Source organism: Leptinotarsa decemlineata, unplaced genomic scaffold, assembly GCF_025532065.1.
Source record: "Leptinotarsa decemlineata unplaced genomic scaffold, Ldec_3_MD MMD2_tig00000133_RagTag_RagTag, whole genome shotgun sequence".
Lineage (NCBI taxonomy): Eukaryota > Metazoa > Arthropoda > Insecta > Coleoptera > Chrysomelidae > Leptinotarsa > Leptinotarsa decemlineata.
In genome coordinates, this window is record NW_027412542.1 from 883,359 (window position 1) to 944,306 (window position 60,948).

General features: G+C 34.6%; 4 protein-coding genes across 16 annotated transcripts in view; 3 read left to right on the top strand and 1 right to left on the bottom strand.

Annotated features, from left to right (window-relative positions):
• The window catches only part of LOC111517665 (uncharacterized), a 24,593-nt gene extending 15,405 nt beyond the window's left edge, over positions 1-9,188 (top strand). For 8 of the 9 annotated variants that reach the window (XM_074172469.1, XM_074172470.1, XM_074172467.1 and 5 more), the window contains exons 4-7: positions 993-1,260; positions 2,152-2,381; positions 5,040-5,240; positions 8,425-9,188. In XM_074172469.1, coding sequence (XP_074028570.1) covers positions 993-1,260; positions 2,152-2,381; positions 5,040-5,240; positions 8,425-8,634 — 909 coding nt within the window. In that variant the 3' untranslated portion in view covers positions 8,635-9,188. The remainder of the gene's footprint in view (positions 1-992; positions 1,261-2,151; positions 2,382-5,039; positions 5,241-8,424) is intronic. The other variant, XM_074172475.1, reaches the window with a different exon arrangement.
• A 5,154-nt stretch (positions 9,189-14,342) lies between these two features.
• Rpn6 (Regulatory particle non-ATPase 6) lies at positions 14,343-16,591 on the bottom strand. Its single transcript, XM_023173887.2, has 3 exons — positions 15,718-16,591; positions 15,159-15,472; positions 14,343-14,822 (listed from the first exon to the last, which is right to left on the bottom strand). Exons 1-3 carry the CDS (start codon positions 16,521-16,523, stop codon positions 14,701-14,703), a joined length of 1,242 nt encoding a protein of 413 aa, XP_023029655.1. The 5' UTR covers positions 16,524-16,591; the 3' UTR covers positions 14,343-14,700.
• A 3,438-nt stretch (positions 16,592-20,029) lies between these two features.
• LOC111517677 (uncharacterized) lies at positions 20,030-25,775 on the top strand. Of its 2 annotated transcripts, XM_074172477.1 has the most exons (5): positions 20,030-20,149; positions 20,207-20,451; positions 20,536-20,650; positions 21,682-21,950; positions 24,663-25,775. In XM_074172477.1, the coding sequence occupies exons 2-5, from the start codon at positions 20,235-20,237 to the stop codon at positions 25,475-25,477; spliced, it is 1,416 nt and encodes a 471-aa protein (XP_074028578.1). In that variant the 5' UTR covers positions 20,030-20,149; positions 20,207-20,234; the 3' UTR covers positions 25,478-25,775. The 2 variants fall into 2 exon arrangements, with proteins under 2 accessions (XP_074028578.1, XP_074028577.1); XM_074172476.1 differs by having other exon boundaries at positions 20,049-20,451.
• Positions 25,776-30,358: 4,583 nt separating this feature from the next.
• Positions 30,359-60,594, top strand: Nmdar1 (glutamate ionotropic receptor NMDA type subunit 1). 4 transcript variants are annotated; one of them, XR_012464822.1, is made up of 16 exons: positions 30,532-30,830; positions 35,535-35,657; positions 35,719-35,847; positions 44,675-44,869; positions 45,182-45,282; positions 45,352-45,525; positions 45,677-45,938; positions 47,483-47,699; positions 49,869-50,161; positions 53,059-53,293; positions 54,682-54,830; positions 55,480-55,637; positions 56,177-56,349; positions 58,086-58,339; positions 58,455-59,843; positions 59,957-60,594. XR_012464822.1 is itself a non-coding variant. In XM_074172478.1 (15 exons), the coding sequence occupies exons 2-15, from the start codon at positions 35,598-35,600 to the stop codon at positions 58,704-58,706; spliced, it is 2,652 nt and encodes an 883-aa protein (XP_074028579.1). In that variant the 5' UTR covers positions 30,359-30,508; positions 35,535-35,597; the 3' UTR covers positions 58,707-60,594. The 4 variants fall into 4 exon arrangements, 3 of the variants coding, with proteins under 3 accessions (XP_074028579.1, XP_023029657.2, XP_074028580.1); XM_074172478.1 differs by lacking the exon at positions 30,532-30,830 and adding an exon at positions 30,359-30,508 and having other exon boundaries at positions 58,455-60,594; XM_023173889.2 differs by having other exon boundaries at positions 58,455-60,594.
• The last annotated feature ends 354 nt before the right edge of the window (positions 60,595-60,948 follow it).

Here is a 60,948-nt window from a genome sequence, read left to right on the forward strand (position 1 = left end):
GTAAGTTGTTTCAGTTCTTTTTTTTTATTCACAGAACATACTGTACACCTTCTAATGGGAGGTCTTGCAGTAGGTTTGGATTTCGGTATCTTTTTTATGAAGTGTCTTGCCGTTAGTCGTAAAGGGTTAGTATAGAACAGAATTTGTTTCATTTTCATCAGAGTCAATGTTATCTGGCGGTTTATCGTGTTCTGGCTCATCATCCTTTTCCCGCTCATCATCGTATCCCTCTTCATCTTTACTTTCACCACTACTGAAGATACAGTCGTTATCATCCACGTCGGATAAATTGTCGGCCAACTCTTTTTGGGTTAAATACCAGCGAGACATGTTTACAATGTTTACCCTATGACAAAATGATACTAACACGTTAAAAGGTAAGACCTCGTTAATCCTTAGCTCTCACTGAGGGTTGTCATTCGTAGGAGTGCGACAGCTGGTTGATGGAAAAACAGATTTTCAAACAGAAATACGTGCCTACAAACAATAATATTTTGCCTATCAAATGCGCAGCTGCTGAGATTGCAAATACAGAGTTCTATTACACATGTCCAGCTCGCCGTATTCTTAAGACACTCGTGAAGCTGTCCATTATCATATAAACTTGTACGACACTCGTACTCACATAGACATACGTATACATATGGCACTCATATAGAAAGGGTTAATATGGATTTTCATCAATTATCGGCCAGTTCTATTCTATTATTTTCTCTGTAGGAAACAGTGATGACATCTCCTCTTACAAAGACGCCATGTATGGAATCATCAGTTGAGTCCAATAATGCATTTGTGGTTTTCAGCCTGTCACCACTGCTGAGACCTATTGTGGGTCGAAACAGCGTTATCTGGTGGGTGGTCGTTCGTAGGGGTGGGACAGCTGGTTAACGGAAAAACAGATTTCAAACAGATTTTTTAAGCAGATTGGCTTCTCTTTGATTTTCAGAGTACAAAACAAATAAGAATATTCATGAAAAATATTTAATTTTCAGATTACACCCGAAACAAATGTACAGCGACAGCCTTTTTTTAATAAAGAAATCACTTCGAACGGTAGTGGTCTTCATAAAAATAAGTCATCTCCGAATACAAATTCAAATCTGACGGCCAACCCAAGTACGTTACATCGTAAAGCGAAAAGTAATGTGAACCTGAGTACGTTAGAAGTGAGCGATGATAAGAAAAATGGATTTCAACCCTTTAAGCCTGTGATCAATCATGGAAAGCCAAACTTGGCTCCAAAACCACCTGTGTTAAGTAGTGAGTGAATGATATTTTTTTCGATTAACAATTGTTACTTTTTTGATAATTTAAAGAAGAGAAATAGTGTATTCTACATCTATAAATCTAGAAGCTTAGATATTTCATTTGACACACTCCGTTAAAAGTAAAAATATTTTTGGTGAGGAGATGTAGAATTCTGTATATACATCTTTTTTTTGGATTGCTATTCACACTATATGAGTTACAGAGGCTGAGAAAGAGAGATATAGTATAATATTTGTTCATTGTCTAAAATTATCATTGTAGGTTATATGTTGTGGCTATTTTATGAATAACAGCAACTTTTTGTGTATGATACTTCCTATTTTCAGAATAAATAACGAAGGTAATGTAATGAAACATAGATTAAGTCCACTACTAAAGTTGCCAGGAGGTATCTAGACATATACACATATAGAAAAAACAACAAATCTAATAAGAATTAGTAATAGTAAAGAAAATAACTTTTGTTTGATTTCTACAGTTTTTTATTTGTCACGACTGGTTTCTCTTTGTTAAACCATTCTGAAGTAAACTTGAGAAGTAGATTTATTAAAAAAAAATATCCAAAAACTACTTGACAACAAAAAATGTAGATTAGAAATAATTTTCGAACAAATCACCATTTTTGTTTGAAACATACCAACACTCAAGCAACAATAGATATGCATGTTTCTTTGTCTCTCTCTCTGCTTGGTATTCCCTTAGAACGTGCTTCTTTACTAACAAAATCTGTGGAAATGTGTGTTATATGATTCATACAGATAATCAATCTATCATCTTCATTTCAAATGGATTGCATTTTCAATGAGAGTGAAGTTGAGCACTCTTTACATTTGAAAAATTATTTCCTAAAAGGTATTATCACCGGATTATTGTTTTTTCCAGTTAAACCTACCGGCCTTCAAATCAAACATAACAAACCTATCAGCAGAACCCACAGTTTGAAAAGTCCACGAACGCCACCTCCCCAAAGTCCTGATGATAATCCAATGAATAAATTTGGCACGGTACGTCATATGTCTTCCATCATTGGTCAATCGTTAGCAAATTCTGCAGGACACAATTCGAGGTCTAGGCCTGCTCTGAATGGTAGACCACCTGCACCTCCACCATCGGTAAGTTTTATTCTTATACCTTTTTCTTCATTTTAATATTAGTACTGGTAAAGCCTGCAATTTTTCAGTTGTGAAAACAACTATTGTGTAGTCTTCAAACTACAGAAACCTCACAATTAAAACATTGAAATGATAAGCAATTGTAATATGCTATCAATTGGTCTCAAAAAATGAGAAATTATCGACAACTCTCTTCGATGTACTGAGTGCAACCTGTTATCCAAATAAGAGACAAAAGAGAAATTGAAAACAAATCACTGAGTACGCCACTCCAAATACTATTGTTTATTTTATTTGTTTCATGAAGTAATCTCATCCCTTGTTTACTATTTTATTGATATGTTCACCTTTTAATTTTCTTTTCCATGCTGATCATTGCATTTATTATCTTTTTTTTGTCTTTTAGTATTGAACCTTCCAGTTTTTTTTTATAGAACCATAGAAAGAAGTGGTAGGCGTTTCAAATTCAGGGTCTATCGGTTCCATTCTTTTATTTTTTTGCTATAATTTTTGAAATTAATTGTTCATTAATTCAATTGTTACTTGCTATAAAGTACAGATTCGTATGTTCGTGCAGTGAGAATGAGTATCGCACTAGAAGAAGTAAAAATCCTCTCATTTTTGCAACTGGCTTTTGTTGACAGTGTTTTTTTTCATCTGGAAAATTGTTTCTTCATACTCATCACATGCTATTTTCAAGTTATCTCAGCAAAGCTTTTCAACAAGCAATTAGTCTGTTAGACCTTGTTCCTTATCAGTAACTTTTTATTCTTTTAATCAATTTAAATTATCATCTATGTTTCACTTCTGTTGGACAAAAGTAGCACTATCGAACAAAATTACAGTCATAATTGATATAAAGAAAATTATTTTTAATGGCCTGACAAAATGATTATTCTAAATGTGCATTTATCAGAATTAGAGATAATAAATTAACCACAATCATCTCAGTTATGATTAATTAATTGCAGAAAAGGTCAATTGCACTTTTCCCCTTGAATATTTAAAACCAAAAATAACTTTGAGTTTCTATTCCACAAGGAAGAAAGTATTTGTGAAAATTATGGGATCACTGCATCATATGGCAATGTCGGTAATGGGCAGTTCATGAACTAATTCATTAAATTTACATGTAGGTATTAAATTCATACAGGGTGATAAAGATTGCCAAACACAGTTTCGAACTCTGGTTCACCCTATCATCAAATTGTAGTGGCTTGTTAGAATATCAATATGGAACCTATGTTATGATAAAAAACATGCTTAAGCACATACTAACCCCTTGGCTTAATTCAAAATTGTAAATGTATTTGCATTTATTAATGACGAATATTCAGGTCGTTTTTTTAGTTGATCCCATTATTGCTATCTCGGAAAAAGTAAGACCTACATGGTCGGTTTAATTGGACAAAAGTTTACTATTTTGGGAAATTGGAATTATCTCTTTTCGGATTCTGGAATATCAGTGGTTGTTTTTGAAATATTCGCCAAAAACTAGAATCGTCTAATTTCGTTTTTTGGCTCTACCGCCTTCATTTGGTTTTTTGGCTGTACCACTTTCAGTTCAAATGATATACAAAAAGGTAGAGAAACATTCAATACTGTTTTATATTGGTTATAATCTGATATAAACCAATTTGCAATGCGATGTTTCGTTCATTAGATACACAATAGTTATAGCTATACAATAGCTTCCTAGCGCAGGAATGATTTTTATAATACAATAAACTGTATTGTTATTTCTTGAGTCTAAAGTGTTGTAACTGGAGCCTATCAAATTTGTAACATCAGCATAATTAATGATTTGACAAAAATAAATGTCCTATTATTATAAATTTATGTTCGCTGTAGTCTTTGAACAAAAAAAAATGTTTCTCCCTATTTCAATCTATTTTAATGTAATTGGCAAACTACTATTTCATTTTAGTCCCTTTTAAAATAGAGTATCGGAAGGAAGTAATATGAAAAGTCACTATCAACCCCATTATAGGTATTGAGTTAATGGATATTCATATAGTCTGACTTGTTTAAGGGGGGCCACTATTAGGATCTCGAGAAACCTCAAAGTTAAAATGTCGGTAAAAAAAATTGCATATTTCGTAGGTCAGTCAAACGTGCTTTTGAATTTTTTATACTTTATGTTCTTCGGCGAAAGACAAAAACTATGATTATTCAATAAATGTGGCTGCTCATCGTTTCGAGGTTCAACTCACTACACCTCGAACTTCACTGTTCAAGATCTCTTTCATTTGGAGCACTGCGTTTATGTGAAATGAACTTCCTGAGAACGTTTTTCTAAATGGATATAATCTCCGCTCTTAGAGCGCCTTAAGGATTTTCCTGTAGTGCTTACGTTTTGTCCTTAAAAAAATGTTATGTGTAATAAACAAAATGAAAGGTCAGTTTTCACAATCCCAAGAAGTATCCACAATCACATTCTCAGGCAGATCGTTCCAGTAGATGAAAACACAATTGCGCAGAAAGAATTGACGACTCAGTTTTAGGAATCTTCATCGGACTATTTCAAATGGCTGTCGTCTCAGTTTTTTAGATGCTTGAAGAAATTTTCCCTCATTAAGGGAGGCATTGATTAATTGTGCCATTTGAACGAAATGAAATGTTTGTTAATTATAAAACTAATCTCTTTCGTTTTTGTAGGTACCAACACAACATACACCAAATCATATATCATCTCCTAGTCAACCGCCGCCACCGCCACCTCCAAAAGTGAACACGGTGAAACATCCAAACCAGGCACCCCCTCCACCACCTCCTATATCTACAATACCGCAGGCGCCTAGTCATGCCCCGCCGCCACCCCCGCCTCATAAAACGCAACAGTCCAGGCCACCCCTTTCTGTAAGTACTTACTATTTATTTTTTTCTCTTTTTTATATACTGAACTAGATGCAAACGTTTGCTATGCTAGGTAATGTTTATAGTGTCACCTTTATTTACTTATATCTAATACTGAAAACATGTGTGTTGGAAGTCTTTGTTATATTTTTCAATTAATTTTTTGTTTTCTATTGTCTTGAAAATTTTCAGAACCTTCTCGAAGTTTATAGAATGCTTTAGATCATTTTAGAACCACTAACATAATTTTTAAGCCATTCATGACATCAGAATAAATATTAGAATTTTTCAGAACGTTCTTGATATTTCCCGAACATACATGAAATTTCTGGAACGATCCAGAATACTCCAGAGTGACAACGGTCACATTTTTTAATCGGCCATTTTTAGCATATCTTCAACACCCTAATAACTATTGACTCGCATCCACCATAACAACAACGCTATTTCTGTGTGATGTATAATTTTGGTTGCAGAGTGAAATATAGGCACCCACTACATTTTTAGGTAAATGGCGTCACTTAGTTATTTCTGGGGTGAGAAATTCAAAATGAGGGTGTAGATCATTGGAGCCGATATTTCTAATGAAAAAGTAATTAAAAACCTATCTCTGTTTTACCCAGAAATGAACCTAATAGGGGAGCCCACGATGCAAAATGGGGATTTACTCGAGCGTCATTGAGACATATTAGGTTGCAAAGCTTAGATGATAAGAAGAAAAAAATTTTATATAATATATACCTTTTCATCGGTGCGGGAAGCGGCTATATATTTTTAAATATGTAGAAAAATACTCTTGCATGGACATACTCGAGCGCGTCAGATATTGATAGCATCAATGTCCTACGTATTTTTATTAATGTTGGTATGTTAATCTGATCGTTTGCATGATGTGGGTGGTTGTACGTAAGGGTTAAAAGTGAAAAAAAAAATTTAATCGAGCGCGTCAGATTTCCTAAGGGGGTGTTAAGTGCAACAAAAAAGCTCTCATTCAATAATTTGACGATTTCGATCTGACGCAAACTCGCGGCCGTTATTATAATGTGCAAAAAACATTCGCCATTTTGGAATACTCAAGCTCGTCAGATTGAGATATATATGGTCCACCTTTATGCTTTAGACTTGCTGTCTCATAATCTAACGATTATCTAAAGGGATTCGCTTAATCTGACAAAAACAATATTTTTAAATTTTTTTTTTAATTCATTGAACTTAATTATTTGAAAAGCTCAGGAAATAGCATGCAAATAAATAAGTGTATGTTTTTTAAGTAGAAAAGTATTTTAAAATTTAATTTTTTATTATCAATTGATTAATTAATGAAGAAAAGAGAAATGAAACTTTCTATGTTTTTTACCACTTTTATTTGTAACTAACGTTACAATATATAAGGACATTTTCAAACTTATACAATATATAAGTTTGAAAATGTCCTTATAGGACGAAACTGCAGTAACTGCAACTAACATTACAATATATAAGGACATTTTCAAACTTATACAATATATAAGTTTGAAAATATCCTTATAGGACGAAACTGCAGTAACGTTAGTTATAAATAAAAGTGGTTAAAAACATAGAAACTGCAGTTTCGTCCTTATACAATATATAAGTTTGAAAATGTCCTTATATATTGTAACGTTAGTTACAAATGAAAGTGGTAAAAAACAGAAAGTTTCATTTCTCTTTTCTTCATTATGATTTTCTACCACGAAGTAACGGCTACATCCATCAATTAATTTATTAATAATTCATCATCTTCATCACGAACGAGTCTCTGTGATCAGCTGTGATGGCGTCATGGCAACAGAATTCAGAGTGGGGACGGAGTGAGAGAGTAATAGGTAGAGAAAAAGTGAATAGAGAATAGAGGAATAGAAACTCGGGAGGAAAAAAATAGGTATCACACAGCTGCACGCATTAAACTTTATCGACGAATTTTTTTATTTCGGCTTGCGGAAATCGTCAGATTATATATATTTCGTTATTGAATCATTTCCTTCAAAATAAAAAAAATAGCTACGCTCGAAAATGTCGAAATGACGTTATTTTTTTACAACTTTGCTGCCCTCCCCTTTCTTTACGTCACTCTAAAATTGTCAGATTACTGGAATATACACTTTTTAGCAGGTAATTAACTCACCATACCTTAATCTGACGCGCTCGAGAATTTCTGATGATCAAATTTTTTTTTACTAATTTGATCCTTTATCCCTCACAGGCGGCCTTATATATGGGGCTCATATTTGGTGGAGGTACTTAACCGGGTACAAGGTATCCCCCTGTATATTATTCTGCCGTGCTTCAGTAAATCCCGAAATCCCTGCTTTGGCTCCCCTATTATAAGTCAAGAACTTTAAATAGGACTCTATATGTTTTCAGACCATTTGATAGAATTCTCTTTTCAACGATTTAACACAAGTGATCATTTCTTTTCAAAATAGCGACGTTGAAGCCATATATTGTCAAACTTGTAGTGAAAAATAAAAGATTAACAATAATAATATCATTTGCCAATTTCGGTTTTTATTTTTTCTGACTATTTGAAAAATATGACAAAATTATTTCAGATTTACATTGATACTTTTCCTCCTCTACAAGACAAATTCGAGAGATTTTCATTGCAACATTTTGTGCACTTTTTTTGTATATTTTTTATTTTCTCCGTCTAGTTGTACGTATAAGATCTAAAATACTAAAATTAATAATAAATGAATAGAATGTAAACTTTCACGGTCAGATATAACTGTGTGAAAGCTATTTTCCTGGTTTTTTGATCATGCCTGACGTTTCGTTTACTACTATAAAATCATTATCAAAGGCAATGTGGTAACGGTCACACTATCCGAGTTGCTGTTCGAGTTGTTCCGAACGTATCAGCTACGATGCTTGTATTTGTACCGCAGTAGTAGACGAAACGTCAGGCAAAAACCCTGCAGACCACGGCCAAAAAACCCGGAAAATAGCTTTCAGACAATCAATAAATAAATAATAAATAGATAAATAAAATTATGATATATGTATTTTAGAACGGCTTGTAAATGTTAAGCCCCTTATTGCTTTTCAATGGTGTTAACTCAGAAAAATTATTGTGAAACATACTATGATTGACTTCATTGCTGTATTAAATTATTTGACTGAAAAACACATTTTTGATAAAAGAAAATAATTCTATTTTTGTTCTCAGGTCCCCCAGGAAAACAACAATATCAACCCGCCCCCACCTCCGCCAAGGCATTCGTCAATGAGAGAAGCTTCCATGAATGTGAGAGTCAATTTAGAGGAAAAATTCAAAACAATGTTTAAACCTCCAAATACTTTCCCACAACCACCCCCATTCAAGAACGTTATCAAGTTATACAACTATAAACCAGGCTTAAAATCTGGTTTTAACTGACCATACATTAGGTACTATGACTTGTTTAAATATTTGTTACATTTACTAATTGATTAATAGAGTTTTCCAAAAGGCAGTTGAGGTTTTTTAGTCCTCAAAAATGTTCAATCGCGAAGAGACTGAACTGAAGCAAATAAACTCTGTTTTTGCTGAGAAGAATATTGTGTTTGGCAGTTTATGAATTTATGAAGGGCTGTTTTTGGAAGTATGATATCCGATTTTAGATACAATCTTATATGAAATACACAAGCAAGAAGCTATTTTGAAGAAATTTAAATCTATTGATTAGGTGAATAACCAATTGAATATATTAAAATGTTTCATAAAATAAATATGGCCTGGTGATAAAATACCCAACTTGAAATTTTATGTTAACATTGTAGTCAAAGGGTCAGAGCTGTTTATTATTTATTTACTGAAGCTTTAATTTTTGGTAATTAGCTAACTCCATTGCATATTTTTTAGTCAAAACTGTGAATTTTTCAGTTATTTCTTGTAAATAGTTTCATTTTTTCTCAATATTATTTATATTGAAATTATATTTCATTGACTTTTACCATGTTTTATTTCCATTCCAACTTTCAGTACTTTTTTTATTTCTAAGTTTCACCACGTTTCATTTAATTTGAGAATTGCATTCCTCTTTAATATTATGAACAGGTGCTTCATCCTGCTGAAACTGAGGCAATTGCCTTGAGCGCAACAATCCAGGGGCACAAAATCAGTGAAAATAACCCAATTGAAGGCACAGGAGATTAAATTCAATTATAGAAGGAAGTTAACAGGTTGAGCGCCCACGATTCCAATCGGAGTATATGGGCATCAATCAGCGATACCACCCACTCCTATTGAAGTGTTGTGAATCCCTAACTTGTGAAAATCAGTATTCGTTCGGCGTTGGCTAGAGGAAGTTTTAGCTCCACTGATGTCCTTCTAAAAACATTTGTTGAGCACGTGTTAGGTTAGGTCCAAAGTGAGTGGGTCTATTTGACCCTCCACCGCAACCCGCAAGGGTTTATTGTGGCTCTCACACCTATTCTCACACGGCCAAACAAACCCAGCTTCTTAACGAAGCCAATTAGTTTGTATGGTGAGTGGTCTTTCAGGTCAGATGGTAAGAGTCCGGCTCTGCCAAACTCTAAAGACCTGATTCGGTCCCCAGCGGGGCAGGCACAAAGTATATGCTCTGTTAATGAGGTAGTCGGATAGTCAAGTTGCAACCTTCCCATATGAGGGAAGCTACACCTGACGATGCCTTAGATTCAGCCCTGCAGGGCTTTTTCGCCTTTGGTTTTGGTGAAACCTCACTTGAGTGCAAACGTTTACTAAACCTGCTCATGGGGGGTTAGTTCCCCCACCTGAGACAGATTCTGCGTACGCCGTAGCTCTCGCTCCTAAACTAAATTTACAGGGAGGTCAGTTTGAGTCGTAAACTCGACATCCATCTCCTCTGTAGACTCTCTCCTGAACTAAATTTACAGTGAGGTCCGTTGGGGTCGTAAACTCGACACCCATCTCCTCTGTAGACTCGCTCCTGAACTAAGTTTACAGGGAGGTCAGTTTGAGCATGTGTTATATATAGTTGATTTTTTGTGTTGTTACACATGGACGCCAAACCTGGACTCTTCTGGATTGCAGAAAAAAGAACGTAATTTTCATGTGTACAGTAGGAAAGCACTCACAGATGAAGAATTATTGCAGTGTTTACAAGATAGTATGGTGACGAATATCCCTCCGAATCAGAAAGTGCACATGGTAATGACCAGTCGTTAGAAAACATTCCAGTTTCGATTGTAAATACCAATTCAGCTTCGACTAATGCGTGAAGGAAATTCAAGTGGACAAAAACAGATATATTGAAACAGTTTACATTCAAAAAAAATCAAGAGCTATTCCGGGAAGAGGCAGACCTATAGATTAGACATATACTGTGTCCGTAAAGTATGGAACCAATTCATTTTTAGCTAAACAGGTCATTTTAAGAAATAATCCTGAAACACGTCGACTTTTGATGTTAATTTACCGTATTTTAAAATAATAATCTAATATACAGGGTGAATTACGTTCGAGTAATGACGTCACCGTCATTTTTTTTAAATGGAACACCCCATTTTGTCTCAATTTTCGGATTACTCTAGCTGAGCTGATTCCAATTGGTACAGGGTGGACAAAAATACAGTAGTTGTGTGTGTGCTAATAAAGTAACGCGTAACATTCTTTATTAGGTAAATTAACAATATTATCAAAAATACTTATTGTCTAGCGGCAATTGGTTTAAATGTAAAGTTAGTCGCGAAATCGGTGTTGGCAAAACAACGGGACACAAACTATTGAAGCTTGAAAAATGGCATCCTTATAAAATCAAACTTGTGCAAGAATTAAACGAAGATGATCCCGATAGACGACTCTAATTTTGCGAAGAAATGATGGATAAATGTCACCGAGACCCTCTCTTGATACAAAACATTATTTTTTCTGATGAGTCCACTTTCACGTTAAATGGTGAGGTTAACCGTCAGAATTGTAGATACTGGGCAAAAGAAAACCCCCACTGGATGCGTACCCTCAAAAGGTAAATGTATGGGCTGGAATTGTACGAAATCGAATCATTGGACCCTACTTTATCGAAGGTAATTTAAACGGGGCAAAGTACCTTGAGTTTTTAAGGGGGTATCTCGTACCTACTTTACGTAATTTATTTCCCAGCAGACGTAATCCTGGAGGTTTTGATGAAAGTTTATGGTTTCAACAGGATGGTGCACCTCCACATTATGCTGTAGATGTTAGAAGGTACGTAGATGAAATTTTTCCGAACAGATGGATTGGTAGACGTGGACCCACTGAATGGCCAGCGAGGTCACCAGATTTAAATCCTATGGATTATTTTCTGTGGGGCCATCTGAAGAATGTTATTCATAAAACGAAACCAGCAAATATTGAAGATGTACAAGTGAAAATTTGAACAGAAATAAACAATATTACGCAAGAAACCATACACAAGGTTCAATAAGAATTTGTACAACGTTTGGGTTACTGTCAAATACAGCAAGGGCTGCAGTTCGAACATTTAATATAAAGTCATGTATTCCAGCATATTCTGTCTGCTAGACAATAAGTATTTTTGATAATAATATTGTTAATTTACCTAATAAAGAATGTTACGCGTTACTTTATTAGCACACACAAAACTACTGTATTTTTGTCCACCGTGTACCGATTGGAATCAACATGTGATACATTTTTGGAATCAGCTCAGCTAGAGTAATCCGAAAATTGAGACAAAAGGGGGTGTTCCATTTAAAAAAAATGACGGTGACGTCATTACTCGAACGTAATTCACCCTGTATATTAGATTATTATTTTAAAATACGGTAAATTAATATCAAAAATTGACGTGTTTCAGGATTATTTCTTAAAATGACCTGTTTAGCTAAAAATGAATTTGTTCCATACTTTACGGACAGTGTATAATTGACGACATGAATTGCAAAAAAACAAAACATAACGGCAGTCTAGAGTACCTCAAAAATATGGTCGACAGTCAACCTGTTAATATTTTTTCACTTATTAAAAAAAAAAGTGATATTTATCATAACTCTTCAAATGCTCCCTTACATAAATTTACAAGTTTTCTGCAGTAGGTAAGAGCACTAATTTCTGTTGAACTGCCACCAACTCTAGAACAGGGAAAAAAATGATAGGATTTTTTTTCTGAAATATATTTGTAAGGAAGTTTGTTATTTCAAAAATGGCAAAGGTCTGACAATAGATAAAACCACTAGTACTACACTCTTGTTACTCTCAAGATATTGCTAAATAATGAAGTTTTCTTTAAAAAAAGGAAATATATCAATATAATTTATGGGTCTTGTAATATTACTTTCGATGAATAATGCTTTTTTTCTAATGTTTCTATTGGTGGAGCTAAATTGGTTGAAGGTATGCAAATTCGTAAGATTAGCTACTCAGGAATGTTATAGTCATAATACTCATTATGTTTCGAATTGGTGTCTTGTAATGAGGGCAATCACGAAAATCTCTTGCCACGAAAGAGCGTGAGATCAGTTCTCGTGGTTCGTTCGTTATTGACAAGGAAGAGGAAGATCAAACTGTAGTAGTTTGATCTTCCTCTTGAAGATGATCACTTGGTGATCGAAACACGTGTCGAGGTGTTAAAATAACGGTTTGGTGTTGGGGAAAAAACTCCAGTAATATTTCTCAACTTCTCTAATAGTGATTCAATGATTCTCCATAACAATTTTTTTCATTTTCATCGGTTGTTGGTGCGTTGGGTCGTCCTAGGAGAGCGTCGTCACTCACATATTCTCGACCTCCTGAGAAAAGTTTGTACTACTTGTAAACATTTTTCTGACCATGGTATAGCAACCTTCATACAAGTGTTTCTGAGCACTTAATTTCATTTTTTTACTCAAAATTTGATGCCAATCATTGGATTCATTTCTTTTGACAACAAAAAATCCAACTTTTATGCCTCTCAATGAAGCATGCTAAACAGATGAAACTGATATATGTTCGAGACGATTGTACCAAAATAAAAAATCGCTAATCGAATGTACGTATTCCAAAAAATTTGAACATTCATTTTATTTTTTGAACAGACCTCAAATGTATGTATAAATATGTATGAGGGGCACCGCACTGACAATTCAAATATTTGTTGGACTGTTTTCAAAAAAAGTGTTTGTCTTTTGTGAAGGTAAGATTATCCATTTTCTTTCATTTTATAAGGTTGACTGAACTTAAAATCACATCAATTTTCATGTATTTTTGATATGGCAATCACAAATAAAGGCTAATTTTCCTTACTCACAGGATTGCCAGATGTTCTACCCTAATTCGGTGAATTTTCTGCTTTTCCACTTGATTTTTATGATAAATATTCAAAACTATCATGTCCAGTGTAATTTTTGGTCTTTTTTTAATTTAAAAGAAAACTGACACACTTCAGCATCTATTACTTTCAATTTTCACAATATTTTTCCAAAAAAGTTACGATCTTTTTTCAAACATTTTACACTCTCGTGTTGATATTTGTTCCAACAAATTTCAAACCCTGTTTACTATGAGTACTATATTTGCGTCTGAATCCAAACTTGGTTCTGTAAAAAGGCAAGTTGAGCTTAAAGGATAGCAGAGAAACTAGAAACAGATGACCATGTGGAGTATACTCTAGTGATGGACTGCCAGTAGCAAAATGAGAGATTTATGGGAAAAAACTGTCTGATTCAGTTTTTTTGCTACTCTTTTTTCAACGTTAAAAACTGCGAGTTTCCAATAAAATTGTTCTTTTTCCATTATTTTGTATTTCTGACATAAGGTATAAGACCCTATTATAGTTCAGAATAGTTCCGAGGACAGTTGCGTGCCTCAACTGATTCTTAAAGTTTGACCTACGTAAGACATGACATGAATCGTATAGTACCTTATAATCATCCGATGACAAAGTCGATTTAACTCCCAACTAAAATAAATTATTCATTCAGCAGCATGTCTACTTAAGGCATCTGGTGACCCTGACTAAATTTCACCAAATTTAATAAGAGATAAGTGAAATACTTATACTTTTGTGTCAGGGACTAAAACACCATATGTGTATTTTATGATAATGTCCCGTTTTTTGTACGACCATTTCAATACGTTGCGTCCTAGTGAGAAAAGAAAATATTGTGTAATAAGGTAACATAAACTTATTATAAATTCGTTTAATGTCAAGCATTATGCATAAATTACAGCTTCAGAAAATGTAACTCTCAGTACATTCAACTGTCTGCACTTTTTGATATTTACAGTGAAGTTAAAAACTCAGATGGAAAGCAGAACAAACTGAATTCATCATCTCCCAACCCACAATAAAAATTGAGAAATGCTAAAATCTAAACATTGTTACAATTCAGAACACAATCCATTTAAAAACTGAGAATTTAGTTAGTTTATATTCCAAAAAAACATTATAATTATATTAAACTGTAATATTACCAAACAGAGAAAATTTATGAAAGATCAAAATACAGTAATTTTAATAGTTTTATATTAGTTGTGTCAAACCTATGACAGCTTTTTAGCTTTTTGATATAGGGTATCTACTACTTTACTCATGCTTTGTATTGTTTCTAGGGCCATTTCATATGTTTTGTCTACTGGAGTTGCTTCAAAAACTATTAGAACACCTGAAACACAAACAAAAAAGTAAATAAAATGATTTTGTCTTATACATTTTTAGTTTGCCAATATATGTGCATGATATGTATTGATGCTTCTAAGGCAAATGCAGATATAATTGGAATCAGAATATGCTTCACTGTCATGAGAACTATTTCTTGTCTACAAAAAAATTAAATATAATGCAGAATAAATGAATTTTTGACTGCGTACACGGGTGCTGAGTTTAGAATTCAAATTCATAATCTTCAGTTCAAAATATGCCTTATTGAAAATTTTGCAAAAATTAGCGCAAGCCATTGAAACAAATATTTAGCAACAATAACAACTATCAGTATTTTTACCTTCTCCTTGATCCAATATCCCATGAAATTTAGCATCAAGAATCATCTGCGAGAGCTTCTTTTCCACTTGTAACATTGGAAGTTTGATTGTTTTTGCAACATAGTCCACCTGTACTCTGGAATATGGTTCTATAATCCTGCACAGATTTTGTTCCAACATATTATCATACAAAGTTCCTAAATGGGCTCTGACGATAACATCATCCTCTAGTTCATGTTTGAACTGCTTCACCGCTAACTGAAAATCTGCCAAGGATCTCTTATGAGAAGCTCGTGCAACAGCTTTCATTGCTTCTATGTCTTGACCAGCATATCTATAATAATAAAAACATATATGCTTTATTACCACAAACCATTTTTATCGACAAAGCTATGAAGAATGACAGTATCACACATTAAGAAAAAACAAAAAATCTGGTACATAGTACATATCAAAGTATAAAAAAAATGTTAAAAGGGTGAGTTATATATAAAATAATAATATATACAGTCCTTCCATCCTAATTAATATAAAAAGTGTCATATTTTCTAAAAATTCGTTTGATTATTGAGAACTCACCTGATGGCTAATTTCCCGCTTACAATTTGTTGTACATCTTCCGGACTGTTGATCATAATTTTTGAAAGAAGCATATATTTCAAAGCTGTCAACGCTTTTGGTGATTCTACGCTGTCAAACCCTTCAAATGCCTCATAAAAGTATGAATAGGCAGTTTTGAAGTCTTTTTCATCAGCTGCATGCAGAACTCCAGACTGAAGGTCAAGCGCAGCTTGCATCTTAGGAGGGCAATAGATGGAATTGGCTGTTGTACGAGCTGAAGTTAATGCGGCACGAGCCTTGGGCAGGTTACTCAAGGCGTGATATGTCTTACTTTCAAGCAACTGTACTTCTACCAGTAAATTTTTGTCATCCAACTTTTTCAATTCTTTCAACAAGGTGGATTCCAGAATCAGAGCCTCGGCATACATACCAGTATCGAAATACAAGGCTATCAATCGCGCTTCCAAAGACTGACGAAGAAAGGTCCTTTTCTCTTCTTTTGCCCACTCTATACATTCTTTACACAGTTGGACTTCTATTCCGATACCTGCTTCCAAATCTAGGAAATAATCGACCAGAGACCTGACCAGTTTCGCAGCTTTCGCCTTGCTTATAATGCTGAGAAACGGACGAGTAGCCTTTATCAATTCAGCCAGTTCTTTAGCCTTACCCTCTTTCTTGTACTTTTCGCCGAGGTTGAGGATGTCCTGTTCTTTATTAACGATGTTCTGATCATCGTCATCTTCATTTCTTTTTAAATTTAACAGTTTATCATGTTGAGAAGGTACGGACTGAGCTCTTTCAAACAACATTGCGCCAGCCATATTTTCACTAAAACACTTTATTATTCTCAAAGAGCATTGTCATCGTGAGAATTTCAATGACATTGACAAGTGATGGCAAAATGACAGAAGGCAACATTAACATTTGTGAAAAGCGGTCTTCAGCAAAGAGTACACCAACTACCTGTATTCTTTGGTCTTCAGTGTTTGTATTGCAAGGATGTGTAGAAAAACCACCATACTACACATTTCTTTTGTGACTTCTAACTCGGAATTATATTTTTCCAATATTTTTTAACTCGGAAGTTCCGATATAGAACAGAAATTCTAACTACTTTTCAGAATTTTATAATTCTTATTTTTAACACGAAAAATTTTGGTTTAGGCTTAGGTATATAGAATTCAGACGGTAAGTTATCTAAACTAATCTAAGTGCGTTCATTCATGAAACTAGGCAATATTAGTTTCAAGTCGGAAATTCCGAGTTGGATCTCGAAAAAATATTATTCTCAATTAATAGTCAGAAACATTAAAAATAAATAATGATGAATGCTCAATGCGACAGCTGTTTGCGATTCGCATAAAAAATTCGAATATTCGGATAAGCATAAACGAGCACAGACCACAGAACAAATGCCATGTTGGTAAGCGTAGCAGATTTCAATCAGCAACAAAAATTATTGATTTTTTCTTGTAAAAAAATCTGCATTATTTAGTTTACTACAAACTACAAAAAATCGGAAATTCCGAGTTGGATCTCGAAAAAATATTATTCTCAATTAATAGTCAGAAACATTAAAAATAAATAATGATGAATGATCAATGCGACATTCGAATATTCGGATATAAGCATAAACGAGACCAAAAACAGACCACAGAACAAATGCCATGTTAGTAAGCGTAGCAGACTTCAATCAACAACAAAAGTTATTCATTTTTTCATTAAAAAATGCTGCACTATTTAGTTTACTACAAACACTACAGATGTGCATTCTTTACGAAAGCCTCACATCAATGGTGTGCTATTCTGAATATCATTCTACTCATTTCTATTGATGATAATGCTAAGTTTATACGAAGAATGTTTCGAAAATTCATTTTCATTTATTTTCTTATACGTATGTATCTTTATTTGATACAGTCTTCAGACATGTTTGATCTCTGTTAGAGTATTGGTACATTGGATGTTTCTTTCCCCCTTGTGGCTTTGTTCACGAAATAGAGCTGTTACTTAGTCAACAATCTTTCTCTAGACAAAAGTTTCATGTATGCAGCCGAGCCCACGTTGAAATTAATCGAGTCCCAGGCACTCTGCTGTCTAGGTCGGATCTTTCCTGCACTGATGGAGCGTGGTATTGGCCGGGGAAGTAGTTGTTAACCGGCATGCATTCACCAGAACCTACTGGGTATGTAGTTGGGAGAGATGAATGTTTTGAAATATTCATTTTCTTGAAATGTTTCAAGACTTTTGGATTCCATCAAGTGAGTGCTATGAAGCATATATTGAGATTGAAAAGAACATTTTTCATTTGGTCATCATTTGTGCAGTTGTTTATTATTTCAATTCTAGCCATAATTTGAGTCTTTATTATAATTTGTCTTTGAATGGTTCTGATTGATTCATATTCAATAATGCCTTGGTGAACATAGTTTCGATACGGTAGTTGTAGGATGACGATTCAACTCCATTTCATCGACATAACCTGAACCTTAAGGTTATGGGTATGTCGATATTTAACTCACTAATCGTATATGCCTCTTTAAGAAACAGTATAACTTTGATCAACGAAGACTTCCTTTTGTTAAGGTGACGTCGTAGTATTTTTCCCAGTTTTTTCTACTGCTGAAAGGCGGATGCGCCATCTGAATTACTTACGTTGCTTTTTTAATTTTTTCATGTTGCTTATTATTGTAATTTTTTAATAATCACCCCTATAAATTTGAGGTTGATAGTTTCGACATTTAATGTTTATGAGGGGATTTTGAGATTTATACCAGAATAAGTGAAAATTTTAGATTTTCTTCGCTGCCTGTAACAAAGATAGGGTCAATAAAAACTTTTTTTTTCGAGGTCATAGCAAAGTCAAATGTTCATATATCACTAATGCTAATATACCTACATACCTAAGGTGCTTTTTTTAACTCTTCCATAGAGAGTGGAATCGAATATATTTCTCTGTTATGGATATGAAACTGAGAGACATCCGATTAATCTTTCGATATGATAGTTTGAAAGGCCTCAAAGGGAGAAAAAAGACGATTTTTTGAATAGTGAACTATTAGAAATATAATAGGAAGTTAAAAAAAAGAAAATCTGAAATTTTCAACTTGAAACTTCAACGATACAAAGCGTTACATAATCTGAAAATGTATTTGAAAAAAAAGGTTGTGATAAGTTGATGGTGTTCTTATGATGCACTGTTTGGAACCTTTGGTGTAGTAATGAATATTACTGGAGTTTATTCCAACACCAAATCGTTATTTTTAACATCTCGACACGTGTTTCGATCACCAAGTGATCATCTTCAATGAGGAATCTTTCTCTTTGAAGATGATCACTTGGTGATCGAAACACGACGTGTCGAGGTGTTAAAAATTACGATTTGGTGTTGGGAAAAAACTCCAGTAATATTGATGGTGTTCTGTCAATATAAATTCCTGTAATGTAATATGCTCATGTTAAGCAGGGTAAGTATGTATCAAATATTATTATTTCTATAAAATTTACAATAATTGTTAACATGATCTGAACCGAGTTCACAGTGACTTACCAACAAGGAGCTAGTTATGATTCACAAATGTAAATGCGAATAGACGATATCGGATAAGGATTTCATATGCACATGTATTTTTTCTGTATTGGCTATTCTGTTTATGTGACATTAGTGTCAGCTGTCATGGTAATCGATCACAGTATTTCCAGTATTACCTCAACTAAATATTTAGAATACTAAACGGAAAATGAATACAACGAAAACAGCAAATGAAACTCAAAAATGAACAATACGAGCATCAACTATATATGGTACTGATACTAATGACAAATGAACAGAATAACGAACTTACAAAAATATATGTGGTGCAAACAATAAATGTTGTGGAAACGACTTTAGAAAACTCAGAAATGGACATTCACATATGACAGTTGACACTAACGAAAAATACGCAGATTAGCCATTATATAAAAACACGTGTTCCGAATAAAATCCTAACCGATATCATTTTTTAATCATTTCACAAATGTTACTATGATATAGTACTCATAACTGTGAATTTACTGTTTGTAAAAAAGTAATTTTATTGATTTTTGAGCTTTTTTTTTTGTTTTCATACATACAACATTTTTAGACAAATTTTATTGGAACCTTGTGGGGTGGAAGTCATATTGATTTTATTCAGGTTGGAGCCTGGCTCCCTTTACCCTTTGAACTGATATAACCTTGTGGGATTTACAACTGTTGCTTTTATAGGTTAGTAACACCAAAGGGGTAATTACCAGTGACGTAATAATACGTCTATGAGATTTACTTAGTTTTTGGTAACACTGATTTACAATGACTGCGACAGCGACACTGCGACATCAATATTTGTCTGTATGAAACACTTTAATAGTGAACAATAAAGTTTGAAAACCTAGGAGCAATAAGCGAATATAGCACAGACCAATGGTCTGTGGAATACAGTGATTTGTTGAGTGATTAAGTTTTGTTGAAATTTCATTATATATTTATTGGAGCAATTAAAAAGTTGAATATGCCGAAAATTGGGAAGGATTGTTTAATAAAATCCAGGAGAATGTGTTCTGTTCCCCTGTGTAGGTCATATTGCAGTGGGCATATTTCACTACACAGATTTCCGTTGGAAGAAAAAAAAGCCAAAAAATGGAAAAATATTTTGAAAATAAGAAAGCCAGTATCAAAATACATGCAGGTTTGCAGCAAACACTTCAAAAAAGACGACTTTTTCTTGGGTAGGATACCTATTTGTTTTCCTAATTCATTTGACGTCTCAAATTCACATATTTACTGTTTTTTCAAATTGTGATTTGCTTCAGTGGATGCAGCAACTCGAAAAAAACGTTTAAAAAAGGGAGCTGTTCCCAGTCTGAATCTCCCAGTCCTCTCTCGTCAGAGAATCAAAGAGAAAAAAGATAGAATTAAGGTTAAATGGTAAGAAAAATAATATATTTAAATATAAGTATTCACTAATGAAATTCAGGTTGGTTTATCAAATGCCATCTCACAATAGGAAACTTCTACTTTTGTCAATTTTTTTATTTTCATTTCATAAATATAAGAATTCATAAAATGAGAGTAGCATTTTTCAATTGAAGAATATAATTTCCACTTGAGCTTTTTATTATTATTATTGATACACATTCGAAATGGCATAAACACATAAATTTTATATGTAATGAGTTTACGAATGATTCTCTTCAAATTTGGATATATAAAGAATACCTTGAAAATCAATAAATGGGAAAATTTCACCAAAAGCCACATATAGTGAGTTGAGGAGAAGCATTAAAAACCCACATTTGTCAGCTCTTTAAGGAACCAAGATATGCATATAAGAGTTCATATTTTAGATATCCATCAATTGTTTTACTTCTACATGAATAAAAAATATTGATGAAAAAAACATTATATTCCTCTCATATATCATGAATACCTAATTTGACAAAATATCACTTCATCTCACACTTATTGAAAAGTATGTTGGAAGATGTTCATTTCTCTTATTTCCCCCAAAGCTGTATAAATATAATTTCCAAGAATATGCAAGGACTCAATAATTTGTTACTATTGGAAAGGGAATTGAAACTTCATTTTTAGCCATTCGTAATAAAAAGTTGCGGATGTGGTAACTTTTAAATTTTTTGCATTGTTACAAACTCTAAATATATCGAGATCATTTCACATATCCATCTATGCTAATCAACTTATTTAATAAGTTGGACTTGTTCGGCTGTATTTGAATAGGTATGAGCCCCAATGAACCATCGTGATTTGAACAGTCCCATTCACTTTGGACCTACCTACCTACTTCTTTTGAATAAATTCTATTATTATTATTAAAAAAAAGTTATGCTTGTTCATTGAGTTCCAGCTTTTATCACCGATTCATGTTTTTACTGGATTCATAATCAGTTTGATGAACTAAACTGTTCGTCTTTTTATAATATTAAAAAATATTTCAGGGGTCATCTGAAATCTGTAGATAACATGAATGTGGAGAAGACTGATCAAATTACCGAACCTCTACCAAGGAATGTTAAAGCCACTACTAAGTTTTCTCTGAGTAATGATTGTGATAATTCTTCAAGAATTGAAATATCATATGCACCTATTCATCATGGTCTATTGATCAACTTGTTATGTGAAGATAAATCTACACAGACAGACTTCGGTGATATTTTTGAAGTCCCTCAGATGTTCAGATCTGACGAGAACCTGAGCCATTTCACAGGTAATTTCTCAAAATCTCTTTTATTAAGGCCCATTTGTATGTTACTCAATACAACAAAAAAAAATAAATGAGATCATTTATATACCATAGATATAGAAAAAAAAGAATAATGAAAAGTAAAAAAACACGACAAACTTGATTGATGTAGCCGTTACTATGTGGTAGGAGATCATGAAAAATGAGAAATTGAAAAATTATTTAAACCTTTATGGTCTCTACTGAAATTCCATTCAAGTCAATGCATTTATCATATCGCTTGCAAACATTTTTTATTATGTTTCGAAATTATTGCAAAGTAAGTGCAGTACAAACTTCCTGAATATTTGTGCACAGTTCCACTCGATTCCGTGATGGAAATTTTGTAGAGTGGAGTTAGGTCAGGCGATCTAGGTAGCCATCCAATTACCCATCTTATTAATTGATTAAAGTAATTTTGATTCAACCAGCTCATATCATCATTTATAGAAAAATCATCTTAACTGCAAATATGAATATCTTTTTTCTGCAAGAGGAAGTTTATCAGAAAATTTATTCATTAAATATTGTATGAAATTTTCGAAATTGATGTTGCCATCAAGAAAGGACCCATTACACAACACAACAAAAAAATATTTTTTGAATGTTTCCTACACTAAATTAGTCAATTTCTACTAATTTTGGGGTGATAAAAACGAAAATAACAATGAAAAATTTTTATTAGCTCTGGTTTTTGAGATACACAGTACTTAATCTTAAAGAGTAGTTATACTATACGTGAAAAGTGAAAGTACATAAAACAATATTGTTATGTTTCTTTTAGAATATTTTAAGTACAAAATTAATAAAAAAAACATTATTCTTAGTGTTTTGACAAATAAAAGAAGTTTGTACCACCAAATTTCAATTAAGTCCATCCGATTCATTGTAAGATCGCTGTCGTTTAGCTTGTCTTTTATAAAACACTTCTGGAGCATCCCTACACACAGACCAGCAGTAGTCTGCAAGCATTGCTTCATTCCAACGGCCCTGATATCTCTGTTCCATTAAGGCAATGTCTTGATGGAATCTTTCTCCATGTTCGTCACTCACAGCTCCACAGTTTTGTGGGAAGAAATTAAGATGAGAGTGAAGAAAATGAATTTTTAAGGACATGTTGCATCCAAGTTGGTGGTAAGCTTGAAGAAGCTCTTTAACCAATGCTGTGAAGTTATCATCTCTTTTGTTACCTAAAAACCCATGTACAACCCCCTTAAAGGCTTCCCAGGCTCTTTTTTCATTTCCTGTTAAAATCATGTCAAAAGCAGGATCATTTACGATTTCACGGATTTGAGGCCCAATAAAGATGCCTTCCTTGACTTTAGCATCACTCAACCTGGGAAACTTTGCTCTCAAGTACTTAAAAGCTTGTTCTTCCTGGTCCATGGCCTTCACAAAGTTTTTCATTAGTCCCAACTCAATATGTAATGGGGGAAGGAGAACATCCTTAGGATCTACAAGAGGTTTTCTTTTTTCTCAAAAAAAGGAAGCAAATCTTTTTGACGCTGTCTGTACTGAGATATTTTCACATCATGTTTTAGAAGATTCCACTGTTGTAGTCTTGATCCTAACAGCTCAGCCTTTTCTTAGACAAGCGAAGATCTCTTATAAGGTCACTCAACTCTGCTTGACTAATTCTGTGCGGATCACTAGACCTATCGCTTACCTCAAAATCAGGGTCATAGGATGTAGAAGGATGGGTTGCTCCTTCTAAACAGTCTTCATCACCTTCCTCTAAAATTTCATAGTTTTGGGGTGGAGAAGGGACTGGCAAATTGTCTGAGTGTGGTACAGGCCGAAGAGCAGATGGGAGATTAGGGTATTTAACCGTTCCTCTTTTCTTCATAGATAAACCTTGCTTAATGGGAGGAGTTAAGCAGAAATAACAGTCGTCTGTATGATTGGTAGGCTCACGCCAAACCATAGGTACTGCAAAAGCCATTGCCCGGTTTTTATTTTTCAGCCACTCTCGCAATATGACGGAACAAGAATTACAACATATATGAGGAGCCCATGATTTATCTTGGTCCCCAGCTTTCACACCAAAATAATGTTCATAGGCTGTCTTAACGATAGGTGTCATTTTACGTTTCTGAGCCTTAAATGTTATTTCACCACATATATAGCAAAAGCTATCGACAGAATTCACACACTTTCGAGGCATTTCAGATCAGCACTTAAATTAATTTAAAAATCAACTTCACACGATAATTTCAATAGCAACCACGTGCGTACAATTGACAAACTCACATAGGTTATGTTTACTACTTAAGAACAGCTGATGAGAGGGGTGTTATGTAAACAAACATGTGTACCAACTGTTGGTGATGAAATATTTCATTTGTTGAAAACTCAATATACATATATATAATATAATGATACTATATCTTGAAAACAAGAGCTAATATATAATTTTTATGGTCACTTTCGGTTTTAACACGTGGAAATAAAAACTTTGTTGTGTTGTGTATCATTTGACTCTGACGAAATCTTCATCATCAGTAATATCTACTATATTTTTCTTCAGATCAAAGGAATAGTTGAAAAAATTCAATGTACAATTTGGGGAATATTGCATTCCTATCAATTTGTGCATGATTGAAACTTCATAAATCGATTGATTATTAAAACTTGACTTGAGTGAAAATGTAAAACTTTTAGTTTTATCTGAACATTTATTTGTGATTTCTTTTATAGGTATAAACCACCAGCAGTTGAAAGTATTGGCTGTCCTTTCAAAAAAATTGGCAGTGGAAAAGGGCATTTTGGAGAAAAATATCAAATTGTGGTTAATTCTTGTATTATGCAAATTAAAGACAAATTTAACGTTTGATTGCTTGGGAATACTATTGGGAACAGGTACTTCTTTATGCTCGAAAATGTTCTATTCCATGATAAGTATTCTGGCCAGAAGTGTTAAACCAGGAATTCATTGGCCAACGAGAGAATATGTATTGAAAAATACGCCCAAGTGTTTTAATATGTTTCCTAATACCAGAGTGGTCTTGGATAGCATTGAAGTTGCAGTTCTTAGGTTGAAATGTTTAAACTGTAGGGATGTAACTGATTCGCACTACAAGAGTAAGCACACAATGAAGTTTTTGATAGGCATTACCCCTTCTGGAGTAATAACGTTCGTTAGTAGTGCTTATAGAGGACATATCTCTGAAAAGGATATTTTTCACAATGAGGAGCTTATAAAAAAACTAGAAGCATATGATGCGATTATGGTAGGTGAGGACTTATTAATTGAAAAAGAATGCGAGCAACATTTTGTGGAAGTGTTTCAACCTCCGATCCTTCGAAATAGAAACCAATTATCTAAAGATGAAGAGGAACTCGCTGCTCGAATAGCGAAAGCCAGAGTGTATGTTGACATGGCAGTTGAAGGAATTAAAAATTTTGCAATTCTAAATGAACAGATTGACTGCTACACAGTACCGTACATTGACGACATTATGACTGTGGTTGCTGTACTTGTAAACTTGACCCTTCCCATAATTGCGAGTTGAAGATTCTAACCACATAAAATCCCACAAACCCACAAAGATCAGTGGTTCTCTTTCAGATACTCTTGCCATCAAGTGGATACTTAATATATACGGATATATTTTTTCCAACTGATGTTGGAAAATCAGTGTGGACACTTCAAAGAGAATATTGAGAAAAAGGGCAGGTAGATATTATTGAAAAGTGCCTTAATATTAAATATGTATATACTTTCCGAAACCGCAATCAATATTTAATTGAGTTTGTGTTGCAAAAAATGTGATGAGTATGAATAAATTATTTTATGTTATTTTTTAGCAATGAGTATTTCATTATAGTCAATATATTTTCCTTCAATCCCAAGTAATGTTTTTATAAGCAGAGCTTCTTGACAGAAATGCGAATCACAGTCTTATTCGAAACCAAAACATGTAAATATGTAAATTCAGACATGCACGTATTTAAATTTTCAAAAATGTATATATTCAAATACGATGCAACTTTTATCGTTTACAAGATTCAAGAGACCCATGAAGGGACACCGAGAGAGCTCAAGGTCGTACAAAAAAAGTGCATATCACAACTGCTTCGATGATTGTTTATTATATCTGAGGGATGCTACTTTGAAGGGGACATAATAGAAATTGATGAATTAATAAGCATTTTTTGAGAAAAATTAAAATTCACCTTATTTTTTGAACAGATCTCGTGTATCTCCTAAAGGGGAAGTAACTTCACAAGAAGCAATTGATGCAATATGCTTGATTGAAATAGTGAGAAAGCAAACAAAATGAAAATGAGGAAGTGCAGAGTCAACAGAATATTGCAGAAATAAATCTCTAGCGATGATACAGGCAGAAGGAGCTAGGAATGCTAGGATATCTCACTGAAGAGGTGTAACAGATTGGAAGAAAAAAAAAAGATGAGCAAGGCAATTTTCATATGAAAAAATGTAGCAAACTTCGATCGTCTCACAAATTCAGGAAATGTCTAGCTTTTGGACTGTGATGAGAACTGTTATCGATTTGTTAATAGAAGATTTTGGTAATCAGTTGTAAAATAAAATAATATTATATGGCTTAGTTTATGTAGAAACCTACTGTTGATATCGAAAATGGCTTCAAACTTCAGCATCCCATCACTTCTCAATTATACGGTGACGTGAATGCGAATTGGACGACTTCAAACAAGCATCTCAGATGTATCCTAATGACTCCATCATGTTTCATATTACTTCACTTTAATAACTTATTACTGACAACTTGATGGTTCTCTTCGACAACATTCAGTCATTAAGTTATTGTATTCTAATTCCGATTTAACATGTTGATGCATATTTGTTATCATTCCTAACAGTTACATGGTTTCTACGTATAATTGGCCGCGGTGGTAGTGCGCCCGACTCACGATCAGAAGATCGTGGGTTCGATTCCTGCCTCGACCAGATATTTTTCTCGAGATAATTTATCTGGTTGAAGCTGGGATGATTCTGCAACCGTGTAAGGAATCACATGTTGAAAGGTAATACCTCGTTAGTCCTTAGCTCGCACAAGTTTCTCAACTTCTGAGAGTTGTCGTTCGTATGGGGGCGACAGCTGATTAACGGAAAAACAGATTTTAAACAGAATTGTTATGTAAGACAGTGGACAACAGGCTTTTTGGAATGGGATTTTTGTTGCTGTTCTTAGATGTTATTCCAAGTTTTTTTAATACCAAGGTGTCTTAAATTTTGTCATTTCTCAAACATTTCTTACTTATTCTATAGTCGTTCTCTGAGGCATTTAGGCCAGTCACGTTCCCCGAAGCAAAGAAAGACATTACCGGTACATTACGTTAGGGTATTAGACATTTGAAAGTCTAAAAATTGAAAAGTGCATAGCGTCAAAAGTCCAAACAGCCTATTGTTTTACTCTCTCACTTAATATTTAAAGGTAGAAAACATGTCAATATTGGGTATCACAACAAGGTAGTCATCAAGCATAATATAAATTAGGAATAGAACACAATAAACCAACACTAATAAAAACTACGAATTAATCGAATGGCACTCATTTAATGGCCATCATTATGTTCATCTGGATGAATATGAAAGCTCTAAAATAAGTGCAAAATATTTAGTTAGTCACATCCTTATGATGCTCACTCTATTAGCTTGTCGACAGTCAGCATTTTTTCATGTGTTTCCAATATATTCATTTAACGCCAAAATTTCCAATTATACCTAGCACATATCTGGAATTTGATTTTACGTGGTGAAAGATTTCTATTACTTTCGTTTTCAACGACCAGCCATGAAAGACAGTTAGGGCTGTAGTACTTCTACAAAGAATATGTTGACTTCCTCTCTAGTGTCAAATCCCATAGCATTAACTCTCGCTCTAGCAATGAAAGTAAGTGACATTCATTTTTGAATAAGAATTTTTTTTTAATACTAGAATATATGATACAATATACCTACATTAAAGAATCGTTCGAGGTTTTCGGATTTATTACCCGCAGTCTGCAGATTTTTATACATGACGTTTCGTCTGCTACTGCGGCAGACGTCAAAGGTGATACGGTAACGTCGAAGTGATCCATGTTACTACCATTTCGGGAGACATTGGCAGAATCTTTATGTTATGAAGCCGGTATCCATGATTTCTTGATGTTTAAACAAGCCGTGGATACTGACCAATCCACCGGATCAATCAGGTACAAGAGCAGTCGGTTGGTAGTGTCATTATGAGTACAAACACACCAGGACCTTTATCAGTTTGCGCATCATAGCAAGGTAGATCACTTCGACCGACGCCGCATCGCCTCAGTAGTAGACGAAAAGTAAGGTATAAAAATCTGAAGATCACGGCTAATAAACCCGGAATCATCGGACAATTTGTTAGACACCCGCCGTGACGGCCTACAGACCATGATCAATATACATTTATACTTTTATAAACTAAAATTGTGTTCCATTTTCGCTAGAAACATTTAAAGTTTTTCAGATGTGTACCTACATATCCAATATGTCGTACAAAAAGACCAAATAAGTTCATTTTCAAATAATGTGCTAATGGCATATTTTGGACAGATGTCGAAATGATTCAAATCGACAACATTATTAGTCGACGTTTTCAATGGGCTCATTCAGGCTAATTTAGTTTTTTTATTGAAAATTATATATTATAAAAGTAAATCATCTCCCAAGTATCCCACAAAATTTTCCGGTTTATATGTCAATTAACAACTGAGCAAGAGCAATTGAAAATGTGAGATCGCCCGTGGTACATATTGACGTCACACCAGGCAAACGAGCGGTGGCAACCGGGCATGTAGTTGGAGATTATGAATCGCTGCCATCGTCGGATTTTGTTTCATTTGCTGACTGGTTTGAAAACACCACGTGTTACATATTCACGCAGTTGATACCCTGCAGTAAACAACACACAACTTGCTCTCTACGGCTTCAGTACACGTATGTAGGTATTTCGCTTATCCGCCAGCACTCCCTTGTCGCCGAATCGGCTGATGTGACAAGTTTGACCACGCCCCGTTTCGGTGAACGCCACATTCAACTATTAATTTGAAGGGGAAGATAAAGAGTGAAAATTCAGATTTTTTGCAGATGTTCTATTTGAAACATAAACTTTCAAATAATGAAATAAAAAAAATTTGGTAAATGAGCCCATTCTAAAACCTACCTACAGTATCAATGTAACATTACTTTATAAAAAAAATTTCAGATGTCATATGCGATAGTGTACATGATGACAACTGAATGTTTTTTGATGATTCAGTTAAGGTTTATATTTCCGTTTTTAAATTTGCGTTTCGCTCCATTAATTTAAGAATATTGTTACGTTTTTCCCCGTGGGTTTACCAATAATTGACTACACTGAACAATAATCAAATTTAACTTCATTTCACTGGTATATCAACAAAACACTAACTAAAACTTCAACTATTATTCAAATGGATATCGCCTTATTAGATCGCTCTGCACCTCACTGTCCGCGTAACTTGACTGTACCGACAGGCGAGTGGATCGCGTTTATATTTGGCAATCGAACCCGTAGAAAATTCATCGGAATTCTATGAAAGCCGGTGGCATTATTCTCGCCACATCTAGATTAGCAGCGAACATTTAACATTTGCGAAACGTCGGTCAGACTGGGCGCGCTCTTAGCCACGTCAATTAGTTTATGGCTATCAGTGGCGACCGGCGTTATTTTCTTCAGGGCATGATTCACAACAATGTGCTCCGTTATCACCGATCCTGCCATCTATCTTTTCCTTAGATATTCAAGATGTTTATTTTTTCTCGCATCTAGGGGTCTTGAGGTTCCACCTATGTAAATTTTTCCACACCAACAAGTTATGTTGTAAATATAATCTTTCAACCGTATTTTCGGGATTACTTTGTGTCAGAAGAGATCTCAATGTGTTGGTAGTTCTAAAAGTTGTACTTACATTATATCTATAACCGAAACGTCTCATTTTCTCAGACAAACCGGAAACATATCTAAGGTATGATGTTAGTTGAAAGGTATGTGTATTGTTGTTGGGTTTGTGTGGTGATTGTGGGATCTGTATATGTTGTGGATTGCTTTTACCAACTTCATTGAGAGCTCCTCCCACAAACTGCTCCAGATATACGTTTTAGTCCAAAACCGTTTCAGTGATAGTTATTTCCTCTTTCATATCATGAACTGAATTGCAAAAACTGTCTTTGCCCTATCATACAAACATTTAACAATACATTTTTGACACTATCGTGTCGGGGATAGCGGAGCATACTCTAAAATCAAATGGTGATAACGCTATAGAATGAAGTAAAACAAAAATCATCACCAAAGAAACTCATGAAAAAATTAGAAAACTCAAAGAATCCGCACATATTATTTCAGCAGGTAACAAGTTTATTTCAAATAACTATGTAGAAATGGATTGCCATTAATAAGAAGAGAGGTTCAAAAAGGAAATATGAACCTTAACTGAATTCTCAAAAAACATCCGGTGTATATATATTCATGTAGACTATTGCATATGACATCTGGACATTTCATTCTTTTAACGTAAGTATGCTAAATATAAATATCTTAAGGATACGTTATATGGAACAACCCTGTAAATTCAGGTCAGTTCACAGCATCCCTCTAAAATCAATATCATCTGATAAGAGACTGAGAAAAGAGGCGCGGTGCAGTCAGCCTCAGTTTTAATCAGATCGCGAAGATGTGGAAGTTATTAATTTATTTTTGTGTTTATTTTGGCTTCAACATGGTTTTGTTGTTGGCGAACCAAAGAGATTGGAATTCGCCAAACCCGACCGAGTTCAACATCGGTGGGGTGCTTAGTAGTAACGAAAGTGAAAGATATTTCAAAGAAACCATTGACGTAAGTATTATATTGAGCTTATTTTTAATACATATAAATATATCGTATCAGGTTGAGTAGGTATATGTAGGTACTACATAAAGTTTTTTTTTTAACTTTATGTAGCGTATCTTCCAGTCGAAGTCCTATGAAGGATTTTAAATTTTGTGGAATTTCAAAAAACCATATTTGGTTGAAAAATTCTGCTGTTTTCGAACCATCCACATTTCATTAGTTTTTTGGGAGCTGTCTACTTTCCTCTTTCCGAAAAAAAAGTAATTGATATATAGATAGATAGATATATTTATTTGATCATGTTATGTATAAAATACATTTATGACAAGTCTATAAAATAAAATAAACAGTAAAATTTTTTAACAAGTTTATAGGGTATAGTAACATATTCAAATCAAGTGTAGAGGTTCGGCGAGCATCTCTCATGCGTCAAAAGTGTGTTTACACACATGTTCTAAATATTCTGAAGTGGAAAAAAAACAGTTTTTTTAAAATATTTTTTTATAACTTTCTTAAAACAAAACATATTCCTATTTTTAATATTGGCAGGAAGTGTATTATACAATTTAAAATCATAGGAGTTTTTTTGTGATTTCATCAGCCTGAAAGGTTGAGGTCTAATGAAATTGCTGTTACGTGTATCATGATCGTGTAAACTGGATTGCTTGGGAAACAAGGAGAATCTTTTGTGAATATCTAATAGGCTTGAGTAAACATACAAAGAAGGCACCGACATAATTTCATGAGTGATGAATGATTCACGGCAAGAATCCCTTAAACCGATTCCAGCAAGAATTCTCAGAGTTTTTTTCTGTAATATAAAAATGCATTGGGCATCACTAGAATTTCCCCAAGGTAGAATCCCGTAAGAAATGTGAGACTGTATGAGCGAGGAAAATACTATTTTCAGCGTAGTGAAATTTGTTATTGGTTTCAGCTGTTTAAGTAAAAAAAGGCACTCGATAGCTTACTTTTCAAGCTTGAAATGTGGCTTGACCAATTTAGCCTATTGTCCAGAGTAAAACCCAATAATTTGACACACTGGAATTCAGGTAATGGCAGAGCCATAGAGGCAATCATGTTTTGTGATTTTTCCTTATTCATCATGAGTTTGTTGACACTGAACCAGTGCTCCGCTTTTTCTTGTATTTCTATAGACTTATCAACAAGAGCTGAATAATTCATAGAAAAGTATATCAAGGATGTATCGTCAGCAAATAGTACACTGTGACATGGCTTCATATAGTTGTAAAAATCATTGATGTAAATAACGAACAAAAGCGGGCCCAAAAAGGATCCCTGCGGTACACCTAGGTCAATCGGCCTCAGCTCAGAAAATGTATTGTTATAAAAAACTCTTATTCAGGTAAGTTTCAATCAAACCCAAAGGAGTGCCTCTTACATCATAACATGACAGTTTTTCGAATAAAATGCTGTGGGAAAAACAGTCAAAGGCCTTTGACAGGTCCAATAGTGTGACACCCATAACCTTCCCGGTCTCAAGTCCCTCAAATATGCCTCTGACAACACTCATAGTAGCATCGGTGGTAGAGCAGTTTTCGCGAAAACCAAATTGATAACTGCAAAAAAAAATTGTTGATTTCGAAATATTTGGTGAGTCTTTCCTCAATTAATTTTTCAATGATTTTTGAAAAGATACTTATAATAGAAATAGGTCTTGTCATCTTTCTTGTGGAGAGGTATCACTTTTGAATATTTAAAGGTGTTGGGAAAATTATCTGATTTAAACATTAGATTTATTAAATTGGTAAATGGGACAAGAATAATATCCTGAGTTTCCATAATAATTCGACTATTTATTCCATTGATATCCGGACAAGCTGAAATAATAGATGTGTTTTTACGTGTAAAAAAGGCAAACTTTTTATTAGGATGTATTGAAAAATTGTTATCACACTATAAAAGCAAACAAAATATTTGTTTACATAATCTTCTCTCAGTTAAACAAGGTCGGTTCGAAAAAAATAGGGCGATTTTTAATTTTTATCAAAAAAAAAATATATATTTATTCAACAATTTCAATTTGAATCCCTTCAAAGTAGTCCCCTTCAGTTAGAATACACTTGTGCTATCGTTTTTCCAATCCTCGAAGAAGTTTTGATATGCAGTTTTTGGTACGTCCTCGAGCTTTCTCAGCGATTCGGTTTTCACCTCCTTAATCGTCGCAAAACGCCGTCTTTTATTAGATCTTTGTTGGGAACTGGAAAAAGTCGTAGGGGATCAAAACAGGTGAATACGGTGTCTGAGGCATGATTTCGGTATTGTTTTTGACCAAAAAATATGGAATAAACAATTAGGAGTGAGCCGGTGCATTATTGTGACGCAAAAGCTGGCGCCGAAGAAATCTCTGTCGATGACCAGGAAAACCTACGCTTAACAGTAGGATTTCTGACTGGCCACTGTCAACTAAGGAAACATTTCCATAATATGGAGCTAGTCGACACACCTCTATATTCAGGATGTGTGAACAGGAAGATGCAACTGACAGGCATGTCCAATGCGAGTGTCCGGAGTTATCGTCAATAAGAGAGTGTGTGTTCGATATAAAGGAGATGTCTCCTAATAGTGACCTGTCCACCTTCCTGGAAAGGACAGGATGGACGATGACCTAGGAAGACAACTCCTTGGAAGGATGTACAATGGGTCACATGTGGCCTAAGTGCTCTGGGCCTACACTCACCCTCCCTACTTTACAGATACAGATGCCATGAATTGTTTTTCCACAATACCATAGGTTTTCTTCGTATTGCTTCTCGCAAGCGGCGTTTAACTGCAAGATAATACTCCTTATTGGCCGTACAACCATGTGGCAAGAACTCCCGATGCACTACGCCACGGTAATCGAAGAAAAAAATGGGCATCCCTTGATATCTGATCGAACTTGGCGTGCTTTTTATGTCTTGGCTCTCCTGTTGGGACGATTAGACTTTGGTTTCAATGTTATAACCTTATACCCATGATTCTGATTCTGAGCGATGCTAATGCAACAGTTTTTTGGATGGAAATTCAGTAATTTTGGAACCAATGACTTTGCTGCCGCACTCTTCATGCCCGAAATTTCGGAAAAAATTGTATGGGAGGAGCCATTCGATAAGCCGACATCCTCAACAGCAACAACTCTAACAGTGATTCGATGGTTCTCCATAACAATTTTCTTCACTTTCTCATCATTTTCATCGGTTGTTGATATGCTGGGGTATTCAGGGCGAGCGTCGTCATTCACATCTTGTCGACCTCCTGTGAAAAGCTTGTACCTAACGCTAGTTGCACACACACCGATTTTGGACGGCCAGTATAAAATCGGCCGATATTTTATTGGTAGCGGCTGCTTGCACACTCACTGGATTTTTATCGGTCAAACAATCAGTTGCTTTGTTGTCGTAATTAGCACGCACTACCAAAACGAAGTTAATGCATAGTAACTACAATTTCACCGAGCATTCAAGACGGGAATGGTCGGTAAAAAACCGGTGAGTATGCAAGAGTGTATTTAGTCATGTAGGCCACTACTTCCCGGTACTGCCGGCGATACAGTGGCAGTGGACGGCTGCTCACCGTTATTTTACCGGCGACGATCACCGGTCGGCGTGTGTGCCAGGTCCCATTCCCACATGTGGTTCACTATTGGAATTTGGACGGCCGACTTTGTACCGGTCGTCAGTCATCCTGATTTCAAATAGGTTGGAGCCTGGTTCCCTTACCCTTTCAACTGGCGTTTGTTAGAAGGACAAATGGGTCGTTAGTAATACCACTCTTCATGGTGTACGTTGTACACCATGTTGCTGTTGGTCTCCTTTGCCAGTGGCGTACGTAACGACCAGAGCGTTATAATAGGGCGTGACAATAGTATGCAATAACTTTTTTCCAAAAAGAATTCTATGAAACATGTTTATATTGGAAGGATATCTATGTTAAAATTATTAGACTTGGCTACCTGGCTGGGGTGAGATGGATGAAAAAAAATTGTTCATCTGTTAACGGGGGACATAAGGGCCTCATTCGACAGAGTGTCGGGGCCTTCTATATCGGGAAGAGTCGTCTACAGCATAGTCTATAGCTTCCCTAACTAACCTTTTTGACGTAAAATTTCACACTGAATTTTATACTATAAGTTATTTTTTGTTGCTATGGTGACGCAATGCTTTATTAATCCAAGGAACCGCTTCAGGCTCACTAAATATACATCCTCCTAAGCTGTTGGTCTCCTTTGCCAGTGGCGTACGTAACGGCCAGGACGTTATAATAGAGCGTGACAATAGTATGTAATAACTTTTTTCCAAAAATAATTCTATGAAACATGTTTATATTGGAAGGATATCTATGTTAAAATTATTAGACTTGACTTTTTATTGTTACTATAACAAGTTCATGTTTTAAGTAGTTTTCGTATTTTATTATGATTATCAGATTATCGTCTTACAATTATGTAAGACCAGCTGTCGCCCTCGAACTAACGTGAACCCTGAGAAGTCGAAAGTTATGCGAGCTAAGGATTAACGAGGTCTTTCCATTCAACGTACAATTCTAGTCATAGTAAAATATATTCATGTACTTAAGTGTTTTTGTTTAAACGAAACATTTGAAAATCGTACCTAAGTACTACAGAGTTGTTTTAAATATATATCACAGCGAATTTTCATTCTCTATGATCTCTTAAAACCAATATTTATCATATTTTGAATCTTTCAGCATTTGAATTTCGATTCGCAATATGTTCCAAAGGGTGTGACATATTACCACACCGCCATATTGATGGATCCGAACCCAATTCGAACCGCACTCAATGTTTGTAAGCACTTGATTTCGAGTAAGGTGGGTCTAAATCATGATGTGTTTGTGTTGAGTATTATTTTGATTACTAAACTGTCTTCAGGTCTACGCGGTTGTTGTTTCACATCCTTTAATAGGCGATTTGTCGCCGGCAGCAGTTTCATATACGAGTGGTTTCTATCATATTCCCGTTATTGGGATATCATCCAGGGATTCTGCATTCTCCGATAAGGTAAGTTGATATAAGCGCTGCCTATATTATTTTATACTTTTTCACAGTGATTCTTGGAAACAATGTTGAATTGAAAGGGATATATTTTTAGAAGAGATTAATTTAAGTCCGGCCGTACACGGACCACATATTTGCAGTTGAGACAACCACAACATTGGCCAAGTTGACCGCACTTCGCGGTTGACCCAACCACATTTTTGTGGTCGACTTGCGGTCATATAAACCGCACTCGCAGTTGAGGCAACTGACATCTATATTTTGTGGTTTCAGAGTTTAGTGCCAGTTTCAATATGGATTTCGAAGAAGAAGCACTACTACTTCTTATTTTGAGGAGAAGGAGAAGACGAAGGAATTTACGATCGTTTTGGGTACATCCACTTTTGGTTGCGCGACAACAGGAAGGAAATTTTTTCGTTTGAAGGTGGTTGACAATGTTTCTTGGTGCATTTTATCAGTTCGGATTTCCATTGTCTAATATGATATAAATTGATTTGAAATCCCTGAAAGAATCAAAATGAAATAATAAATAAAATGTTTATTGATCCCTTAAGCTAGTATATAAACAAGATGGGACATTTGAAAATGAATGAGAGTGATGTAAAAGTACCAACCCAATTAAAATACATTGAGTATATAAAATAGGCATACAATATCAATTACAATTACATCGTCACCTAACTTACAGTCGATTAAATACGTCTCGAATTCATCGAGTGAATAAAAAGCTAAAGAGCTAAAGAACTAAGAGTTCTTTCAGGTGAGATTTAAAAAGTGTTGGGGAACTCGCTTTTTTTATATTGTCTGGTAGGCCATTGAAGAAACGGCAGCCAGCATTATTCGGTGACTTTTTATAAAACGAATGTTTGTGTTTGGTTAATTTACATCTAGTATTATGGGAGTGAGAGTCACTGTTTAGAGGATACAGATGCTTATTCTTGAATATGTAACACAGAATTTTTAATAGGTAAATAGATACGACAGTTAGGATTTGGTATTTTTTGAAAATATCCCTACAAGAGTTGCGACTTTTTATGCCAAATATTATTCTGAGTAAACGCTTTTGAGCAGCAAACACTCTAGTGATCTCAGATGCCTGTTCCCACGCTATAATATTATAAGATATAGCTGAATATACCAATGCGTAGTATATTTTAAGAAGTGAGTCAATGTTTAGCATATTCTTTAGATTAACAAGTATATAAAACCTTTTATTCAATTTCTTACAAACGAAATTTATTTGTTCTTCCCCTGAGAGGTTGCAGTCAATGTATATGCTTAGGAGTTGTGACGATATAGAGGTTTTCAAAGCAATATCTTTAAATTCATATACGTAGTTTATTGGAGGTCTATTCTTTGTATGATATTCTATTACTACAGTTTTGCTGTGATTAATGATCAACATATTTTTCATGCAGTAATTTGAGAAATTATTCAGATCTGCTTCTGATTTCATTTTATGTGCGTCAACTCCGGAGACCACAATGGTGGTGTCGACCGCATACATAAATGTGCTCAGGATGGTCATTCACATATGTTAAAAAAATTAAGGGACCTAGAACACTTCCTTGGGGAGTTCCAAGTTCAGGGGAATATTCGTCTGATTTTATGTTATCAATTTTGACGATAATTTTTCTATTCTCCAGGTAGGACGTTATCCAGCTATTTATTGGACCACGTAATCCAAGTTTATCGATTTTTTCTGATACGAATCTTCGATCCACTGTATCAAACGCGATACAGTGGATCGCGTGGAACGCGAATCTGTAAAGAAATCAAAAAGATTAGCTGAAAAAACAATTTAATTAAGCAAAAAACAAAAATTATAATGAAATAACACAAGCAACAACCGGTAAACTCCGGCAAGACGAAAAATTTTTTCTAATTAGAATGTCCATTAGTTCTTTTGTAAATTATTTAGAATTTTGAAATCAAAAATTGAACGCTGTGAGACCAATGTGAGAAAAAGTAAACGACGGTGTACGCGGTTGGGTACGACTGCAAGTGTGTGGTTAGTGCACGGCGGATGCCGCGATGACATCTCGGCGGAGATCAGCAGCAAGTTGACTGCAGACGCCCGTTTTGACTTTTGTGAACGCCCGTGTACGTGTAGTACATTATTTCTTATGGGCGGCTTGAGTTCGCTGGAAGGCGACTGCAATTGTGTGGTCGATCCGACCGCAATATGTGGCTCGTGTACGGGCTCTCTCTAAGGAAAAGAAATATTTTTGGCTTTCTATCTTCTCCAAATTTATGTAAAAAATGGAGGAAAACTTCCGAAGGAAGGAAGAAAGCAATTAGGTTCAAAATAAAGTCAAAGATGTATAGATCAAAGATGTGTAGATTTTACTCTTCCGTGACATAAAGCCGTAATGTCATAAATGAATTGTGTGCTTCATCTTGTAATGTTACCCAGAACGGTGCTGATGAGGTAATAAAACAAGTGTCCTTTTCCGAAACTTCGAAGTCCGTCATTGAGGATGATAGTGTGCCATGTGAGTAAAATTTTACATCGCAACTCTTTCTTATAATGTATTATATGTCATGGAATCGGCCGATGAAAATCCACAATGTATTCAAGAAACACTTTACTGTGAAACTTTCACTAAAAAATAAGCTATTGTATAGCGAGTGCCCGGAGTTATGGTCAATAAGAGAGTGTGTGTTCGGCGAGTCTTGGCCTACACCTGCCGATATAAAGGAGATGTCTCCCAGCGACCTGTCCACCTTCCTGGAAAGGACAGGATGGACGATGACCTAGGAGGACAACTCCTCGGGAGGATGTACAATGGGTCACATGTGGCCTAAGTGTGTGGGCTTACACTCACCCTCCCTACTCTACAGATACAGATACAGAAGCTATTGTATAGTGAAACACGTGTGTTGCATTTTTGTAAAACTGTTTAGTGAAAATCTCACAATAAACAAATAAATTAAGTGTTTAGCGTTGCTGTGAATAATATCTGATTCACTAAATGGAAAAAAGGTTTTTTTCCTATAATTATGTTCAATTCAAAGTGGTTATTTTGAAAGTATCTACTCTTTCTTTCGTGGTGTAATTTAATGTTCATGTTGAAGTAGTTGTTTCGGTAGATCTTTTTCTTCCAATTTGTATCTGAATGTAGCTTCTATGTATAATCTACACATTTTTGTGAAGAGTTTATTTTGAACTTAGTTCCCTTCTTCCTCCCTTCGGAAATTTCCCACGTTTTTACATGAAGATGGAGAAAAAGAAAGCCAAAAACCTTTCTTTACCAGCATATAGTGGTTCAATGAAAATATAATTCTAAGAATCCGTTTCCTGATTTATTTGAAATATTAGTTAAAAGAAATTACTTGTACAAATCTGTACACCGTTGAACGGTGCCGTTGACGACGTGGCGTCCTTGGACAAGTACTAATAGTAATAACGAGTGTGATGCATTTGAATATTGAAACACAGAGAGTATGTTTCAATGTATATAAGAATCTACATTTCGAGGGATACAAACGATTACAAGCAACATCAGATTTGACCGAAATTCCTTTCTCAACTGTACGTAAAATAATCAAAAACAAACCTTATGAACGCAAGACGCGATGTGATACAGGATTACCAAAACCTTTAGATGTTCATCTAATAAAATCATTGAAAAAAACAATATACGACTGTTACAAAATCAATAAGATTCCTACAACTGAAATCATAAAGAAGAAATTGAATACTTCTGGCTATAACGTGAGCTGCTGTGACAAAACTCTTCAGAATTGGTTAAGGAAACTAGGATTTAGATTCACAATAGTAAACAAACGTCAAGCAGTTATGGAAAGCAGAAGAATAGTGGAATTGCGTAACAAATACTCGGAATAAATAACTAAATATAGACAAGAAAAACGTCAAATTTTCTATTTGGACGAAACTTAGTATGGCACTCACGACACAGTTACGAAATGATGGTTCATCAGTTACACTAATGATTCGAGAATGTGTACGTCTAACATGCCTGCAAACAAAGGATCGCGACTAATCATTGCGGAGGGAGTAAAGGATGGGTTCCAAATTCTTTGAAATTATGTTGAAAAAAACTTGAGGACTGCAATGTTGACTATCATAAGAACATGGAACCCATTGATCCCAAATTTGGATGCGAATACTGTAATAGTTCTTGACAACGCTTCCTATCATTCGCGACAACTCATCAAAGTACCGAATCAAAATTCGAGGAAAGACGAAATACAAAGTTTTTTAATGGAAAACAATTTGTATTTTGAACATTACTATACCAAAAACCAACTACTTGAAGTTTTACAGACAAAAACATTTGAAAAAGTGTATGCCCTTGAGAGTATTGCTGAAAAGTATGGACACACCATACTGAGACTTCCCCCTTATTTTTGTGTTTTCAATCCCATCGAGTTGATTTGGGAAAAATTGAAACAAAGCATCAGGCGTAAAAATAATTTTCCAAAATTTGATAAGAAGGTAATAGAGCTAATGAAAGAAATAGTATATAATATTATCGAAGAAGACTGGCAGAAAATAATTAAAAAAGTAGGTTTATTTGAAATAGAGTATATGAAGATTGGACACTTCCATATTAATGGTGGAAATAAATTCATTATTGATTTAAACGACGACAGTGATAGTGAAACAGAGAATTGCATTTTTTTCGAATCAAATGATAGTGCAAAGTCGACTCTAGCTTTTGGGATCTAGGAGATATACGGGAAAACCCGAAAATTTCTGAATTCTATATTTTGCTGTACCTATTTCCTTCATCTGCAGAGATCTTGGAAATATAATTGAACTCAATCAATAGTAAAGTTCCTGATAATCCTTCCGTAATTTGATGACCATTGAATACATATTTATTATTGCGGCACTGATTATCGTACGGTGTTCAATCGGAAGTTAATCAGTAATAAGGAAATCGAGTTGAGTGAGAAAAATAAGCTGGTATTAACCTCAAACTAAAAAAACACCATCACCCATAATTCAAAGTAGTGTTGGAAGTAGTGCCATTTTCCAAAAACCAATTGTACATTTTTTAATTTTGAAGATAATGGAATCTTTTATTTTGGTGAAGATTCCGAAAACTATTCAAAATCAGAAAAATCAGAAAATATGAATCTATTTGCTAGATAAAATCAGCACCTGCTGATTTTTTCAACACATTCAAAAAAAACGTTGTGAGATTTTCACTGAATAGTTTTACAAAAACTACACGTGTTTCGCTATACAATAACTTCTTCAGACGTATACAGTGTCACCGATAAAGTCCGCATCAAATGGGAAACTTTTTTATTTATCGTTTTATGTGAAATTTGATATTGACAGTTGATTTTGCTTAAGAAATGATGTCAAATGGCATCTACAAAATAGGTCACGTGATTTCCTCAACCTGTCAAAATTGACATTTAAAAAAAGAAACATCGAAAAATGACATTATTCTTCAAAATATCCAAAAATATCAATGGATAAAAACATTTTCTTTTGTAATTTTATACCCACACACCAAGTATCAAACCCATAATGAGTATTTTATATTTTCACTATTTTTCCGCACTTCTGCTTTTTCTACTTATCAAAATTTAAGCACACCTGTACTAAATCATTTATTTTAACTAAACTCGTCACCGAATTTCTTTTTTTGTAATATAATAATATTTTAAGAGCCTCTTTGATGTTAAAAACAAATTTTGAAAAATAAAAGTTGTCAAACTTGATGCAAAGTTCATCTAGTTTCAACGGGGCTTTCAAAACTATACAGTACTTGAGTTTTTTAATGAGCAAATGGCCTCACAATATGAATTAGAACAAAACGGAACATTAAGAAACATCATTTCGTGATTCTTGAAGCCCATTCAATAAAAGAAAAAAACTCATAGTATTTACATTTACCTACTCTGCTAACAACACTAATTTAAAAAAACTGGGTAGGCTGTGGAAAAATATGAAACTACATAATGTGTTTCAGAAAACGTCACTGTCACTGAATGAATTAATGCCCGTTAGTTCAATGTAATGTATGAAAATTAAAATAATATGTTATCTTTACAAGAAAAAATTGAAATTGTGCTAATTTGTGGTGAAAACACATTGCATCGACAAGTGGCTGATATTTTTAACGCAAGACATCCTGGTAGACATGCACAGCAATCCACTGTAAGTAGGATTTAAAAAAAATTTAAACTGACTGGTTCAGTTGAAAATACTTTTAAAAAACGTCATAATCCATCACGCAATAATGATGAGGTTCAGTTGGCTGTCTGCCTGGATGTTATCGAACAGGAAAAATCAAGTATTACCAAAATTGTAGATAGAATTGGCGTTAAAAGAGAAAGCGTAAGAGCAATTTTACATAAAAATAAATTGAAACCCTACAAACCCAAATTTATAAATACCTTAAAGGAAGGAGATTTCGATGTTCGACTAGATTTCTCTTTCTGGTACCAAGGAGAAGTAGAATTGAACAGAAAATTTCCTTACAAAATCCTATGGACCGACGAAGCTATCTTCACATCAAACGGCGTAGTCAGTTCCCAGAATTGTAGGTGGTGGGCTCAGGAAAATCCTCATTTTGTGATAGAATGTCGGGACCAATATTCATTCAAAACAAATGTGTGGTGCGGTGTTTTAAATAATCAGGTAATGGGACCATACTTTTTTTAGACACAATTTAACTTCTCAGGATTATTTGCAATTTCTAAATACTGAGATCAGTGATATAGTGGACAATATGCCGGTTGAAATAAGACACAGTCTGTGGTATCAATGTGACGGGGCTCCTATTCATAGTTCAAGACAAGTCAAAGAGAAACTATTAGAAATGTTTAGGGGCAAAGTTATTGGGCGAAATATGGAGCAAATATGGCCGCCTAGGTCGCCAGATTTAATCCCACTAGATTTTTTCTTATGGGGTCACTTAAAACAAATCGTTTATAAACAAAGACTTTTCGAGACGTGAATCACCTAGAAACTGTTATTAGAAACTCTATTTTAAACATGAACCCTGTGAGTATCAGCAACTCAATAAAAGATGTATCAAGAAGGACAATTATCTGCATAGAACGCGATGGAAGACATACAGAAATGTAGTGTATTTAATGTCGTGAGTCTTTTTTTCGTGTTTTTTTGCTAGTAGGTATAGGTACATGTTTATTCTCAGTTCCTTTCAATTAAGATTAAATTCCACTGTATTTTTTGTTAAAAAAACAATGAACACTCTAAGATATTGTTTCCTAATGTTCCGTTTTGTTCTAATTCATATTGTGAGGCCATTTGCTCATTAGAAAACTCAAGTACTGTATAGTTTTGAAAGCCCCGTTGAAACTAGATGAACTTTGCATCAAGTTTGACAACTTTTATTTTTCAAAATTTGTTTTTAACATCAAAGAGGCTCTTAAAATATTATTATATTACGAAAAAAGAAATTCGGTGACGGGTTTAGTTAAAATAAACGATTTAGTACAGGTGTGCTTAAATTTTGATAAGTAGAAAAAGCAGGAATGCGGAAGAATAGTGAAAATATAAAATACTTATTATGGGTTTGAAACTTGGTGTGTGTGTATAAAATTACAAAAGAAAATGTTTTTATCCTTTGATATTTTTGGATATTTTGAAGAATAATGCCATTTTTCGATGTTTCTTTTTTTAAATGTCAATTTTGACAGGTTAAGGAAATCACGTGACCTATTTTGTAGACGCCATTTAACATCATATCTTAAGCAGAATCTACTGCCAAAATCAAATTTCACATAAAACGATAAATAAAAAAGTTTCCCATTTGATGCGGACTTCATCGGTGACACTGTAGATAAATAATATTGTTTTTTGGAAAGAAAGTTTTTGTCTTTCTACTACTCCATCTTGATACAAAAAAAAGGATGAGGGAATCTTCCAAAAAAAGGAAGGACGTAATCAATTTGAAAATAAGTAACTCTATACATGGATGTGTAGATCATGCAAAGAAGTAACTTTCAGACACTAGAACTCATGTGAATGATATCTGATTTTTATTCCACAACGAATTTTTGAAATACAAACTGAGTAGAGAAAAGTATCTTCTGTATAATTCAGTGTTCATATAGAAATATTTGTTTCGAAAGAATTTTTTTGTTTCGTATAATTCAATGTTCATATGAAAGTAGCTGTTTCAGGAGGACTTTCAGTTTGTGTCTGAAAGTTACTTCTTTGCATGATCTACACATCCATGTCTAGAGTTACTTATTTTCAAATTGATTACTTCCTTCCTTTCTTTGGAAGATTCCCTCATCCTTTTTTTTGTATCAAGATGAAGTAGTAGAAAGCCAAAAACTTTCTTTCTTAAAAATTAATCACTCCCAAAAATATAACCCCTTCAATTCAAATAATATTGTATATGATGATCATGGAGTTACTGAAACTCTCGGAACTATCGAAGAAACTTCAATTTTACAATATTATATAAACATTACCTATCAAACATTTGCACAAAAACACAGGTCCGTATTTAAATTTTCAAAGTTGAGGGCACTCCAAGTCAATGACACCCCGTATGAAAATTCTATGATCGTATTCTGAAAGTCATATGGCGAAGTATAATCATATTTTAAATAGTTTTACAAATGAGTAAAATACATAAAAATAGAATTTAGAAATTTTTGTTTTTTTCTGTACACTCATCTCCGGAACCAAAGAAGCTGGAATCAATAAATAGACAAATTCACAGGTGACAGAATTTGGAAAAAATCGGAGGGTATCATTTCGCAAACCAGTTGTTCCAATCTGTGTCCAAAATTAACATTTTGAAAACATAACATCCAATGAAATCATTACAAAATATCCCTTTACAAACATTTTATGTTTCAGAATATTCATGTATCTTTTTTGAGGACAGTTCCTCCATACTCTCACCAGGCAGACGTTTGGGTAGAAATGCTGAAGTATTTCAATTACAAAAAGGTTATTTTCATACATAGCTCTGATTCAGATGGAAGAGCCCTTCTAGGGAGATTCCAGACGACTTCACAAAGTCTTGAAGACGACGTTGACATTAAAGTTCAGGTAAGTTTTTTGTCACCTCACTACAACTACTTGCAGAAACATTATTTTTTTACTTCCATAAACAAAGATATTACTTTAAAATCATTGTAAGTAAAAAGGAGAATTTCTTCACTACTTTATTCTTTATCACGACGATCGCGGGTTCATTTGTACTCTCCGAAATTTTTACTTCGGTTTTAATTTTTGGTGATCAAAAAATATTACTCAAAACGTACCAATACAATCAAGAACAGTATCAGTTAGTTTTCGTATGGATTGTCATCAAGGCAGTTTCATTCAACAAAAAAATAACTCGTGTTGCCATTTTTTCAGGTAGAATCAGTTATAGAGTTCGAAGCAGGATTTGATAGCTTCAAAGAACAATTGTTGGAAATGAAAAATGCTCAAGCTCGAGTTTACTTGATGTATGCGAGGTAATTAGTAATTTTCTGTACCAGTTCACATTTATTTCACGATTTTGAATATGAATCTATCAATTTCAGCAAAATCGATGCAAAAGTGATCTTTCGAGATGCTGCAGCTTTGAACATGACCGATGCTGGTTATGCTTGGATTGTAACCGAACAAGCTTTGGAGGCGGATAATGTTCCCGAAGGTATTATAGGTTTGAAGCTCGTGAATGCAACAAATGAAAAGGCCCATATTAGAGACAGCATGTAAGTTGATTGTTCTCAGTTAACTAAATAATACAATTGATAAAATAATCTCAAGCTCAAACTCTAGTATTGATTTCAATCTACTAATAATCAGAACAAAATACCTATTATAAACTACTAAATATTTTGATGAATTTTATATAATCTTTAGATATGTTCTGGCATCAGCTCTGAGGGATATGAATCAATCGAAAGAAATAACAGAAGCACCTAAAGATTGTGATAATTCTGGGTCCATTTGGGAGACAGGAAAAGACTTATTCAATTTCATTAGGAAACAAGTTCTCATAAATGGTGAAACAGGGAAAGTTGCATTTGATGATCAAGGAGATAGAATTAACGCTGAATACAACATTGTGAACATACAAAGAAAGAAAAAGAAGGTGGTCGTTGGTAAATACTTTTTCAACAAGGTGAGCCATCAGAATACGACGGTAATAAGTATAGGCATAAATATCTGAAATGAGTATGACTAGGTCGAATAGTAATACTATAGTTGGTCAAGATATATTTTGGTTATGGGTTCCACTTTCTAAATGTCAGATAACATAAACAAGAAATCACAGAATACAATATTCATTCTGATCTCACCATAAACATCACACCGTCAGCGGCCATGGAGATCCTTCTAGATCTACCTCCTGCCCACATTTTTCTGGAGAGAGAGGCTAGATGGACTGCATACAGACTTGTGTACATTGCCAATTGCAATGCCTGTCAACTGTCAACTACGAACTGCCTTATAAAGTACTGGATCTTCCGGGAGAAGGTGCAGGTGTTTTTAGTCGCAGACCCAGGACAGAGATATCTACCTGCCTAGGAACCTATGCGACTGTATTTCAAGCGGAAATTCACGCTATTGAATTGTGTGCAAAGAGATTGGAAGAATCCAACCTCATACACAAGTCAATAAAAATATTCTCGGACAGTGATGCGGCGGTGGACGCTCTTGGCTCTTACCGAGCAACGTCTAAATTGGTAGAAAATTGCCAAAAGCGACTCTCCTCTATAGGAGGAGATTCCTGGCCATACTGGCCTGGAAGGCAATGAGGCTGCTGACTCCCTTGCAAAGAAGGGTGCTGCAAGCAGCTTCATCGGACCAGAACCTGTCATTGGCATCACTTTAGGTTTTGCCAAACAAACATTGAACACCTGCATGGCAAGATTATTGGACTTCTGGTAGAATCTTTCAGGATTGGCTCAGTCCAAGGCGTTTATTCACCCTTCGAAGCTTGATACCAAACAGTTGTTGGACTACAGTAGGGATGAACTACGATGTCTAACAAGCCTTCTTACAGGTAACTGTCATTTGAATCATCATATGCAGAGACTCGGACCTAACCAGAAAGACCACTCACCATACAAACTAATCGGCTTCGTTGAGAATCTCGGTTTATTTGGTAGAGTGTGAATATGTGTGAGCCACAATAAACCCTTGCGGGTTGCGGTGGAGGGTCGAATAGACTCACTCACTTTGAACCTAACCTAACCTAAGCATAAACATCAATACGTGTGTACTTCAATATTGCCTCTGACTGCCCTCATTTAACCGATCCAGGGTTATTCGTCATCTGAACATTGGTCATCTCCTACATAAAAATACTTTATTTCTTTGGTTTAAGACGTTGCGTATACGAACAACTGGAAATACGTTGATGATAAATAATAAGCTAACAGAGCGGGAACAATTTCATGATTAGCCTAATAGTATCCTTGACTGGAACCACTGTATACAATTGACAACCAGTTTTAGATATTTTGGTACTGTTTGAAAAACTGCATGTTAAAATGATATTTAGCTGGAATAATGCCCGTGAGATTCAACATCAGTGCTGAGAATTTTCATCTTCAGAATCTTTATGTATCCTGTTTCATGTTTGTTGTATGATAAATATGTGTTTTATTTAATAATTTAGATGTATCAGTATGTATAATACAAAGAAGTGTATTATTTCAGGAAAGTAATAAAATGCATCTAAACGTCGATGAAAAGAGCATTTTATGGCCTGGTCGACAAAATACAAAACCAGAAGGATTTATGATACCGACGCATCTTAAAGTTTTAACGATAGAGGAAAAACCATTTGTGTACGTGAGAAGATTGATTGATCTTCAACAGGAAGGTTGTTCCGCAGAAGAAATACAATGCCCTCATTTTAATACATCGGATGATTGTAAGTTCGATTTGAAAAAAACATAATTTTTTTGTGTTTGAACAACTTCTGTTTCGTCTTTTCTTTTCCACTTGTGATATAATACAGGCCGTCGCGTACGAGACGTGTTTGGTACTAATCACTTCACCTTATTTCTGTCTTTTTCTCATATCATCCCCTGTCCATATGGTCCAAAGAAATACGTTATCATATTCATGGCATGTATCAGTTTGCCTTCTCTCAAATGTAGACGATCTGTTAATTTTCTGGGTTGCTGTGCTTTTCATAAGAGCATTCTGTTCTTCCACTGCAATTGGTGATCAAGCTTGGTTGTTTCCAATGTGTAGATGCTCTATTTTTTCGCACTTTCAAAACTTTCTCCTTCAACGTTGGTTTTTCGGGGAAGATTATGAATTTTACTTTCATTTTCATTCTTTGCAGCACCGTATTCACGTTAAGATGTCGTCCTAACCTCAAAATTTGCACCATCCAGAGCTTCTGCGATTTTTTGAAATATGCTGCAGTATGCATGACCTCGTCGCGATAAAACTAGTGCAGTGGTGATACTTTCTCTAGAGATCAACTGTTTCCTCAAATCCACTGTTGGAGACTACGGAGACTCACCTTGTGCTCACCTTATTGCCGCTAGTGACACTTCCCTCATTGGCCTTGTCGCTGTGCTCAAGTTGGTCTTTCGATTTGTTCACCTATTCACTCAATTCCCTATCCACTTCTTCTATAACCCGTTCATTGATATGGCCAAACTCATTTCCTACTCATAAGACACTGAACGAATGTTTTTATTCCTGAACTAGTTGGACCCCATCTCACCATCTGATGCATAGTTATTTCTTTCGTATTTGTATTCGTAGGCTTCGTTAGTTTTACCAAATAGCTCATGCTTTTTTGTTACTCTCATCGTTTCACCAATTGTTTCAGCAACGTTTTCTATTCTTTTTCTGCGCCTCCAGATTCTCTTTTCTCTTTCGTGTTTTTCAGTTTCTGCTTGTATTTTCCTTTATTCTCTTCTTTTTATTTCGTCTCTTATTCTTCTTGTTTTTTCTTTTATTGATTTTGAAATCTCGTCATTTTGTCATCGTATCTGTTGTTGTAGTCATTTGCTCAAGCATTCATCATACACAACTGAATCCACTTCAGTATTCTTTCCTTTATGTTTCTTATACAAAGCTGCCGCCAACAAGTACACACCCTTATATATTACTTGAAATACAACTAAAAGTACTTAAATTTTAATATCAATTTACACTTATTGCTTGCTAATTACTTTCGTAACTTGTATTGATCTGACTTTGTACGTGCATCTCTCCCATTTTTACTCCTTATACAATAATCTAAGACTCGAGAACATTCTTCTGAATGTTCTATCTGTAGCTGAATCACTAATCGTCGCGTGTAGTACAGTATTCCTTCCATGTACGATTAATTCCCACACAGCGATTCATAGCTTATTTATAAGGTTTCTTCTCGGTGGGAGATCCGTTTCGTTGAGGGCGGTTCCTTCATTTGCCGCATTCACAAGACAATGAACCGAAATCAAGATGTTTCACAAAAACAAACGGTTTTCCCAATCACCAGACGTGCGTTTCACAAAACAAGTTGACGTCTTCAGCACAGTAAAATAATACATCCAGTAGGTTCTCTTACCATGTGATCCACCCGAGTTGCCGGGGACCTTCAACCGCTCTTAGGATGAGATTCTCATCCAAGGCGTTCAGTGCTGTAGTATCGATGGATTCGAAGGTACCACGGGCATCGGATCAGTTATAATATACGGTCGGAAATTGATATTGTGTCTAGTTTATTCGCTGTTATTATTGTTTTTAGTTTTTGTAGTTGGACGCACGCTTATGGTAAATGAACGAAATTGGCTCCGCACTTCGTTTCGAGGTCACCGAGAACTTTGTGAATTTATGAATGAAAGTAGTGGGAGTGGACTTACTGGTTGATTTTAACTATGTTTTCAGGATATGAAGAAAAACTGTATTGCATTACTGGTGATTGGAGAAGTGTTTTTCTAAATTTATTCTACATTGGAGATTCCAGTTTCACCTTCTATTCAAGATGTTTCTGTTTATTCAAATATTTACACAATTTTCCTTTGTGAAATATAGCCTTATTTCAAGTAATGTGTTGAAAAAAATCACTAATTATATTTCGATGATCTTTCAGTGAGTGACGTCTACTGTTGCAAAGGATATTGCATAGATCTACTCAAGGAATTGTCTAAAAAAATCAATTTCACGTACAGTTTATCGCTATCACCAGATGGCCAGTTTGGTAATTACCTGATTAGAAACACTTCCGGAAGCGCTAAAAAAGAATGGACAGGTTTAATCGGAGAATTGGTTGGAGAGAGAGCGGATATGATAGTGGCTCCGTTGACGATCAATCCGGAGAGAGCAGAGTTCATAGAGTTCAGTAAACCTTTCAAATATCAAGGAATAACCATTTTAGAAAAGAAGGTAAATTTTGAATATTGACGAATGGTAACTTTTTCATTGCGTGAAGCATGTTCACTTTTAAATTTTCAAATCCCAAATGACGTAATAACTAGATGAGGATCGGACTTGAATTTTGTTTTCATGGCGACAAGTATACAACGAAGCCGAAGAGAGTTTAGAAAAACTACAAATATGGCTAAATGACAATCTACTTAACCTCAATATCTCAAAATCAAAATTCATAGCATTTTCTTTACAAAGTAACCAACAACCCGATATGCAAATGATTCACATTCATAAACCTACTTGCTCAAAAACATCATGTAGCTGCCCAAGTATTGAAAAGGTTAAGAACACTAAATATCTTGGACTGGTCTTGGACCAGCACATGAGATGGGATGAACACGTTTCTCATATGATCAAAAGACTCAGGCAATTAACATATAACATATAAAATGTATAATCTAAGATGTATATTAACAAAACAAAACTTAGTAATAATATATAATTCACTGATTGAATCAGTCATTAGATACTGTATCACAGTATGTGGGAGGAGCATTCGATAATGTATTGCATAATATTCAAATCATTCAAAATTCTTTGATTAAAATCATTTTTAAAAAATCTAGACGTTTCGATACAAAACAGTTGTGTACCGAAACCAAATTACTTGACGTTAAAAGTCTATATGCATACCATTGTCTCGTTTGGATATTTTCTAATAAATCAAACTATTGCCCGGCAAGATCAAAAAATACTAGATACGCACAAAATTTATCACTACCCCGATTCAAGAAATGCCATACACAAAGAACAATATATTATTTTGCACCGAAATTGTATAATATAATGCCAAAAGAAATGAAGGAAATTTCAAACTTCAAAATTTATAAAGCAAATATAAAAAAATGTATCACTACAAATGATACATTCATCACTATAAGAAATTGTGAGTATAATGCTTTGAACTAATTTTATATGATATCTAATAACTGTAAGTTACAAAGTAACTATGCACCTTGGTTCTATCATCCTACTATATTTGTCTGATCGCATTACGTATCCATGTTAATAAAATAACCTAATATTCAGAACACAACAATTTATTTCACCAACTTTCTCTGCTTTTCATTTGTCTATCGTTTTTTCCTTCTTTTTAATTAGCAGTTGATTTTTAGGTTTTCTTTCCGTTTTCACATCTTTAATGAAATAATTCACATGTCGTATAGCACCAATTATTATTGTTGAAAGTATCCCGTGAAAAGGAAAATGGAAAGCACAACACAAGCCATAAGCGCTTAGTTTGCGAACCATTTTTCTTCGAACGGCTGAAATGATCCGACTATTAAAAATGTATATTCTTTTTTTTTTAATCGAAATAAACTGAAACTGAAATCTACAGAAATCATTGGATGACAGAAGTTCTGATATTCAAGACAATTGTGTAGTAGAATTGGGTAATTGGGCACCTTATTCCATATTTGCCATAATTTGTATACCGATAGGAAGATCTGAAATTATGTTTTCGTACATTCATCAATGATCACAATAGGCAAAGGGCATTCGCAATAACATCTGTATGAAAAGGCACCGAAGTAAGGAAGGGATATTTCCAATTGAATGAGCTATATTGAAGAAAGTTGTAATAGTGTGAAAATTTAAAGAATTAACTGTTTCAAACAAATTTATTTCCAATAATATTTCACTACCACATACTAATTTATTTACAACACTTAACAACTAACGCTTAATTTATTTCCACTATTTCAATTCCTTGTTTAACCGTTCGATTCACTTTCTGAACTCAACTGCCCCCTTGGGACGAGAAGCCGGCCTTATATATCGGCAACGATCGTTCTAGAATTCTGTAGTCGTTTCGGTACTCAACTAGAGTTTAACCGGCGGTTGCCGACTGTATTCCTTTCTCGGTTATGTCATGTGTTTGTTCGCTGGTCAGGGGCGGCTTCAGATTCGTTACAATAGACTTTGGTCTGAATGAATTACAAAAAAAAACTCTCGAAGCATCATTTCCTTAGAATGCGAATGAACTGACTAGCACAGTATATGAACGTAGCGTGCCTGACGTCACATAGAGCTGGTTTTGTGAATTGAATGTGAAAGTACGCGGAGGTCTTATGAAATGACCTCGATCAATCTCGAGAAGTTTGTAGGAAGTTACAGGTGCATTTGAATGGGGTATATAATACGTCGCGTAGAGATCAGTCTGTTTCAATCACGCGGATTGTTTAGAACAAGCGACTGTGAAAAAAGTGTGATACTTACAAAGTGCAAGCTAACTAGTACAGTTGTATACTATGTTATTGAATGAATTTATGAAATTTGATTAAGCTTTTCATTTCTCTAAGAATCTAGACATAGATGGATTTTGGTAGCAACGGATAGTTCGTAACAATATAGACAGACCACGCCACAAAAGGCAAAACAAGTACTCCAAGAATGAAGTTTGTTGCAAACCATAGTAATGCAGCAAATTCTACACTGGAAATACATGAATCAGCACCAAGCAAGAAAAACAAGATATCGATGTGATCAATTCAACAAGTACCAATATTATATTCGTTTTGAATCATAGACCAGTGTATTCATCCATATATTATAATTATCACTTTCAACCAAACAGAGTATTATAATACAACGTGTCAGAAAGAACTAGGCAGGTACATATACAAAGTTGGTTTTTTCATCCTTACATATACTCGTAACATATGCAAGTTGGATTTATTTTGCATTACGAGTAAACTTCTGCAAAAACCCGCTCGTAGACCACAGCAGTGATGAGACATTTATAGTACCACCTTCAAACAAACATTTATAGTAACTACACATTCACGCTTAACTTCAATTCTACTTACTACTCTTGGATGTGAACATCACTATCATCATTAATTTTTTAGCCTTCCAGGTCTTCGACTCTGGTTTCCTTTCTGCAGCCATTTAGTAATACATTGTGGATATTGGTTATGGTATCAGTTCACGTCGTGGCCCTGGTTCTATATTTGCTAGATCGATTTTCTCCATTTGGAAGATTCAAACTGGCCAACACTGATGGAACCGAAGAAGACGCGCTAAACTTATCAAGTGCCATTTGGTTTGCATGGGGAGTTTTACTTAATAGCGGCATCGGAGAAGGTATGACATCAAATTCCAAACCCTTATCGGAATTTCTCATAACTAGAACATCCAAGAATGGTGACTCCTCGTTATTTTCAATTTCGTACGTCAACTTCATATTTGTTGTTGAGATAAGTCACAGGATCCTTTACATTACTTCTATTCGTGTCGAAGCAAATACCGACTTAAGTCGATATTTTCTTCAAATCTTCAGTTAGATAATAAAAACTTCTTGATGTCGGCGATGACCTTCATTAGCAGCTGATATTTAGACATCTAAATGGAAAGAGACAGAAATAGGTTGGGTCTTTCCGTTAATCTGCTGTCATTCTCACACAAACAGTAACCCTCAGAAATCAAAAGTTGTGCGAGCTAAGGAGTAACTCAAGACTCATTGTCGGTTCATCCTGCATTACATACTTGCCTTAGAGCAAGCGTTATATGTGTTATTATATATTAAGTCCGCAGACAAATCGAGATATAAAATCGTTGGTTGCATGCCAGCTGGATTTGAATCGATGACGAAGGAGTGTGTATTAAAAGGCTAGACCATCAAACGTGTAACTTTCCAGAGCTCTCCATGTACAATTGAAAACAGGTTGGAGACAAAATGCGTTCTTGTGGTGCCCTAGCGTTAATAATAATGATATTCGAGAAATACTCGATGCTGTTAATGGATTACTTCTCCAAATGGTCTGTATGGCTGTTTCTACCCAAGAAGTAAAAGGTTTTGGTATATCGGTTCAGCTGATCATGGCCACAAGCAAGACAATGATTATCTTCCTATATATTAGAGATCGAACAATGCTCTCCTGAAGTAGTTATCCCAGTTTCAAGTAGATGAGTTTTTTGGAATTGATGGACCATGTTTACCAAACAACACTATTCACAATGATAATGTGAATATTTGACTCTTGTTCTAAGTTATGGCGTAGTCTATTCAGGTTGTGTTGAAAAGTTTTTGGCAGCATATAAAAACTTTCGCCTTCGCCAAAGATTCTTTGGTTTGAATTCACAAAGAGTAGGCGTAATATAATTTATGTGGTGTCTAAAATAATATCAACTTTGAGGTGGAATTTCACTTCATTTCGACTTCCTGTTTTTAAGTACGAAAAAATTGAAAGTGACTTTTAATTATAATGTTACCAATTTTACAAAATCACAAAATATCAACATTCATGTTAGAAATAAGACTTAAAAACTATGAACTCTACTAAGCTATGTGATGTGGCTTACATTTTATTTAAATTTACCATCTCAAGAATTTAAAACATCTCAAAACAAAATTTAAATGTGACAAAATGGTGAAATGCAAATTTCGAGACACAAGTCAGATTTTTAATTTTTTTGTCTCTCTGCTCTCGTTATAAATAGTAATATTACAGAATAACGTGAATTTTCATCAGGAACTCCTAGAAGTTTTTCGGCCAGAGTCCTGGGAATGGTTTGGGCTGGATTTGCAATGATAATTGTAGCTTCATATACCGCCAACCTGGCTGCTTTTCTTGTATTGGAGAGGCCAAAAACCAAATTAACTGGGATAAATGACGCCAGGGTAGGTAATACAGTTTCAGATAATAATAAAATATCCCTTTATTCTATAGTTGTTCTTTACAGTAGTATATGGGCAACCCAAGTTTCGACATCGACCATCACACGAAATTCTTCGTTTTCTGTTTTCTCTGTGATCTTCACTGCAAGACAACCACTTGATACTCGAGCCCAGATCACTAGATACTTTTTTTTCGACCCTCCCATCATTGTTGCTGACTTATCTCTCTACGAATCAATATCAAAGATATCTTTGTCTTCTTAAAGGGAGATGTCATCGCCTTCTTTCAGTCAGGCTCATCTTTTGAGGACAATTGAGTCTGGCAATTCATTCGCGGTTCAGTCTACGTACGATTACCTACACTTTGTTTTATGTTCAGTATCAACTACCTTCTCATTGTATCATTTGAGAATAATTCAATTAACAATAACATAAGGAAAGAAGAGAAAGTGTACGTTATGGATTTTCACCAAGTAACGGCCGATTCCATTACATATCTCTATTGTAGGTACTCTATTTGAATTTGGCTTATTTCACCTCTCTATAACCCAAACAAGTTACTCCTATGAAACTACACCTTTGTTCGGTTTTGAAAATTCAAATTCCTACCTTAATCCCTCGTACAGTGAGATTCACTATTCAATATTTTCAGCTTCGAAATACGATGGAAAACTTAACGTGCGCCACTGTGAAAGGATCCGCAGTAGATATGTATTTCAGAAGGCAAGTGGAACTATCGAATATGTATAGAACCATGGAATCAAACAACTACGATACTGCGGAATCGGCAATCAATGACGTTAAACAAGGGTAGGTTAGAGGAAAACAAAACAATTACGGTTACCTACATTCACTTCTGTCAAATATGAAAACTTCGTTCTGTGAAATCAGCATTACTAACTGAAGTGGCAAACTTCGTACCACCTTAAAATTAATACATGTGATAAATTATTAGCTGAGTTATATTAACTTTTTTTATATCGAGCTTGTGAAGCACGAAGTCAAACTGTAGTGACATGGACAGTGTTGCCGGTTTTTTTCATGCATGGCAGAAGATGGCGGTTAGAATGCATCTCTGATGAGACCTTTATCCTTTATGACAGGTTCAAAAAGCGCTCTCTGATTTTGGATCATGAATGTTTTGCTTAAGCACTCTGATTTCATCTAACACAAATATCTGTTTGCTACTTTAATCACTCTGCTAGGAAGTGAATTTTCAATAAACAAATTTCATATCAGTTCTCTACATACTTACCCAAATATAAAATTCCCAAACTTAACTTAATGGCGCTAGGAAATAAAATATGTAGAACAAACTTCATGTATTATGAAATCTCATCAATTTTCAGGAAGTTAATGGCATTCATCTGGGACAGCTCTCGTTTAGAATTTGAGGCTGCTCAAGATTGTGAACTTGTAACTGCTGGAGAACTATTTGGTCGCTCTGGTTATGGTATTGGTTTACAAAAAGGATCGCCTTGGTCTGACGACATAACCTTGGCTATACTTGATTTTCATGAAAGTAAGTAATTTGTTACTTCCGTTATCACCTTAAGCGAATTTATCAATAAGTAATAAAATAAATCCTTCAAAATCAATTGAAACTGAAGAGTTTAAATTTAAATTATGAGTTAACTAAATGTTTCATCTCACTAGTTAGAAATAAACTAGCTAAATGGTGAAATAATCGGCAGTCAAAAGTCCTGGAAACTGAAATAGCACAACCCCTGATTTTTTGTTTCGATAAATAAAGTATTTAAAAATTGTAAATGAAGGTTTTTGATTGAAAAGTGTTAATTCAGCTACGTTTAGGACTATTCAAATCTCACTGACCTATCTTGTATACATATCATTTCTTGAATTCCTTTTCGAAGGCTCAATAATGAGCGGATGCACAGGCACTACAGGAAAATTCTTAAGGCGCTCTCAGAGCGGTGCCTATGCGAAAGTAACGATTCACATTGGATTTGAATCGCTGCAGTTTGAATCCAATTGGAAGAACGTTCTCAGGAAGTTTATTCCACATAAACGCATTTCTCCAGATGAAACAGTTCTTGAACAGTGAAGTTCAAGGTGTACTGAGTTGAACCTCAAAACGATGAGCAGCCACAGTCCGTCACGTATTTCTGATAAGTGCCGCTCTTGGTGGAATCAAATGTGCCAAGTCACTTGAACACTTCCCGTGAAAATATCTAAAAAAGAGAAACAAATCTCCAACCTTTCTTCGATGTTCCAGGCTATCAAGGTTGCACGTGATGTTCGCGTTTCCAATCAGGCAGATGGCTTTTTTCTGGATGGAATCTAGCAACTTCAGGATATGTTTGGGGGCAGAGCTCCATACATGAGAACAATACTCCAAAGAAGGTCTGATCTGAGCAAAAATTGCTGAGGTGTGTAGTTTTCTGGTTCGGAACAGTGTTCCAAGCTTTTAAGAAGCAGGCTTTGCAATTTCAGAGACATGTGTGCCAATTGGTGACCATTTTAACCCCCAACAAACTTATCGAAGCAGAAAGCGGAATCCGGTTCGGAGACATTTATCTTCTGGTGAAAATCGATGTCTGGGTTTTTGTGGCATTGAATTGAACCTGGTTACGCTCACCCTAATTCGAAATCACTTCTAGATCCTCATTAAGATATGCAACCTCCTACTGCCGGTGAAGATGTGCCTCCGTAGCTAATGTCCTGGAATCCAAATGGAATGACGAGACAAATATGCAGTAAAGCAATATATTGGATTCTTGTTTTTTTTCAATAAGTCGTTGATTATAGAATTCGAGTAACAAAACAATTTGTTAATGGAACAGGTAACAGAAAATCACGTAGGCTATTTTCGCAAATGAGAAAGTCTATTCAAATTTAAATCTATGCATAGGAATCTCATGGACATTACAAGATAAAAAATAGGTTCAAATCTGATGAAGTTGTTTAATTTTGGGTACTATTAAATGATATCAAAAATCTTTTATAAATTTTTTGGTTCGGAAGATATACAGAAAAAATTGGAAAATTCCAAATTTTACTTTCGGTTGTTCTCTTCATTCACGAAGATATTGTAAGTCTAATCATCCTTTGTCACAAAAACTTTCAATGGGCTATTAGGATATGTTTATAAAACTTTTTTTAAGGGTGTAATTCACCTCAAGCCAGCGTCAACGTTAAAATTTTAAATACAGAAAATCGATGGAAGCCAGTTCAAACTACTTTTTTCATCAAAATACATATATTTTCAATTTCTTCAACGCATTTTACTAATTTCAGGTGGCTTTATGGAAAGTTTGGATAATAAATGGATATTTCAAGGAAATTTCCAACAATGTGAACAATTCGAAAAAACCCCGAATACACTGGGGTTGAAAAATATGGCAGGTGTATTCATCTTGGTCGGAGCTGGTATTGTTGGAGGAATTGGACTGATCGTTATAGAGATGGCATATAAGAAGCATCAAATTAAAAAGCAAAAAAGAATGGAATTAGCCAGACACGCCGCAGACAAATGGAGAGGATGTGTTGAGGTAAGTATCCACGCATGATTTTCTATAACTAGCACGAATGATTTTAAAGTAGAAATAATAACTATTATTCAACACCTCGTATTATCTGGAGTTTCTCTCAATCTTTTTTTTTCAGAAGAGAAAATCTCTAAGAGCGTCCTCCACAGCCCAACGTAGAATAAAATCCAACGGTGTGAATGAAGCAGTAACAATTTCTCACGTTTTCGATAAATTTCAACGTATAGGTCAGTTCTACGGCCCAGAAAGAACTTGGCCTGGGGACTCTGACATCAGACAGAGAAGAATTGATGATGTGGGAGGAGGAGTTCAACCTGTTCCTAGATACTTACCAGCATATACTCAAGATGTTTCCCATCTTATTGTTTAAATTCAATCGTATTCTTGGTGCATCTTCCATATCCTTGGACGATATGAAAGTTTATCTGTTATTAATTATAATATCTTTCCAACAGTCGATGAAATAATCGTTATTTTGAGGGTGTCATAAAAAAATTACTTGGAAATGACTACACGAAGATCCTTAAAATGTGATAAGAGCGGTGCTTGTGCGATTTGAATCGGTGTAGGTTATATTTATTTCGAAAAACATAAAAGATATAGGATATAAAGTTAGGAATCACCATGTTAGGAATCACACGTTACAAGTCCTCAATTTTCCTTCGATATTCGAGGCTATCAAGGTTACTTGTGACGTTTGTCTCCAATAAGTTTCTTCGAAAGCACTGTAAGTGCAAAGCAATGCAAAAAGTACTGTTCCCGAACACCAAAACCACAACTTTATTCTCGATCCGCGTTTCACCAGCAAAGTTAGCGTCTTCAGGAGATGAAATAACTCTCTACCTCTAAACCTAACACAATGATTTCGGGTAGAAATTCGCGGAAATTTTTCTCGTGTAAGTCCCCGCTTATTCTGATAGAGCGATTCATATGAAGGAAAACAATATACTTTTTGGAATGGGACCTTTGTCACAGTTCATAGTTCTCATGCTGTACTTTGATATTTCCAGACTTCCGAAAGTATGCAAAAATCTGGTGTCATACACCGATCTCAACAATTTCAGGCAGCTTTTATTCAATCAGTGTCCGTTCTTCCAAGTGTATTTCGGCGACATTAGATTTTTTCACAGTTCTTACAGCTTAGGTACTTCATATCCCCGTTTTTTCTGTTGCCAAGATATTGTCTTTAGGACCACCTGACAAATGTTGACGTGTGCAAGAAGTCTTGAAGGGGCTATATTTACACATTCAACTTCTTGAAAATGCGATCTAATCCGTTAGTGTATTTGAAGGATGCCCCTTGCTTTCAGCTATGCCCCTGATAACATTTTTCTCAATATCATAGCTTTCTTTACTGAAAGAGAACGTAACAAGCATATGAACAAGAAAGTTCAGTCCTAATATTGTGTGTTGAGCTGTCAGGAATAAATCTAAAATCACTAGTTTTCTTTCATGACATCAAATTCTAGAGCCTGGTTACTTCTAATAACTGTGACATCCAACAATGGTAACTACTCGTTATTATTATTAATTTTGTATTATTATTAATTTGTTATTATTATTTGTAATTATTATTTGTAATATTTGTAATATTGTAATTTTAATTTCAATTGTTTTCAGCATTAGATATTCGGATATCTGTTTTTAGGAGTTGAAACTCACTCTTTTTTATTCACATTACTATAGTAATGCATAATCAATTCTGCTACATCACGTCTGACGGGGTTCTAATAACCGTACTGTCACCCAGATTCCCAGATGGCGATGGTATTTAGTAAGATACACAGAACACAAAGAAAATGACAAGAGACGCTAATGCCATTGAATATTACGAACGTGCAAATTCTACATAAGTTCACATAGTACATGAAAAAAAAAAACACAAATCCAAAATGAAAGTCAAAATAGTAAAATACAAGGATAATATCACCTACATAAGGATATTCTATAGAAATACTATTACTTAATTATTAAACACTCATAATTACTATCCTACGTATATTTCCAACATTAAGCTCTCCAAAAATACTTTTCTGATGAGGCCAACAAGGAACTGAATTTAAAAATTGTATGTATCATAACATAACTTTTTTTTTAAGCGATATATCGAAAACCTAGAGTTTTTAAACGCGACTCATATGTGTACCTAATATCTCGATGTATATTGATGTTTTTTTGAAGCGATATTCCTCTTCTTGATGTTATTAATAATAAGTTGTTTTCTTTGAATAAAATGAAAATATATAGATTGTTTGATTTTCGAGTGTTTCATTTTGAATGTATTCTAGAACTTTTACATTAATCTATTTCGATTTTTAAAAGAAAATTATGTGTACACAAACCAGGTGAAAATAATTTTTTCGTTGTTTTCATCGTTTTTTTTTTGGAAAATTTTCATCTTCCTCAATAAAAAATAAAATAAAATTGTAATGGAAAAAGTAAGTTCTTCATTATACAGATATAGTAAGGGCAAGCCCGATCAGTTACCGTGTAAATTTAATATATTTTTCACAATGAAAAATGTGCTATTTATCAATAACTTATATTTATTATTGTTGCCTCCAAAAGAAAAGAGGAGGTAAGAATTTTATAAATGCGAAAAGTTCAACTAT

Coding starts and splice junctions, on each gene's coding strand:
- Rpn6 (XM_023173887.2), bottom strand. CDS start 16,523: ATGGCTGGCGCAATGTTGTTTGAAAGAGCTCAGTCCGTACCTTCTCAA. Junction 15,473..15,717: donor AGCGGGAAATTAGCCATCAG/GTGAGTTCTCAA, acceptor TTATTATTATAG/ATATGCTGGTCAAGACATAG. Junction 14,823..15,158: donor GATATTGGATCAAGGAGAAG/GTAAAAATACTG, acceptor TTTGTGTTTCAG/GTGTTCTAATAGTTTTTGAA.
- LOC111517677 (XM_074172477.1), top strand. CDS start 20,235: ATGCCGAAAATTGGGAAGGATTGTTTAATAAAATCCAGGAGAATGTGT. Junction 20,452..20,535: donor AAAAGACGACTTTTTCTTGG/GTAGGATACCTA, acceptor GATTTGCTTCAG/TGGATGCAGCAACTCGAAAA. Junction 21,951..24,662: donor GAACCTGAGCCATTTCACAG/GTAATTTCTCAA, acceptor TTTCTTTTATAG/GTATAAACCACCAGCAGTTG.
- Nmdar1 (XM_023173889.2), top strand. CDS start 30,669: ATGTGGAAGTTATTAATTTATTTTTGTGTTTATTTTGGCTTCAACATG. Junction 44,870..45,181: donor ACGTTGACATTAAAGTTCAG/GTAAGTTTTTTG, acceptor CCATTTTTTCAG/GTAGAATCAGTTATAGAGTT. Junction 53,294..54,681: donor TAATAGCGGCATCGGAGAAG/GTATGACATCAA, acceptor AATTTTCATCAG/GAACTCCTAGAAGTTTTTCG.